The 72,089-nt window shown below is 36.2% G+C and overlaps 4 protein-coding genes, 1 long non-coding RNA gene and 1 other non-coding gene across 7 annotated transcripts in view; 1 reads left to right on the forward strand and 5 right to left on the reverse strand.

Annotated features, from left to right (window-relative positions):
- The first annotated feature begins 614 nt into the window (after positions 1-614).
- On the forward strand, positions 615-3,333 carry LOC130731729 (F-box protein FBW2-like). The gene is made up of 5 exons (XM_057583973.1): positions 615-749; positions 846-916; positions 1,385-1,421; positions 1,991-2,306; positions 2,660-3,333. The coding sequence occupies exons 4-5, from the start codon at positions 1,996-1,998 to the stop codon at positions 3,273-3,275; spliced, it is 927 nt and encodes a 308-aa protein (XP_057439956.1). The 5' UTR covers positions 615-749; positions 846-916; positions 1,385-1,421; positions 1,991-1,995; the 3' UTR covers positions 3,276-3,333.
- Positions 3,334-12,210: 8,877 nt separating this feature from the next.
- On the reverse strand, positions 12,211-14,958 carry LOC130731730 (uncharacterized). Its single transcript, XR_009016800.1, has 5 exons — positions 14,736-14,958; positions 14,391-14,524; positions 13,672-13,721; positions 12,659-13,026; positions 12,211-12,506 (listed from the first exon to the last, which is right to left on the reverse strand). It is a non-coding gene; the product is annotated as an uncharacterized LOC130731730 (long non-coding RNA).
- Positions 14,959-19,009: 4,051 nt separating this feature from the next.
- Positions 19,010-24,567, reverse strand: LOC130734237 (uncharacterized). Its single transcript, XM_057586578.1, has 5 exons — positions 22,889-24,567; positions 22,618-22,780; positions 20,711-20,874; positions 19,873-20,128; positions 19,010-19,402 (listed from the first exon to the last, which is right to left on the reverse strand). The coding sequence occupies exons 1-5, from the start codon at positions 24,337-24,339 to the stop codon at positions 19,298-19,300; spliced, it is 2,139 nt and encodes a 712-aa protein (XP_057442561.1). The 5' UTR covers positions 24,340-24,567; the 3' UTR covers positions 19,010-19,297.
- Positions 24,568-28,306: 3,739 nt separating this feature from the next.
- On the reverse strand, positions 28,307-28,379 carry TRNAK-CUU (transfer RNA lysine (anticodon CUU)). The gene has a single exon. It is a non-coding gene; the product is annotated as a tRNA-Lys (tRNA).
- A 694-nt stretch (positions 28,380-29,073) lies between these two features.
- On the reverse strand, positions 29,074-32,922 carry LOC130734239 (uncharacterized). The gene is made up of 3 exons (XM_057586579.1): positions 32,318-32,922; positions 30,617-31,368; positions 29,074-30,020 (listed from the first exon to the last, which is right to left on the reverse strand). Exons 1-3 carry the CDS (start codon positions 32,630-32,632, stop codon positions 29,531-29,533), a joined length of 1,557 nt encoding a protein of 518 aa, XP_057442562.1. The 5' UTR covers positions 32,633-32,922; the 3' UTR covers positions 29,074-29,530.
- A 36,535-nt stretch (positions 32,923-69,457) lies between these two features.
- Positions 69,458-72,089, reverse strand: part of LOC130734240 (uncharacterized) — a 2,888-nt gene continuing 256 nt past the window's right edge. The window contains exons 1-2 of one of the 2 annotated variants that reach the window (XM_057586580.1): positions 70,393-72,089; positions 69,458-69,658 (exon numbers count right to left, since the gene is read on the reverse strand). The exon at positions 70,393-72,089 is cut by the window's right edge and continues 256 nt beyond it. In XM_057586580.1, coding sequence (XP_057442563.1) covers positions 70,402-71,760 — 1,359 coding nt within the window. In that variant the 5' untranslated portion in view covers positions 71,761-72,089 and the 3' untranslated portion in view covers positions 69,458-69,658; positions 70,393-70,401. Of the gene's footprint in view, positions 69,659-69,696; positions 70,089-70,392 lie in introns of those variants that run through there. The other variant, XM_057586581.1, reaches the window with a different exon arrangement.

The following is a 72,089-nucleotide window of genomic DNA, read 5'->3' on the forward strand; positions in this document are numbered from 1 at the left end:
TTTTGCTACATCGGAAAATTACTTAAATTTTGTACATGTGCAAACATTTCGCTAATTTATATTCAAAATATTTAATTTATATAATAATGAAATTAATTATGTATAGAAATCTTATTATAAACTAATATCGGTTTGAAAATTCTTACATTAAAATATTAAATATATTAATCATATTAAATAATCATAAATGTTTTAATGATATTAAATATTATACTTATAATAAATATTTACATTTTTAGTCAAAAAGTCTACGCTTTAAACCATTAGTTGGTACATACTTAAACAAAATGACCTCCGTAGATGAAATTTGTATTTCAAAAATATTAATTATATTTTATATATTAATAATTTTAATATTATATTTTAATTAATATTTTTCTTTTTTTTATAATCAATGGTTTTACAACAGTCAACATTCAAGTTATATAAGAGATAATAAATATTTTTAAATTTTATATCATTTTTCTCTAATATTAATATTTTTGGTCAAGATAAATTTGGCAGTTTGTGTATTGCAGAAAAGTCAACATTTTTTTTTTAGGATTCCCTCCTCTTATCACCATTTTCCCACTATATATAGTGGTATATCGTCTCATTTCAACTTCACAGCAGCATTTGCTTGCTACGTAGATACAACATCACCATCTATTTTTTCTTCTAGTGTTTTCTGCTCTACTATTTAGCTATCTTCCTCCAACATATATAGTTTTGTTCCTCTTTCAAGTGATTTCATTTGACGCTTTGAGTTGGTGTGTATTGGTTGATTTGGGTCTTTATTCTTTTAGCCTTTTTACCCTTTTTCGTCTAACATATGTCTCTCATCTTTCTCTCTATTCATATTGCAGATTACTAGTTAAATTCTTGCATAATTTGGATCCAGGAAGGTTCACTAGGCACAGCCCAAAAATTCCCTCTGGTAAACTTCTACTCTTTTGGTTGTATGTGAGTAATTTATGTTTTTTTTCTTTCATTCTGTCTGGTTTTCTACGAAATTAAGAAAGAAAGTGAAATGGATATTGTAATCGGAGAAATATTTTTGCGTTATGGGTTTTCCAAATTGAAACTGAAGCTTCATTTCTTTTCAAAATTACCTGGAATGTGTGATCCATATGTCAATTGCTTGGAATGAATCTGTGTTTGCATTCTCCCATGCTTCAAGTAGATATGTTTATATATGAATGATCTAATAATTTTATATCTACAACCTCAAATCTTGAATTTGATTGTGTCTTATACATATTTCATGTTTAATTAAATTGCCCCTCCTCAACCTTGTTAAAAAGAAGGACGTTTTTTAGTTGTTTATAGAGTGTATTATCGAAACTTTGAATATTTAATTCTGGTGATCATTCAATGTGACACATGTTGTTTCTCTCTAGTTCAGGTCCAAGAAGGTTCATTAGGCACAGCCCCATCCTCTGGTAAATTTCCACTCATTTTGGTTGTATGTGAGTAATTTTTGTTTTTTGTCATTCATTCTATATAGTTTTGTTGGAAATTGAAATTAGAAACGGAGGGGTAAATGGATCTTGTAATCGGAGAAATTTTTTGTGTCATGGGTTTTCCAAATTGAAATTGAAGCTTCATTTTTGTTTACCATTTTGAATTCGGCATTTTTTCTTGTAAAGAAATGACCTAAAATGTTTGATCCATATGTCAATGACTTGGAATGCATGCGTGTTTGCATTCTCCCAAGCTTCCAATAGTGTATATGAATAATCTAACATTTTTATACTTCCAAACTCAAATCTTGAATTTGATCATGTCTAATATATTTCATGTTTAATTAAATGTCCCATCCTCAACCTTGTTGAAAGAAACACATTTTTTAGTTGTTTATAGAGTGTGTTATTGAATCTTTTAAGTCTTGTGGCCATCCAATGTGATACATGTTGTTTCTCTATGATTCTTATAATGGGTAGATTTGTATTAAGTTCTTTAATTTGTCCTAACAAGAAACGCGACATTGCACAATTATCTTCTTTTGTAGGCTCTATGGAAATGACATCTGATTTTCGTCCTTGGGATGAGTTATTTATAACAGACGCTTTTGGAAATATCTTTTCAAGGCTTTCTTTCGAAGAAAAAATGAATGTGATCCCCTTGGTATTTAAATCATGGCACCAAGGAGCAAAGAGACCATGCCATTGGCAAGAGATAGAAATTGAGGATTGGAGTAGCAGTCATGAGCCTGACCAAATTGATCGGATGGTTGAAAATATGCTTAGGATAAGCAATGGATCCTTAAAAAAGTTTTGTGTTTCTGGAGTTCAGAATCAGAGAGTTTTGATGTTGATCGCGGAAAAGTAAGTATATTTGCACCGTTTGAACGAAATCTTCACAGTACATACAGTGATAATTATTATGTTTATGGATTAAAGTAAAATATAGATTAAAATTGATTACCATTTTTGGAAAACATTCTACATTTGATTTTCTAAATCCAAAATCAATTATGGGGATAAACTTCTCTAAGTAGCTTCTGGATGTCGTAATTGATTATGAGAAAAAAATAAGCTCTTGTTTTATTCATATTTTCACTGTTATATTAATTATAAGAAACTTATATTTGTGTTCAAAATTAGTTAAGGTGGTATTTAGGTGTGATTTTGGCTAATTCAACATTTTGCTTATGTGTGTGTTTTAACTCTTTTGGAAGTGCTGGATCCCTCCAAACTCTAGGGCTGCCAAGAAGCAACCTAAGTAATTCTATAATGGAAGAATTTACTTCGAAGCTCAAATTGATAACTTCCTTAGATGTGAGCTATTGTATCCAAATTGGCTCCCAAGCGCTGGAGACCATTGGCAAGAATTGCAAGCAGCTCGAAGTGTTGCGACGGAACATGCACCCAAATGATACATTCGGCAAGCCCTTGAAAGATGATGAGGCATTGGCAATTGCCTCAAACATGCCAAAGATAAAGCGATTAGAGATGACCTACAATCTGATGACCAATACAGGCATTCTTCAAATTCTGTCAGGCTGTCATGAGCTAGAACATTTGGACCTCAGGGGTTGCTCAGGTGTCAATATTGGCGATATCTTTGTCAATGAGAATCATCCAAGGCTCCAGGTTCTAGGGCCTCACGTGGTAGATATCTACATGGGGGATGATGATGAAGAGGCCTCTGATGCCTCAGAATTGGAAGATCTTAACACTCATCTGGAGGATTTTGCTGTATACTCTGATGGAGAGCTTCAAGTTGAAGAAGGTTGGGGGTCTAACGAAGGACCTGGAGGTTCTAGATCTGATGAGTCTTCTTCATCTTCATAAACCCTAGTATTCCTTGTGAATGGCTAGATTTTAATTTGCATCTGGATGTTATGCACAAACGTTTCTGTATAATAATTAATAAATACATAAAGTATTTCAAGTATATTTTAAAGTGTCTTTGATTGATTGCAAAAAATGTTATTATATGGGTTCCTAGATAGCCTAACATTTTATTTTTTTTCAAAACCTAAATCATATTTATTACCATTTGCTGCAAAAAGAAAAATAGAGCTCTTAACACTTGTGATTTTAGAGCTAATGATAGAAGTGATAAATAAAAGAAAAGTGACATGTTTCAAAACTTTTATGTTCCATGATTTTTCTATAGACTTCAAAAAATGTAAAATGATAGGGGGCTCTTGGGCCTTTCATGATCAAAATATTGTTTTATAGAGGATTTGTATCTCGACTCTATATTCAATAAATTTTTTTCTTTAAATTTTTTTTTTCCAGAGCCTTAAGTTTAGGAAGGTAGAGAAAATTAAATCATAGTTTATATCAACTTCTTCATCGGGCTTCTGCCCTTTATTTACTGGCTTTTCCTCTTTACGAGTTTTTCATCATGTATTTTCTTTTACATTAGTTAAAGGTAATTTTTATTAGCGTAAAAGCAAGTAGAAAATAAAAAAATTGATTATGGTAAAAGTGAGTTAAAAGTGATATGATAATTGTTTTGATACATTTATTATTAATGTGAATGTTGTAGGAAAAGAGTTTTTAGATATCTTTAAGTAAACAAAATTTTGGGTAAGTTATTACAAAAATGGTCAACACAAGCTTGTGTATGATGCTATGACTTTCAAGATAAAATAAAATTAATGAACCACATATATTAGCAAACACAAAAGTAGCTAAATAGGAAGAAGAAATAAGAAATATCAATTACAACTTTAATATTTAGACACTTAAACGATCACAACACCCGACTTGCATCCCATTTTTCTCTTTTTATCTCTTTTCCTATCCCACCCTATTATATATTTCATTCATCACTTTTCTCTATTTTCTATTACATCTATCTCTTATTTCTCTTCTCTTTCTTTCTCACTAAACTTATTTTGGGTATCTACACCCAAATTGGTGTCTACTAATAATTTTTTGTATAAATTATAGAGTAGCAAAAATATTCCCCTGCAATGCAATGCATCTCTGATATGTAAGTTCAATACTAGTTATTCTTCTTGTATATTGAGAAAAACCACATGGATACAATAGGGAGTGGATTGTGTCTATGGAATTCAATCACGATCGACTAGGTCTCTTATGAATTATACTAATAGCTTTAGATAAATACACAGTCTATAGGAATGCAATGCGGAAAATAGAATTGATTTAGAGGGCAGAGAACAATATACACACATATTTTATCCTAGTTAACCGAAAGCTATAGGGCTACGTCCAGTCCTTGGTATCCACAAAGTATTTCACTATCATCCAAGTATGAAAGACTTCTCCTTACAAGTATTATCAGGACTTCTCCTTAACAAGTATTCTTTCTCATGCCTCTCCAGATACTCGCATCTATTCTTTCCCATGCCTAGCCATGAACACAAAAGTATTCTTTCCCGTGCCTCTACATGCACTCAAGAGAATTCTTAGGACTTCTCCTTACCTGTATTTTTGGACAAGCCTCATCCGGCTTGTCAAGAATTATATTTGGGTTACATGAGGTACAGTTGGCACACACTGCAGATATGCTTATAGATCTCTTATAAAGGCATTCATCTCTAAGAGCTGTATAGAATAAAGCTAATAGATTCAAGGTGCTCTCAATCCTGATCAACATGACTTGATCAAAGTATCGACTAGATTTTGAAGTGTTTTGACCTCAACAACTCTTTGCTTTTTCTCTTTCAGACGTAGAACTTGTATCTTTTCATTTGAGTCTTTTCTTTCTTCTTTTTCATTCTTTCTTTTTCACTCTAAGGCTTAGAACTTGTCTTTTTTTATTTGAATATTTTCTTTCTTCTTTTTCACTCATACTTTTTCTTTAAGGTCTTGGAGTACATATTCTTGCTTACCTTAAACCTTTATTCTCGAGAGTTGTAAGAACAATTCTTTTTCTTGATGAAAATTTCTAGCTCATGTAAACTCATTACTCGTGCACTATCTCATGATTTGTATGATCTCGCCCTCAGTTTCTGCACCGTGTGTCTCTCACAATTTTAGTGCTCTCTCTGCTCTATCTCACTCTATTTGCGAATTCTCTCTCTCTCTCTCTCTCTCTCACGCGCACACAGACACACCCACCTAGATCTTTTCGAATATTCTAATTTATACTATGTCTTCATCATTTGATCGTTGCAAAGCTTGTTCATTTTTGGGTAGCTTCTAGATGATCTTCTTATAGACATTAGAGAGAGTAGATGTAGAAAAGACTTGTTCTAACCACAAGTACTCTAGGAGTAAATGATTTGACTTGGGTCAGAGAGATGAAGAATAAGTGGCTCATATGTGAGCCTTTAGCATATCTTCATCATCCATGATAGTTATGAATTGTAATTTTGTTACTTCTTTTAAACCATGAGTATTCATAACTATGTTGTGCCTTGAAATCTTCTTGACTGTTGATGCTAAGTGTCAGATATGACTTTTCTTATTTTGGAAAATATGGGTGCTTCATAGCTTTTTGATGACTTGAACTCTGTACTTTGCCTTTGATTGTTGTACTCTTGTTAGACTTAGGAAAGTCACACGTCAACATATATAGCTCTTTGATTCTCTTTCTTCAACGGACGATTTGATTTTCTTTCACCTAACTCATTCTTCATGACTACAAGTCACTTTGTAATAAGATACTTTGGATAAAAGTTCTGGTCAGACGATTGAGTCCTTGGTTAGTGTATAAGGTGGACAATGAAGCGTTGGACGATCCAAGCTATAGACAATGTTTTCTTCGACAATAGAGGTCAGACCCTGCTTGTGCGGGTGATACCGAAGATGATGATAATTCTTGATAGAGATGGTCTCTTGGTTTTGTACACAACAACTAAATTTTCTTCGAGGTTTCGCTCTCCTTGCTTTGCATTTGTCTTTCTCATTCTTTATGTCAATCTTAGTAGTTGCTTTGTCGTTTTGTCATCATTAAAATATTTCTTCTCCTTATATGAGAACTTGTTTTGACCTTACACATTATAACTGGATCTATAATTCCGTCTCAAATTTGATCAATCTTTGTTGAATATGATGTGCTTAAAATTGTGGACGAAAAGTTAACTTTATTGTTGGAGTTTTAATCATTTGTGTCAAGAATTATGTTTTAATATTCAAAAAAAAAATATCCATCTTATAGTTCATTTTGATAAATTTGATTATGACCATTGTAGCATATACTAGCTGAACTTGTGTTTCACCTTTGTACAAAGTTCTTTCAGTTTTGCATCTTAAACTACAATGATAAAAAAATTAAAACCTTACTTTAATCTTCAAAAACAAATGAACATGTAAAATAAGGAAGGTGATATTGTTCACATCTATACTGACTAACATTGACCTTTGGTGTTGGGTAGCCAACACAATTATTTATATTCCTCTTTTCTCAACTCTTTTTGCTACCAATTTATTGGATATTGAAGTATATTAATTGATCAAATACAATTATTCATGATCTCTATTTTTATTATTCGATTTCTTTATGATATAAAAGGAAGTAAAATGATTGAATGTAGCCACAATAGTCTATAAAATAATGTAAAAGATTGTTTACCCTCGTGTAACAAAAACAACTATTATAGTTTTAATACAAATTTACGTATAACAAGAGTTTAAATTCATGTAACTGAGTTCATGTAAATGCCAAGGTGTTGTTATTATAGTTTAAATATAAGTTGTGATAGTTTGAATATTACATATTATTCACAAACAAAATGCTTATATATTGTCATATTTCGAGATACATTCCTAATATTTGAATTTATGTAATAAAAACAAAACAATGACAGAAACCATATTTGAATCACAATAGAAATATTGCAAGAAAGTAAAATAATAGTTAGGCAACCAAGCAGTACAACCACCAACCACCAATAAATAAATACCCAACAAAATAATAAACATAAATAAACAAGCTAAAAAATGTATGCAATTTAAAGATTTGAGATTTAAAACATACCTTAACACACTAGAAGAGTAGAAACAACAAGATAAAATACTATAGGAAATAAGGAAAGTGTGAAACAAAACATTAGGTATAAACCCTAACTCTAGAAATGGCTCTAGTAAAGTGGGTAGATTCACTTTAGAGACTAACGTAAGTTATCTCACTATTAAAGATATAAAACCTTCCTCTGAAAGGGCACAAAAACTAACCAAGACGGCAACAACCCAACCAGCAGAGAATAACAACCTAACCAGAAAAGGACCAAAGAAGAACTAGAAGAGCCCTAAAGCCAAAAGCCAAACACCCAATAACCCACAAACTTGGAAACAGTAATCAAAACTCAAAAACTATACCAGAGATAACTTGTACTAACCAAAGAAGATTTGCGCTCGTTGATCAGAGCAAAAATCTATTAGAGAGCAGGATTATCTGTGAAATCGTACTTCATACCTAAGCTTTTACCTATCAAGATGACACTCTGGACAAGGACGTTAAACGCCGACCAGCAGGAATCTCGCTAAAGCCACACACAAGGATGTTCCACCTAATTGAAAGTCATTAAGGAGGTTAATAGTCTGAGACGCAACCTCCATTGAAGTGAATCTCGCAAACCTCAAACTTGGAAAACCTCCAAAACTTCTTTTTCCTCTGGAAAAAAACTATTACCACCCTTCCAAATTGGGCAAAAAGCCCCCGAATTTTGTGATAACCGACACACAATCTGAGATCTCATCCATAAAGGGAGTGAAAATCAAACAACAAGAAACCCCTTCTCCCTCCTTTGAAGAAAAATGTCATTGTTGCTTGTCTTTATACCACCCACTCCTAAGAAAGAGTCTTCGCACACACCCCGTCGGACGAAAGAGCAACAACGCATGAACCCTCGCCGGACGAAGGAGCCACCATGCTAGATCCAACCAAGCTAAGCCCTATGCAAATTTTTTCAACATTGTTTTGAACAATGTCGTCATCTCCTTCTTGATCGTCCCCTGGCTCCCCTCCATCATTGTCGTTAGTCCCTGCCTTAAAATTCGTGACCAGGCGGCGCATAACCATGCCCCACAACTCTTGTCGCCGTCCCACAACTTGCTGAGGAAAAGTGAACCCTAGAAGAGTCTTTCTCCATCCATTACTCTCATAGAAAGGTCTTGACTTTTTCTTTTCTATGAGTGGTTCTAATTATTACGAAAGAAAATCTTGATGAAACCCAACAATCATTTTTCCATCCACTTAAAACTTGTTATTTGAGAAAAACATGGAGTCGTTCCCCAACATTATTAATCTTTAACCAATCATAATAGTTCATTTCGTTTCACAAAGTTTTGATTCGTAACTTTAAGCATTTTCGTCGGTAAATTAAGTCACTAAAAACAACTCAATAAATAGTGTGGTGACTTATTTTACTCTCAAAAGTATAGAAGTCATACCCATAATTTGTCATATAAAAGTCAACGAAGATTACACAATAAATATATAGTTGTCATTAATTTGAATGGACCAACCCTTATAGAAACCTTAACTAATAAGAAAGTTGCATTCCTCGCGAAGCAACTCTTTATCTCATCCATATATCTTAGAGAATAGAATTAGTATAAATGTTTGTCATGACCAAGTCAATAATGGAAATAATGCACACAATTTAATTCTCTACCATTTTCTGGTTTATAGGTGCTATTACATCATTATAAAATCTCATAGTTAGATATTTGAAGTCACCATTATTATATATTTGCTTGTCACAATTTGTTACATCGGTATTAAATATTTGTTTACCACAGATAAAGCCACATATAATATATATTCATTATTAAAATATATAATAAATTTTACTATCACTCCACAACCCACATCTAATCCCTCCTTTAGAGAAAGATTAGCCATCTCCATTCTCCAGTCACATGCTTCAAAAAAAAATCAAACTATTTTTTTTGTGCATTTGTCAATCTCTCTGTGTTTATTGCTTTAGAAGAAAACATTCAACTTTTCATTAGTTTATATATTAAGATTTGTTTAGAAACCTCTCTGCCTCCCCATTCATCATCGATAGAAACATCTCTCTTCCAACACTTAATCCACGATGAATCTAAGTGTTCAAGAAAATCCAGCATGGTTTAAAGCAAGTATGAGGAGGATAATCTTATATAATTCAGCTTCTAAACACAATTCAAGACTCTAAAGTCAAAACGAGTTCTCACATAATGAGAAGAAATGTTTTAATGATGACAAAATGACAAAGATATAAATGAAGATCAAAATGAAGAATGAGAAAGGCATATGCAAAGCACGGAGACTAAACCCCCGAAGAAAATTCGGTTGAGGTGTACAAAACCAAGAGACTATCTCTATCAAGTATTATCATCATATCCTGATATCATCCGCACAAGAATGATATGACCTCTATTGTCCAAGAAAATATTGTCCATAACTTGGATCGTCCAGAGCTTCATTATCTACCTTATATGTCGCGTCCCCCTTCCATGAGTGACGACTTCACCCAACTCCTACCACCTCAGGAGCGAGTGACACGAGTTTTTTTTGCTACAGCTAATCCTTACTAATTATAATCTAAACTCAGGGACCACTAAGACCGTCATTAGTCTAAGAGTTCCCTTCCATCCCTTCAGGGGAATGACCATGCATCTAAAACAAACATATTAGTGACAGAATAACTAGCATCACACACACAAGCATCCGTGGCATAGAGCCACTATAGAGTACACATAACAGAATCAAATAGAGTGTTCAAGAGAGGACATACATGTCCCCGCCAAACAACATAAAGTAAAACTAAATAGCAGTAAGAACTGATAGAAATTTCATCGGACCGTACGCTTCACTCCCCATTCATCTCCTCCTCTGGCTCCTCCTCCATCTCTCTGTTGTTTCCTTCCTCCTGCACTGGTACCGATACTCTCTCCCCCAAGTCGTCTGCTCTCATAAACCTCTGCCGGTATATCCGGACATCTCTGGAAAAGTCGGGTGGATGCACTCTCTTCCGAGCGGTGGTCCTAAGGCATGGAGCCGTCCTCCGGGGCGGTGAACCCACAGACTCTCGTAATGCCTAACCAAGTTCAAAGGGCTGCTGCATGCTCCTGACCTGAACTAGTGTAGCTTGAACTGGTCCTCTCTGAGGGACGAAATTCACACCGTACTGAGGGGCGGGTTCTACACCATGCTGAGGAACGAGATCCACCTCGAGCTGAGGCTATGGTGGTGGATCGGGAACTGGTGGTCGGAACCTCCTTGTCTGCCTTGGCATGTAAAATGAGAATGCTAGAGGGATTGTCACTGGATATTCTATGTCATCAGATCATGGCTCCCTACACCAGCCCACAAAAAATTAGTTAAGTCTCAAATTAAGATCTCCTTGTTGGAGATGCTCTTAAGGGGTTCGAGGTAGTTCATCAAGAAAAGAAATAATGGTTTGTTCACATTCCATTTTCACCTCCACCTTAGGTTAATAAGAAGAAAAATGAGAGAAATGAGTAATATGATTTGTGATGTGACAAGAAATGCAGAGAAAGAAATAAAGAAAAGTGTGTGAAAATGATATGAAAGAGAAAGTGAAGTGTGAATGAATTATTACTTATCAAGAAAATAAAAATTAATAATCTAGAAAAGTAGAAAAAGCAGAAAATTTTAAAAATTAATGAAAATATGACATTTTAATCAATATGTTAGCTTTCAAAAATTTGTTTTGTCCAAGAAAAATTTTCTTCTCGTTTTTATCATTTCATTTTATGTGTTTTAATTCAACTAATAATAAAGAAAAAACATAATGTACAAATCCGCCCCGATAGCTTTTGAAGCTTGCGCCTGAGTATCTTTAAGTGAAATGGAGAGTTCATTATACTAGAACAAACTTGACCTTTTTTTTAATTTTTGTGTTTGACAAACTCTGGGCCTTCACCTACATATCCTCCATGGAGAGAATCAAGGCAAACATATTTTTGAGTTTTTTGCAAGATTAACTTGAGAAAACTTGATTTATGAGAAGGGCTTGAAAAAAGCCTTTATTTTGGGGTGTATGAAGAAAATAGATTTCCGTGTCTTCATAGCTCTAGGAGAAGTCAAGACGTATGTAATTGTGATTTTAAAGCCTAGAAGAAGTCATTTTTTAGGAGACTTTTTATTTTGGGGTGTCTTATATCTCGGCCTGCGTATTCTTTCTGAACACACACTAAAATTACGTAGTACTATTACTTGATTCTTGAAGTCTTGGAGAAGATTTTTTTGTCATTTTCTTGAAAAAAAAACTTTGGGTTTTGATAATGGAAAACATGTTTTGGCATTTTTGATAAAGGAATTTCACGTCACTACAAAAAAATGAATTTTTGGTGGCATTGATATTGTTAAGTTGTGGCATTTAATAAATGTCACAAGTGTTATTACTGGCATTCCCCTTAAATGCCTCTATTACAGGTGCCACAACTGATTTGTGGCATTTTTTGCTTAAATGCCGGTTTTCTGTGCCACAAATTGTTTTGGCATCTTTTAAATGCCACAAAATGAATTTATATTGTATTCGCCTCAAACTTTACTGGCACTTCATAAATGCCACAAAAGGCTACATGTTACTACTCTCACATTATTGATATTACCAATAAAATGAATATTCATTAATATTTTTCAATAATTAATTATACTTCCTTTTTTTTCCAGAGCCATGATTTTTGCTAGACCAGTACTACTTCCTATGCAATCTCATAGACACAATGGATAGATTATGTCAAATTTAAACCATGGTCAGTGAAACTAAACATAGTTTGGATGCAAACTCATTGACAAAATATATAGATTATGTCAAATTTAAACCAGAGTCAGCGAAACTGAACACATAAGAGATTGCTATAATCTAGTACTTGTTAAAGTTTCTATGTAAAAGTTTCGTCCTCGAAACTACAAAGCTTCAAAAATAGAGTAGAAACCCAGAAAAGTGCAATGTTCCTTTCAATAATATATCTTCAGAAAATTACTCATATAAACAACAGAATGAACTATGTCTATACCTATGAAATAAAAATAGCATTGAAAGTAACAAGGGGCCGCTCATCAACTGTCAGGAAATCAAATCCCACATCAGACCTAGATGCCAATAGATGCCTTCAAAGTTGTCAATCTCAATGCTACCTCTGCAAAAACCAAAACTAAAATCAAAACAAAGCAAAAGGGTGAGAGGAATAGAGGAAGTTAACAAAGGTGAAAAGAAAAACACTCGTCCTTTGATTTCCACCACACATAAATGAAGTAACAGATAATCATAATGCAAGAGCAGAAGCGGTACCTTGACATTCTCAGGAACTTCAGGAACTTTGTACGAATCTTAGTGGCTTAAAAGAGTCAGTCGTTAAAAATCCTCATTTCCATTCCATCTTTAAGTCAGTCTTCGATTCGGCCAGAAGAATTCAGGTATAAGAACCCCATATGGCAATTTGGAATCCCTCTGGCTGTCTTCCACTCATAACACACATCCATCATCTTTAAGTAAAATCAACCATAACAAAAGAGGAAGAAGAAACCTGCAGAAGAAGGATAGCTCGTTGAACCGGAAGCTCAGTAGGTGCAAATAGACATGTTAGGGAAATCAAATCCCACATCATACAAGCCGAGATGCCAATAGGTGCTTCCAAGTTGCCAATCTCAATGCTACCTCTGCAAAAACCAAAATTAAAATCAAAGCAGAACACAACGGTAAGGAATAGAGGAACTTAACAAAGGTGAAAAAAAATTAAAAAAACAGTCATCCTTATATCACAGATTACCCCATTTTGTCAACCACAAACTATGAAAAATGGTATGCACAAACTATACATAAGGGTAACTAACATAATGAAAACTTGGGGAAATCTGCATATTATATCATAGATTACCCCATTTTGTCTGTATAATTTGCACCAAGAACCCTATAGACATGCAAAACCAGACATTACAATACAATAAATTGCTTGATATGATTACTAGCTTGACATTAGATAAACACCATCACATGATGCAGTGTTTAAAACATTTACAGGACGCACACCATCATTCTTAACATGGGAGGCATAAATTAGAAAATGCAAAAAGCCCATAAAACTAATTATCATGGGACGCACACCATCATTCTTGACAGTACTTTGTTAATCAGTAGTAGTATATTAATCTAAGAGTTAATCAAAGACTTTTACCAAAGCGTCATCCTCTAAAGTGAACTGAATTTCCTCTTTATTGTGAACACTCTTTATCTCATCTCAAGAAAGCTCTTAAACTATAATATTTTGTTAAGGGAGATGACAAAGGATGCCAAATTGTGTTCACCTTCACGCGATCTCCATCACCTTCACGCATACCTCGATGCCAAAAAAATTCTAATAAAAGAAAAGATAGTAAGAGCTATGCTTTGGTAGCATGACTTTTGCATTTCTCAGAGTAAAGGTAAAAGTGTATCAAAAGCCCTTGAATCAGTCACTTAGTCTATTGTACAATAGAAATCAGACAAAAAATTAATTTGAATCAAAAGCAGAATAAGTTTGTATGACAAAGGGAAAATAATGCTCATATAAAGTGCATATCTCAAACTAACTTCAGCACAGAACATTGTTGCATAAAAAGAGCAAGGCAAATAATGAAGGACAAAGATAAAAGCAGAAACCAATAGGAAATAACCTGTGACAGAAACTTGTCTTAATGTAGAAAGGTCAGGCGGTTTAAAGAATATATGTAATGCACACTGAAACTAACATCAAATGACCAAATAAAAATAGACAATCAAAACAAGCATGCACATACATTCTTACATGTTAACGAATAAGGAAATATCAGCATAAAATTGATTTGGTAATATACTAATATGGAATTCATCTCAGAGCAAAGGAAATTATCATTAACATCAGTCTATGAACAAACATTTCTATCCTTGAGACGGACAACAACTACTAATCCCACTGGATATCACACAATTCACAAAACACATACATACAGCCAAAAATCCATTTCAGATTAATCAGATCAAGTAGAACGCGGCGAAATGAACTCACGAATTTCGGCGTAACAAGCAAAACGGGGACGAGCAATTCAGCCTCCTGACAACTTCAACACGTTTCAGATAATCCAGTGGCATTGCGTAAGGTAATTTCAGAATCCGCAAGAAAAATGAACTCTCAAACTCAATCTGTAAATCCACACCATTCAATTCTAATACAATGTCCACAATAATAGTAACAAAAACCTAACAACTGAGTGCATTCAATTATAATCGTTTCAGCAAGCAAAACTAAATGGAAAACATGCAACGAAAATCACATAAACGTGTGCCACTGTTAATCTTAGATTGTGGAACGAGAAACGAAGTTGGAATGGAAACTTTGGATCGAGAATCTTACCATCCAGAATTTCTGAGCAAGAAACAGAGAGCACCTTCACCTTCACGCGATCTCCGTCATCTTCATGCAAACCTCGATGCCAAATTGTGTTCGTTATCACCTTCGCGAACCTTCATTCTCGGAGTTTGAATTGGACGTCAATGTGGAAGGTGGTGTTGGTGGTGCCGTTGAGATCGATGAGGAGGCGGCGGAGGGGACCAGGGACGGAACCAGAAAAAATCGTTTAAGGGGGCGAAAATTTAACACATGCTAAATAGAAATTACAATATCTAACTTATACTATTAGCATTCCTGTAAAATTAGATTCAATTATCATCATATGTCCCAAAATTAATTGGAATAATTGTTAAAATATTCTTTTTAACAATAACTAATTTTATATTTTTTTTCAGTATCATTTTCACTTTTTTCTTCTTTCTATAGCACATCAACCCTTATATATTTGTCTTCTTCCTCTTTTATTTCTCTGTGTAAATATATTACTTCCCTAATATATTTATTTTGTATGTATATTAGTATAAAATGAGTAAAGATGTTGTCTGGTGGTAGGGATGTTGTTAATATTGACATTGTATAGAGTTATTTGAAAATTGTAATTTTTGGCATTCAGGCAAGAAAGCAATATTGCTGTGATATTATAACTAAATTTTTTTTTATCTAACTAAAAAGACTAATAATTTATTCACACTTCTCTTTCTCTTTCATCTCTTTTTAATTTATTTCTTTTTTTATATCTCTACATTTTCTATCACATCACAAAACACTTTTTATTTACCTCTCTTCTCCTTCTATCATACTCTTAATGTAAGTGTGTACAAAACATTATATATTATGTTCAAATAAAAAGAGTAAACTTTACAAAATATTATTCAACTAATAATATGAAGTGGTGGTGGAAAAGTAAGGTTTTCTCATTATTTCTTAAAAGTGCCAGAGGCTGTGTAGTATATTACACTATATAGGGGGTGGGGGGCGAATATAGATTTTACTATGGTATATAGTATATACATATACTAACTTGTATGAGCACAGGGGCCAGCGCCCCAAATGCTTACAACCTAGTTCTGTCCCTGGAGGGGACGATAGCGATCCAGTAGTTGTGGGTGAAAGAGGGAGGTTTTTGTAGAGGGATCCGGCGGAGGAGGAAAGGAGGTGGCGGTTATTTCCGTCATTGGTGGTGGTGCCATGGCGGAAGGTGGTGTTAGGGTTTGGGAAAGATGAAGAAGGGGCAGAAAAGGAAGGGGCACTCGTGGAGGAGGAGGAGAGAGGGAAAAAAAATAAAAAAATGTAAGGTTTTTCTTTTTACTTTTTAGTATAAAAATCTAGAACTGTGTGATTGAAAGTTAAAAAAACAATTATATATTAAAATTGAAAAGGGTTATTTGTGGCATTTAAGTTAAGTGCCACTTCAGAAAATTGCTACCAAATAGCTGCTAATTAGCTAGGAATACGTTTTTAAATTAGTGGCATGTAGAAGGTGTTTGTTTCACGGATTGGAAAATGATACCCAGGAATCTTGTTCCCAGGAATGTTATGATGGGAATGTTATTCCCAGACATTTTTAAAAAATTCGTTTGGTTCACAAAATCGGTTCCTGGGAATCTTTTTTAATATTCCTGGGTATAATTATAATATATGTTTGGTTCAAAATGTATATTCCTGGGAATAGATAGTAAAATTCTTAAAATGCCCTTCGCGGTAAAAGACATGGGTAGTGGGTAGTTGGTAGTGGGTAGTGGCAATTCAGAGATTTCACACCAGAAATCTCATTCCCTTCTATTCAGGATTCAACTTACCCACCTCTCCATCATGGGAATGAGAAATGCTTCTGGATGGGCATATGACTTACCCAGGAATAAAAGATACTCGGGAATATTTTTTCAAATCTGCTACCAAACATTGGAATGTAGATTCCGGCCTAAACATTCCCGGGAATCATTTTACAATCCGTGAAACAAACGCTCCCGTAAGTTAAGTGCCACTTTAGAAAATTCATACCAAATAACTGCTAATTAGCTACGAATACGTTTTTATATTAATGGCATTCTGATTAAATGCCAGAATAATATACGTTTGTGGCACTTTTTGGTAAATGCCACAAATATAGTGCCACTAAAAACAAGTTTTCTTGTAGTGTGTTAAGATTAATGTTTTTTTTGGATTTTTGATAATATATTTTTTATTTTTGGACTAACTACCTAGATGCAGGCCCAAACCAAATCCTACTAGAAAGTATCTTCATTTGTTTTCTCATCATCATCATCATTATTATTATTATTATTATTATTATTATTATTATTATTATTATTGTAACCTAAAAAGAGGCCAGTCCACATTGCCTGAAACTGATAGCCACCGTCAGATAGAGAAAGGGAGAGATCGAGAATGAGAAAGAGAGAGGAACAGCTAGGGTCTTTGAGAAAGCGATGATGTGGTTGCTATGGAGGTTCCTGGGGACTGGGGTTGTGTTAGGGGGGAAACTTCCTCAATGCAAATCTTTCTTGTTGACCATAAAAAAATACACAAATCTTTCTTGTTCATTTTTGTGTATCTTTATGTGAGATTGTGTTAGGCTTGTTGTTCAAGTCCTTCTTCCCTTATGTAAGATGTTCTGGAAAGTCATTCTTGTTCTAATCTTCTCTTTTTCTGCATCTCTGATAATTTGCCAATTGATTCATGAAATGAGCTTTTCTGCCTTAGCTGGACAGGAGGAATCTCTCTCTTTCTTGCTTGTCTCTTAACACCTTTATCTTGCTACCTATTGCACCCATTGCCTCGTACATCTTAGTTTTGTTTCATTCACATTAATTCTTTTGTTTGCTTCAGTTGACTTATTTTTGTCATTACATGACTCTACATCCACGTTGCACCTACATTTCTCTTTTGTTCTTTTTGATTAATTTTCTGAATTTTATAAATTGAACAATTAGTTAGTTTTTTTCTTTTTCTTTTAATTTAAATAAAAACTGATTTATAATAAAATAAATTAAATAAAGAAAATCGTCAACAAAGCAATTAATTTGAAATTTACCAAATCAAGATATAGGAGAAGTTTAAACTATGGGTGATTTTAGTCCCCAAACAATTTTGTGAGCAAATTTAGTTTCCCTACATTTTTTTACATCGGAAAGATAAATTACACACGGAAAAAATTGACCTCAGGACATCCCCTTCCAACCCATATATCCCCTCAGCTCTTACCACTCGAGCTATCATTTGAGGAGTTTCTCTACATTTTAGTTGTTGCAAATTAAGTCCCTCTATCATTAATATTTTGCTTAACTCTTAAATTCTCAGTTTTAAGAAAAATCTTCACAAATTGAAATGATTTAGTCCCTATTTTTTTTTTTGGAATCAATGTAAATCATTTTAGACAACATTCCCTTTATAACTCACTTATCAAAATATTTAATTTCAATCAAAAAATAAAAAATCTCTACTTTCCACTTTTTTTAACTCTAATCTCATAGTCGAACGTTCAAAAAAAAAAATCTAATAGTCCCTGAATGAAACATTTTTATATCTCATAGTCATATCTTACAAAATCCTTCAAGTTTTAACAAAACTTCACTAATGTTTAACATTCTAAATTTTAAAACTGTATTATATATCATATTTATCATGCACCAAAAAACATTACCAAATTTATACTTAATTTAAAAAGTACAGGGATCATATTAGCTTGCAAAAAAAAAACTAAGTGACCAAAATTACATGTATTAGAAACTAAGAGGACCTAAAATGCAATTAAACTGAAAATTTATTGAAGGATCCAAAATAGAGCATTACTATAGGGACTAGAGAAATCCAATTATTTGTCTTTTCAAAAAAAGTATTTTTTCATTAAAAAATTGTACTCCTGGTTTGACACATTAGTTTTTGACACTAGCCCCTTATTTAATAAAAAAGAATTTTTTTATATTTAAAAATGTTATAATCAATAATTCAAATGAAGAGTTTTTAGTTAAAAATTAAAATTTTAGTTTAGCATATATATTAAAAATGATATGGGAGTTCTAAAATATACAAATCCAAACACAAAGGTCTTTGAACACACCCCTGCTATATGATGAATTTTTCTCACAATACCTAGAGCTGCAGCAATCACATTAAGGAAAAAGGAAATTTAACAATTAAGCCATAAAATCTTATTTTATTAATATCTAGGATTTCAAAAGGCAGTAGTACACCCACACTAGAGTCTTGAGACAAAAAGTTCCAAAACAAAACACGCAGGAAAGTGTTCATGACCTAGAAACTTGCAAAATACCATATATAAGGTACCCATACATCACATAGGACAACAGTAGACAACAGAAAAATACAACATGCACCTGCACCAAAAAGCACCTGCAAAACAAGCCTAGCCTGTGGAAGTTCCTTATGAGAGGCTAGTAGCAAACTTGTTTCTGCAGTTTAGGCTCAGATTCTGGTACACACAGACAAAGATACAACATATACTAGTAGCTAAGTTAGAACTTAGACGTACAAATTAAACAAAAAGGACTTGATTAGGAGAATAGTAGTGATCTTAAGTGGGAACAACAACATATCTTGTACAATCACTTCTTAAGCAGGTTTCTTGAAAAAATCCTCTTGCAATATGGGCTGGTTCGCAAGATTTTGTGGGGGCGAACTGCTTCAACCAAAGATGCATGCAGAGGTCCCTGTATGAAAAGGAAACAAACAAGAAAGGAAGCATCAACATCCTGAGTTGAGAAGGCAAAGAATAGCAAGTTGACACATTTAATTAGGGGTGACAATATGGGTCAACTCGCCCCGCCTCTCTTTCAACCCGCCTAAAGTAGGTCCCCGCTAGAGAATGAGTTGGAAAAAGCTAATTCATGCCGCTTAGTGGCGGGTTGGCAGTTAACTCTTCGGTAAAGAAAACTATTTCAAATATAATTATGACATATAAATGTTAAAAAACGGGTTGGCACACCAAAATTCCCCAAAGCGCTAAAAATTACAGTTTTTTTTATATGTTGTTTCGCGGGTTGACGGCTTATGTGAGTTGGCTAACTCGATTGTCTAACCAGCCCCACCCCTTGACCGGTTAAATCGGTTGACTCACGGATCAAACCCAAGTTGGCACCCCTAGATAATACACAGATACACAAAATATAGAATTTAATACCTTGGTCACTGAGAGAGCACATTGAATCACATAGTTAGCATATGGGTCTTGCAGCAACTGCTCAAAGTGAGTAACAGACAGCAATTCTTGGACTATCCTGGATCTGGTCTCTGGAACTTCGTTGAGGCATTTTTCAACCACGTGGCTGCTAAACTTTTGTGTGGCGAGGTTTATGTAGTTCCCTTTGAACATAGAAATCAGTTTGGCTGTGATACTTGGGTTCTCCAGGTCTATGATATACTGAACAACATAATTTCTGGGAAATAACAAATTGAAAGTGTTACTTTAATTTGATGCCCTCCTACCTTACAAATTTAGAGTTATAAATAAACAATAAACCCAAGATGTAAATAACCAATTGCACAGTGTTTCAACTTTTACTAATCATGTTTCAATAACCTCTTATATTTTATTTTTATGGTTACTGTGGTGGTTAGATGAAGGGTCAGAAATGAATACAAGAGAAAAGCAAATCAAGCAGGAATACCAGCAGCAGGAAGAATTTTTAATTTTGCACATCATTTATAAAACAGATAAAGCCCAACAAATTAATTTAAACGTTTTAAGTTTCAAAGAAGAAACCCAATCTAGTTCCTTCAAATCAGTTCATTTTCTTCTGTAATTGCTTAATCAGGAGTTATCACATTGGAGTGAAACTATTTCTAATTTTGGTTTCTAATTATAGCAAAGTTTAATTGGGACAGGTCATATGCTGTTAGTTGCCTAATTTCACTTAGTATAGTCATTACATACAATACTTTATAGTCATTACTTAGTAATTACATGACTTTTTATAATTTTTGTTATTTCACAAAATTATAAAACAAAGGAAGATTACCCATATGGATCTTGAGCCAGGAGAAGCGCATGTTTGCATATTTCTTTGACTATCTTATCATGACATTTTCCCGTGGAAGTATCAATGCAACGTTGCAGTACACAGCACCCGTGTTGATGAGTAGCCATATCAACACAAAACTTCACAGCAGCATCAAAAATAAACTGTCACAAATAGAGGGAAACAAGAACAAAGAAACACTTCAATTAGTTTCAATCACAATCTGCAGGTCCAAGATAAAATAAAATAGATGATGAATCAGATGTTAAAGAACACATGATTGATAAATTGAAATTTCACCATAAGTATACACTAAAATACCATATTCAATATAAAGAAGATAAGGGAGAAAATCAGCAATCGTTAAGGCAAGTCCTTCACACTTCTGTTTTTTAACTTCAAGAACAAACTATCAGTATTGAAAATTATTATAGAACTGATAACCATAACCATTATTATTTACAAATGTTTCCTTGGATAATAGAGTTATCAATTACACATTTCATTCAGGTTCTCTATTTTTCTCTACATGAAACTCACCACTAGTATAAGTTGAATAATGTCTCTTTTACCCTACTAGCTACCTCAAATGTCATAATTTCTTTCAAATGATGCTTCTAACATGATTCTTACCCAGACTGAGTACACAACTCCATCAAAATCATTATGCAAAAGATTTGAATCAAATCCATTTCAAACTTGATTAAGAATTTAGCCTATCTTCACACAATATTTATCTTTGAGGATGTCCTAGTGCATTAAGATTTGTTCACTATCCTTACCTAAAATCCAAAAAGGCTTATAACTTTTCAGCATGTAAGTTATATCTACTCATTAACTAATTCATAAGACAGAGCAATCACAGTGCCAATAACTCAAACACTTTAAAAATTACTGACTAGCACAAAAAGAAATTTGTATGATGAAATTTAAAGGATTATATTTAACTTAAATTTTCAGTTCTATGCCAATTGTCAGTAATCAGTACTTTCTCAACCACAACATTGTTCTTAATTTCTTATAGGCAGAGAAATTGTCCTTTTAAGGAAATGAAAAAAATATTCAGGCCAAGTAGAGAATGGCTTCACCAGTATGGTCTTCCAAGAAAACACCATGGTGAATATTGTTCCACAGCTAATTTACCTTTTAATTTTTTTTTTCAAAAGTGACCAGAGGAAGACATAGGCTTATAAATTAGCAAAACACAGAAACGAAACATGATCAGACTGGAAAGAACAGAGTAACAAAATTCAGGTTTAAAATTGACAGAACTATGATTTCAAGTGGTATGTACTACACTACATTCCTAAACTCTACTCATGACATTTTGAAATGGAATGTAAAACTTGGATTAAGAGACTATCATACTTGTAATAAAAAGGTCAAACAAAATGAAACAATGAAGACACTTCTCATGACTTATTGTTGGTTTGCTTCATTAATAATGAGAAACGGTTACAATCTAATTTTCTTATACCTTTGTGGTGTCCAAGTTACTGAAAGCAAGCAGGAAGGGTGATGTGTAAGAGTTTTAAATTGCAATCCGTGATTGCAATTGCGGCCGCAATGTAAAAGATTTTGGAGTCCTCACACGGCATAGCAACATAAATTGTGCATTGGTCAACAATTCCGTAACGCAATCGCAATTAAATACTCTAAGGTGCACGTCATGACGATATGTCATGACGATATGACAAGGCCTTACAAATTTTAAGCAAAACATATCTAGGAAATGTGTAACAAGCAATAATTTATCTTCCCTTTATTGATCACATCAGTGCTAAATAAAATTGCCTTACTATGCAATCATACAATGCAACCAAGTGATGTCCACTTCAAAAGTAACAAAGGCCAAAAATAGAATAAAAAACATAATAAAAAGGAAAAGAGAGAAGTGCTATATATACCTCGTTTTCTTGGTTGTTAAGGCACTGCAAGCAACGTTGGACAACATGGTTTCCATTCAGATCCTTGACAAGATCAAGAAAACAAGGTTGAATAGCAGACCTCACCAATGAAATTTGTTGCCTTGACCTGAGGCTCCCAATCAACTTCTGAACCACCCGAGTGCTGAAACAGTAATTACCATAATCAGTTCAGTGTATCAAAACAACCAAATTAAGGAATTGACAGTTTCTTAGTTGAAATGGAGAAGGATTTATAATCATAATTACATACCCATGTGTGTTCAAAGAGGTTCTGACCAATTGCCCTGGTTCCTTAGTCAACATTAGCACAATCTGCAACCTCTGATCATCTCTGCAAAACTCCACCAACTTCTGCACAAGGTAATTTCCAAAAGGGTCCATCATGAGTTCAACAACAACATCTCTCACCCCCTCAAACACTATCTGAACATCTTCAGGGGTCCCATCTTCAACCATGGTCTGCAAGAAGCGACAACCATTCTGATCCTTCGCCATGTGGTACATGTAAGCTTGTAGCTCAGCCACAGACCCAAAATTCAGCAGCAATGGCTGCATGACATCACCTGCAGCAACACTGCTACTATTTCCATGGTTACAAACAGGAACACGAGGAGAAACAACCACCTGAGGAAGAGGAAGAGGAACTTCCTCTCCAACAACACGGTGTGAATGAGAATGGGAATATGTATGCTTTCTTCCACTACCACATACAGGATTGCCATTGCCATTACACCCATTTTCACAGCGTGATCTCATGTCTTTCCCTTGTATGATGAAGCTGTTATCACACCGAAACGCTACAGGGTCAAATCCTGTTCTTCCTGGAGACAGAGATTGCTGACATTGTTGTTGTTGTTCCCAGTTGGGTGATTCTCTCGTTGCAGGGAAACAACGTGAGGAGGGTCTAGCATTGTTTAGATTCAAACCAATCTTGGGTTGTTGCGATTCAAACGATGATCTTCTCGGTGACAAGAGAAAATGGTCATAAGGGTAGTGGGGTGAAGGTGAAAGTGAAGGTGAAGGTGAAGCAGCAAAAGATGGCTTCTGAAACTGAGTTACACGCGCATAACCACCACCGCCGCCGCCATAACAATCACCACCACAGCACTCACTGTTCCCGTAGCAGAGAGAATCAAACGCGCTTCCTTTGGAAGAAGAAGGCAAAGACCAATTCACATCAGAGACTAAACCCTGAGAAACAGAACCACCACCACCCCAAGTGGCGGAGGATTTCGTGGCCGCCACGTTTCGCTGATGAAACAGAGGATGCGGTAGTTCTTCTTCCAAACCATACGGCGTGAACGACGACGGCATTGCCATTGGCACCACCCCTCTGGTGGTGGTTTTGGCACCGTGATGATTGTTCATCATCACTTGCTCCTCCACGATACTCATTCCAGAAAAATCCTTAGACAACAAGTGAACGCTTCCAAATCCAACATCGTTGTTGTTGTCATCATCACTCACCCACTTGTCATCTCCGAACAACACCCCATCGCCGTAGAAATCGAACTGATTCGACGGTGTTGAAGATTTCGACGGCGCGAGTGACACCATGTGGTGGTGGTGGTGGTGGCTGGGGTAGAGGTCGTAAAACGACGGCGGAGGCGGCGGTGGTGGTTCGTTAGATGCCGCGGCGGCGTTGAGCCAAGCTAGCTCGAGCTCTTGTTGCTTCCTTCTCATGGCGTTGTCGTTGAACATGATCTCCAAAACGACGGTGGATTGAAACGAAACGAAACGAGACGATTGAAATTTGAGATGATGAAAACAAACAGAGAGAGAGACAGAGACAGAGGATTACGATTGGAAAAAACAAAAAACAAGTCTGCAAATGTGTGCGGAGTGGTCGGTTAGTTGGGAGTGGTGGCAGCACCAGCACAGTGTGAGCGAAGCATTGTTGAATCTGCAGAGCAGCTTTTGAGGGAGGAACCAACAAGCAACGGAAAAGGAATAATAACAATATCAGGGTTGTTGCACGGAGAGAGAGAGTGTGTGTGTGTGTGAGAGAGAGAGTGAGTGAGGTTTTTGATTTTGTTGGTAGTGTACTTGTATCGGCGTCACTTTCTCTTTCATCTCATTTTCACTCGTTATCAATACTTTAGGTCTATCACATCGCATATTGTATTACTTTCGTCTCTTTCGATCGGTCGATATCTAAAAGTGTGAGGTGTAAAAGTGTGAATAAAGGATCGGTCGATTTTGTTGGTAGTGTATATGTACCGGCTCCATTTTCTTTTTTATCTCATTTCCGCTCGTTATTGATATTTTGTATCACATCACATATCGTATTATTCATTTCATTTCGACTCGTTTATTCTTTCTAACTCAATCGACATACACGATTCCGAACGACGATTTCTAAAAGTGTGAGGGGGTAAAAGTGTGAATAAAAGATTTGTTTGTGTGTGTGCATGTGCATAGTGTCACCACAACAAATAATCTCCTGAGATGGGACCAGTCAAGAGAGAGATTAAGGTTTGTTGAGACACGCTTGGCATTCGCAATTCTTAACCACCTTAATTGTTGCTCTCTTCTTAACTCTTTTATGACTCATTAAAAACGGTTATTTTCGTGTAGAACAATTAACAAAGATGTTGTTGATGATAAATGCCCTTTGCATACCGGTCAATCATGCTAAAATAGGAAATTTGTTCATCAAGAGGAAAGGATTAAAATTTGTTTCATTTTTAAGTGTTTTGGAGAAACATTTTAAAGTAATTAAAAGCATTTAATTGGTTGTTGTAAATGCTTCTTAATAGCTACCTTCACTATATATATTAAATTTGCGACATGTTTTATTTATTTATTATTATTATGGAGTTATTTTATTATTATTTTTTCTATTTCTTGTAAAAAAAATATTCATACTTCTAATTAAATTACACTACTTTTGCAGTTGTTATAAAAAAAAATTAAATTACACTACTAACCATTTTTCCTACTTACCAAAAAAAATTGCACTACTAACCGCCTTCCTCTTGCAGCAAAAAAATTAAAAAAATTACACTACTCTTCGCGGGTTCCTCAATGACTTGTTGGGTTGAAAAATTCTTAAGTACCAATAGACAATAGATCTCAAGTTCAAAATCAGCAAACTACCAATATCGAATAATAATAAAAAACACTGCAATCCAATGGATACTGGTTGTAGTGAAGGGGTTAAGACTTAAGAGTGACAGTTTGTACCACTAGGTCGAAAATTCAATTCTTATGAACCACACTCTTGGTGAGACCTTTAACTTTTATCATAACGAGTTGGAATTGCAATAATAATTTAATAAAAATATACACTACTACCCTCCTCATTTTTTGCAAAGTGCTTCATTTAGGGACCATAAAGCTTTAATGGAAATGATGAAATAAAAAATTGAAATAAATGAAAGGTAGATTGGATTTCTCGTATATTTTGAATTTATTTTTGGTAATTGAGTAGGGGCAAAGATCAGTTATCTAGGGAAGGACGCCTCTAATCCTGAAAAATCAATTGTTTACAAATTCAGCTGGGGATCTTCAATTCACATGATGAATTTTAACAACTACTGTAAAAGATAAGTTTATCTCAATAAGATAATAATTATTCAAAAGTTAAGTAAATAAATGAAAGCTTAAAAAAATAATAATTATCTTTGATGTACGTTTAATTTCAAGAGTTGAACTTTAACTCCTAATTCTAGTCATTCCATGAATTTGATCCTACTTTATTTTTTTTTTGTAATTTATTGGTGTCGTGATAAATTTGAGAATCTCAATTCTGCGAGATGACACCAACCTTAATATTGGAGGACAAGTCTCTTGAAGACACAAATATTTCCCCCCACTCACTCCTTCCATATAGAAGAAGTTTAGAAGCTTCATCTATGGCGGAAGGGGTGATGTCGGAGTCTTCCCCGTATGAAGCAAGATCTTTAACTTCTAATGATACTGAGTCTTATATAAGGTAAATATAAATAAGTTAGTTACAAACTAAACATATATGAATAGTAAAATGAATAAGATGATGCATGGAAGACTTACAAATGTAATTGAAATCATTCATCCACTCAATCTCCTAACTTCGTCATGTGTTTTTGAAGAGCTCATCGGGAGTGGGTAACTGAAAGTTCAAAATTTTGGCAGAGTCTCCCCTATAATACAAGGTTCCCAAAAAAATTCTATTCACCTATCACACTCAAACAACAAACATAACAAAATAGAAAACATCAAGCTATTGAAAATTAACGCTACATAGAGCACATAATGAACACTATAAGTCATCTAACAATAAAGTTCAGTTCATATAACAAGTCTAGAGCAAACATCATACATAACAACAAGATTTAAACCATAAGATTAGAAAGAACGTTAATAACTCCTTGGTTACATTGAGTGTGACTTGCGGCCTCAGCTGTGGACCGCTCCACCTCTCTCTAAGGCTTTGTTGGCTTTATTTCAGGTAGACCATTTACAGAAACTCGTCAAAAGCCTAGTACAACCCAAGCCTCCTCCCCCATCCAAGGAGGACTATTGTTGGCCTTCCTAGCCATCGTGAGCATATATACCCATTGGACCTTTTTTTCATATCCATGTGCAAACGCCTTTTTTATAAATTCATGATATTTGAAAGTCCAAGTAATTTTTTATGCAAAACAATTTCTCGAATTGGTTAGTCATTACAAGCCAATATTAGTATTATGAAATTATAAATAATGCATTCACAATTTACGTGAAAGTCGTCCTACCACTTCCCTGCTGCTTGAACAAGATAATGGACTGTTTTGCGATTTGGGTCGGGCGGACGTTCTAGTGTGCTACCTTTATTAGGCCGGTCAAGCTACTTTAGAGGTTCATCATTCCATTGTCACGTTAGAGTCAACACAATAGTCAGACATCCCCCAATCACAGCAATAGTCAGACATCTCCCAATCACAGCAACGGTCAGACATCCTACAATCACGGCAAAGTCAAGTGAGAAGTCAAGACGTCAGACCAAATTAGCGCAACTATTCCCTTTAGTCAACTAACCATGTAATAGGCGTAGGAGCTAGGGTTAGGATGTCCACCCACTATAAAAGGGGGGCTTTCGTATGTTTGAAGATCCATCCTTTTCATAACTGAGCAATATATTAGTCTTTTTCATTTGTCTTATTTACTGAAAGTTCATTCGTGAACAGGTAATAAGTTAAAATATTAAATAGATTGATTTGAAATATTTTCCTCTCAAAAAATGAAAGTAATTTAATGTGTGATCACCTCAAAATTAGGCATCTTACAAGTTTTAACTTTAATCTATAAATATCAATTTAATTTTATAAATTTTGTTTGGAAATGTTTACTTTTTAAAAACTAATTTGTATTTGTGAATAAACAACTTTTATATATATATATATATATATATATATATATATATATATAACTTTAATCTATAAATATCAATTTAATTTTATAAATTTTGTTTGGAAATGTTTACTTTTTAAAAACTAATTTGTATTTGTGAATAAACAACTTTTATATATATATATATATATATATATTTCCATTCCGAAAAAAAAAACATATATATTTTTTTTACAAGGGGGAAAACAACTTATATTCATTTGCAAACAAACACCCTTAAAATCATGTCACAAATTTGTTAGTTTTAAGGTAAAAAACCATTCCAAAAATCCAAAATTTAAAATTAAAAATTTATCGCCCACCATGGGGCTCGAACCCACGACCACAAGGTTAAGAGCCTTGCGCTCTACCAACTGAGCTAGACGGGCTTGTTATAATAAATCTCGGTTATTTTCAATACTATAATTAATTAATACTTTTAATTCAAACTACTAGAAGTCAGCCCTCAGCACGTAATAGTTAGGAATAAAACTAAATAGCACGTAACATGTCAGAAATTTATTTGCTAAAAAGCATAGAAAGTCTTTTTAAGAAGTTTATTAAATAAAAAAATGACAGTAACACAAACTATTGAGATTGAGATACCTGGGACAGAAGATATTAAGATGGATGTTATAAACTTTCAACACAATTACACAAACTATTTCCAAGAGTTCAATCAAATAGAATGACGCCGTAAGCAAAGTTAGCAATGAAGCATCTAGGATAAGCATGCTATAAAAAATAAAGAGGGCCAATGAATTATTCAAGGAATTGGATACAACAATTGGGTACAAAATTGCACGCTAAGAACACTCCACTGAAGGGTTGCTAGTTGGGTTGCTTAAACACTATTAAGATGAAGCATATGAGTTTTTTTCAGACAGCGAGCACATAATTGAAGCTAAAGTAAATAATCCATGTTTACAGTTCAGTTACAAGAGATAGAAAATAGAAAATGAAAACCTTAAGATTAAGAACACAAATTAAAGCAAGACACAAAGCCACGAAGGTGAAGAAACATAAATTTGATAATTAGGTCTAGGAACCAGGATGAGCACAGGTAGAAATACCTTACCCTTCAACAAATGTCAATGATTTATGCACTGGGATTATTAAACAATTTTTGCACTATACTTGATATTTAACAAATCAAAATGTCAATTACATAAGCCAAAACCGAGAAATGTACATTCATTGCTATCCAAGGTTTTACATTTTACATAATCAAAATACATAGAACAAAAGAAAATCTTCCCCCAAGAAGTGGAAGATAAAACTATGATGGTGTGTACCGTTTCTTCTATTAGTGTCCGAGTTTGATTTATGCAAAAAATTGATCAAAATGTAGTTCTGAAAAATTCTCCACCAGTGAAAGCATATTTGAAAATCATTCTATGATGGATTTTGCATGTAAAATCAATTCTGGGGAGAAATTACTGTGAGTAACTTTTAAGTGCAAGAATTGATTCCATGAAAAATAAGCTCATCCAAAGTTGGAAAAAGACCCTCTAAATTTTGTCAATATCTTTTGAGTTAACTAGTCACCTAAGTTGGAGAATGTTAACTGCCTATAGAGCAATATGTTCTCTTCATCATCAAGATCAAGATCAACACCATCACCATCATAATCCCTAATAGACAGTTCTTCTGAGGCAATCTCTTTATCAATGGCTAACCCATCTGATTCAATTTGCTGCATCTCTGATTCTATTAAAACCTCCATCCTCGCTCGTTCCCGGTCTCTTGGATAGGTCTTATAAAGAAATGAGTAGATTAAACAGCACAGAGCCATTGGAATTCCTATTGCTGTGTAAAGAGACTTGGCCAATGATGCAGCATTCTCTCTATCTGTTGAAATCTCGAGAGATTCACTGGATCCTTCAGGAATAGGCTTATACCCATAAACATGCTGAGCCAAAATCCCCACTGTGGGGGGAGCAAATGATGATAGTATAGACTCAAAAGATCGGTCCAAGGCATATACACTTGTTCGCGCTCTCTCTGGAACTATCTCTGCGAAAATTGGACTAATGCCCAGACAGTTGACAAATTAGCCTATGCATCAACACATAACTTGAATAAGCTTTACTAGAATCACACAGAGCTCTTTTTCCAGTTCTAAATCACAATAAAAGAAACAAGGTATCCTATGCACTATTTCATACACAGAATGGTTTGCATAAAGCCACAAAGTAAACACAAACTATTGATAAAGATGTTCAAAAACCATGCAAATTAGTACTAATTTAAAAACTGTGTTAAAAAAGTAACTTGAAAAGTTGAACTTATTTGGACTGTTCAGAGCTAATTGAGGATACCTATTCATATCATTTTTCTCTATTCAACTCTAATTTTTTAGGTTGCAAGTCCCATTCCAAGGTCAAGAGCCACAAGCCTAAAGAGGACTTTATATTGGTACTCACACATGTTTGACCAATGAGAGACCACCAACTTGTTGCAACATACTGAATAATATGTAAGCTTAATAATTTTTATTTTAACAAAAGTTGGAAGGTGTGACGCATATTTTCAGAATGTTTGTGGCAAATACTATACGAAATAAGGATAAATGAAAGGCAAAATGATGAAGCAAACATAAAAGTGGCTAGTTTGAAACACATACTTGTTTGTAGCTGGAGCATTCCAAGATATGAAGAGCCCCATAATGATTAGAATCAAACCATGAGGTATTGCTGTAGACGGATCATCCGGTAAACCCAGCAGAAGAAGTGCTGCTAGGGGGATTGCTGATCCAGAGCTTATCTGTGAAAGAATAATCCTCCCAGAATTCGGAAAACGCCTGGAGAGGATATCCCCCATCTTACCTCCAAACAAACCCCCAATAGAACTGGCGATAACAAATAAAGCTATGAGGAATGCCGTTGTCTTGTGGGAGAATCCGGTGAGCTCTAACCACATCGGCGCAAATGACAAAGCAGACCACGGAAATGAGCCAGTGACACCTTGTGCGACAATGATCTGGAAAGATGAAATCTTCGATACTGACTTGGCTTCCTGGACCAGATCTCTTACTTCTGACCAAAATGTTTTGTTCGGAGCTTGATTGCGATTATCTGTACCGTTATCCGAAAAGTGTGGATCGTTGGCAAAGAGGTACACTAAAGCACCAACTATAATGCTTATTACTCCAACAATATGAAAGGAAATTCTCCAACCAGCGATACCAAACACTGTATATGGAGCTATCAACACTGAGAAGAGGCCACCAATAATTGAGCCAAGATTGCCTGTTAGTTGAAGCCATCCGAAAGCCATGCCGCGATTGTTATCATCAGTTGAGTCAGCAACAAGGGATTGAATTGCAGGTGTGACTAGTGCCAGGCCAATTCCATTTAAACCTCGCGATACAGCTACCTATAATACAATGACTTCAAAGTTCAAAGTGAATTCAATCAGCTGTATATCTACAAAAGGGTAGCAGTTACACAGAAACTACTTTAAGAACTTCATATATGTGCCTACTGCCAAATCCAAAAGCAAAAAAATGCCAACATGTTATTTCGAAATTCCAGTGGTCTTGAGTCTTGAACACTAATTTCTTATACATTTCTGAACACTTTCATGTAAATGAATCAAGCCTAATGTTTTACGCCTTTTATTTTGTAACATGTATAGGTCAATTGAGGCTATAATTTAGAGACATTCTTTTCACACCTATAGGCGTGCATGTTTGGTTTTAAGTTGAACCAAACTAAACCTCAACCGAGTTTCTTTCACGTTTCGCGTGTTACGAAACCTTGTACCGCGCATTCTTTGAAAGCTGGTGAACACAGTTCTTTGCCTTTCCCTTCCTCCATTAACATTCAACCATATTTAAACTATCAGACAACCAATTATCCCAAAAGCTTAAGGCTGTGTTTGATTTTCAGTTTCGAAGTCTGTTAGGAGCATTGAAATTTGAGATCACACATTCCAATATTCCAATGCCTCAAACGTGAAAGAAGCTTTGGACCTCCGTTGGATGAAATCACTTAACTGAAAACTAAACAGACACTAAGTTGTTGGGTAAGGGATAAATGAATGTTTCTATATTTAATAGAAACTATAAATGTCTAAATAACAGCAATGGTCTAATTATGTAAACCCCAGAATTTTTCCTTCGATTCAAAGGGATATTCATTTTTCGTCTACTAAAAAAAAATTGAGAATGCAATTTGAATGACATGATTCAACGCAATTTGCAATTCTGTTAAGAATTTCCGATATGATCATTTTCATTTTAGCTATGAAGAACTTCCGATCCCTAAACGACGCCGTATTGGGCAGCAACAAGAACAAGAAGAAGAGAGAATTGAGCGGTGACCTGAAAGAAGGTGGAGGAGAAGCCGACAAGGAAAGTGGCGGCAGCCCAGAGAAAAGCACCGAGCGCGATGACGTGGGCCCGGTTATGGCGCGTGGCGAGGTACGCAGCAACAGGGTAGCACGCAGATTGCACGATGGAGCGAAACAGAGTCAGAGAACCAAGTCCAGTGGGGTCAGTGTGAAGCGCTGTGCCGACTTCCTTGTACACGCCGGGAAGGAGTGACTCGTCGGCTCTCTCCATGATCCCCGCCAGGTTCACCAGCACCAGTGTCACCATCTCCGCCTTCATCTTCATCTTCATCTTCATCTTCACCATCTTCTTCTTCTTCTTCTTGATTATTATTACAGTTGGAGTTTCAGACACGGTATTTTAGCTGCTAAATGTGGTTGGTGGTGGGTGATGTGGATCTTGGAATCCTTTGTTGTTGGTTTGATTGATTCGTGAGACGGTGGCAGTGAGTCCAGTTTGGCGTTCGTTAGTTTATTTTTGTGGCGGTTTGTGTTTGCTATTTTAGTCTTTGATGGGTGGGACTGGAGTTGATGTAAGATGCCAGATGGGTTGATTTGAGAGGGTATAGGGTGCCAACAAGGTAGTCTTTTTGGGTACGTGTTAGATCCATAGAATTGTGCTTCACTATAATATTCGTTGGTATCTTACTATTCTTCTCTATGAGCTCTTCCTTATCTACTACTCTTTTCCTTCTTTTTGACATATTTAGGTTTGAATGAATGTATAATTTCGTCTCTGAAAATGCAAGTGTCGGATAAATTAGTATTTAGATGAAGAAAATACTCATGTGGCTTTGATTAGGTTAAATGCGGTTAAGTTAGTCCCTATGATCATATAAAACGTTGATCAAATTAGTCATAGCTTCCTTGTTCGTAGACAAAGCTGATTCGGAATTCTCTTTTATTCCAAAGCATAACTTGTATCCATGCGCTTTTGACTGACATTTGACGCAATTATAGTTTGTTTGGTTGAAGAGAGAAATAGAGAAGAGAGAACTAGTGAAGAGAAAATATAAGTAGAGATAAATATGTGAGAAATATAGTAGATTTTATAGGTTGTTTGTTATGATAGAGATATAAGAAAAAATGTCGTAGATAATCTCATTTTTGTATTTTTGTTTGATTGAATAGAAAGTGCCAAAATGCATCAAACAAGGGATCGGAGGAGAGTATTTCCTATTTGATACTTCTCTCTACCCAAAGTTTCTCCAACCAAACCTATAATATTAGGGATCGTGGGGGTGTTCCATTCTTTTAATGACTAATTTGTCTAACACTTACACTTTCAGGGGAAAAATTAAGCATTCGCTCTTTTTTTCAATAATATTTGGAACAAATACCGTAAGAGTTGACAAACGTCACTTACAACATGTGAGACTAAATCTCAAGGAGTGCTACAACAACGAATAGATAAATAAGGAATTGATCATAATCAAGTTGATATAATCAACATAAATATGAAGTAAAACCCTAAAGATCATACATACACCCTAAAAGCCCCAAATTAGCATAAAACTAAATGACTTTTGAGCATAGATAATTTGTCCTTTTTAAACATCGCTCCCAAAGTAACAACTCAACCGGCTCTTCCGAGGTTGCATGCAGTGTGGCTATCAAGGAAGCCCAAACGAGACTTTAACTGCATCAAAACATGAGTCAATCTAGCTAATTTGAAATCGGGAGAGAGAGTGGGTAGGTTTTTGTAGATCCCAGTCAAAGCAGGAACAAAGGTTGGGAGGGAGGGGTGAGACGACATGGACGAAAATGGAGGCAAGCGTTGACGATAGTGCAACCAGGCCAAAGTTGTAGGGAGGGCAATAGCGAGGCAAACAAAACCACTTAATGTGGTAGAACCTACCTTTTGTGGGACAAACACCTAACCAACTAGGGTAGAAGCCTCCCTAATGGAAGAATGGAACCCCAAGGGGCGAAAACCGGGTAAAGGGTGAGGATTAGTAGATGTATTTAGAAAGAGAGGAGCTACACAGGAGAGTTATTTTTTTAGCATTCACTCTGTTACCTCCTTTTTTTTTGGTCAAAACTCTATTACCTCCTTGTTCATATGAATCGCTTGACGTGGGCTTCTCTATATGTCCCACAACACAGTCAAAGCCCATGCCTCTTAGACTTTTCTCCTAAAGTCCTGCGTAAGAGCACAGAAATAAAAGGCAAAAAAAAGGACTTAAGCCAATCATGCCTTTTCTTTCTTTCGCTTGCAAAATTTTAGGTTACAGAACTTCCGAAAAGATTCCAGCCCATGCAGTGTGTCTTTTTTCTCCCAGCTGAATCAATGGTATGTGATTGTAATCTCGCATTAGGTATTTTTTTTAGTTTTGTCCAATGATCTAGCATAAGATATCAAGTGTGTTTTTTTTTGAACAAAAGATATCAAGTGTTTTTTTGTTGTACGGGCCTACTGTTTTCTCTTTAGCCCAGTTGTAATAGGGGTTTGGGCCTTCATGCTTTAAGGCTCACAACAAGCATGCTTGTATGCCCCAGGACCTTCCAGGTTTCTAGTTGGAATGAATATCAATTCTTTGTCTCTTTGACAAATAAAAAGAGTAGTGATTATATGTAGACTCAAAAAGATTAAAGCCTAGTTATAAGATGAAACTATATCTACTAGAAGCAAAACAGAGAGAGAACAAGTAGTGATTATAAAGGCTACTGCTATGTTTAGTTTTTAACAATTTCACTTAAAGACAGCTCTTACGAAAAGGTATAGAGATATATTTGAAGGATAAGAAGTGGGGAACAAGTGGGGTTATGAAACTATTCTGGGTTGGTTGGGGGGTGACATAGATATTTATTTGATCTTAATGTCTCATGAAACCGGAATTCCCTCAAATTTAGAGGGATGCAAAGATATATATTATGCAGTGCACATCAAGATTCCTGAGCTAGCAACGAGATGATATGACGCATAATCTATATGACTATATATATACTTTATAGTATTCCCTAAACTTCATAACCCATTGGTCAGGTTACGAAAACATGTCATATTCTTATCTCAAGGTCAAGGTCTGAAATATCTTTCATTTGTTTGCGTTATGAGTTAGAATGTTGCACCTGTTATTGCTTTTTAACTTGGATATTCGGTCTAAAAATATAAAAAAGTTTAGGATGGAACCTGTATTTATAGGTTACAAGTGTGTATGTTTGGTGTTTGTGCAAGTAAGTATGAATTCCTTTAAGTGCATCTTTCGAGCGCAAGGTTCACTTTGATGTTATCATGCTTAATTATGTGTAAGTTTTGACCCTTTACTAGGCCGGTCAAAAACTTTCTTACTGGACCAAGTTGTTCTGACCGACTGCCACGATGTTCGCTTGATCAAGAGCATATACTATTGAACCGGTAGCAACGTTAAAGGTCACACGAATTTTAGAGGCGAAAAGAACAATCTTCAAATTCGTTTAGTCCATGAACACCTTTCTCTACCACCAAGCTCGCAAACCAATTGGCGTGAGGTTGTTCTAGGTTAATTAGAGGTTTGTTGTTCGAGTCCATGTAAATGTACTTGTGTTAAACACTTGATAAAGAGATTTTTTATGCCTTTTGTAGTCTTCCCCGACTTGATATCAGGCGAAAGCTACTATGGACCCATACCATGATGATCCTAGGTGGTCCTTGGGTAGACCTGATGAAAGTATTGTCTTGAAAACTATTATCTACCATAGGGTAAAATAATTAAATATTTCACTGGTTCAGATTTAATCAATTTAAAAATTAAGTTTAAAGTTGATAAGTTCACTTAACACAAATGCCCTCTTGGATATTTATGGTGCCCCTTCATCCCTGCTACTTGATATTCACCGGGTCCTTCATTTCTGTTAGCCGTAGAGCCACTCTGTTGACACCAAAGCTCTCTCGCGCGGCGGAGCCTCCGTGGAGTTTAAGAATAAACCTTGCGTCGCACACACGAAATATGGGGTTGAAGCCTCTAGAAAAAGGGTGAAGAAAACATGGAAAATGACTTCGGTGAGAATGGCAGTGATGAAAGGTATTTGATGAAAGAAGTTTTTTTCTATTGACTACTTTCAAATCTCTTTCAAGACTCAATCGAAGTATAGTGTTCGTTTTTATTGTCTTTATAGGGATTGTGTTGCTAGTTGCTACGTATTAATCTCACTAGCTAGACATTGTTTGAATGGTTCAAACGTGATAATTATCTAAATGAGAAAAATAATAAAGAAAATGATAAAAGGAGTTGGTTGAGGTAAACAAAGAAGAAAACATACTTAGAAATGATATCACTTGATCCACAACTTGTTCTAAATCAATACAAAAACATTTAATATGCCAATAAGAGCTATTCACATATTCATTCCTTAGTTAAGCAAATCTATCAATTGAGACCCTAGGTTAATCCCTTAAGTCCTAACAATTACTAAAGGAGTATTATAGCACGGACCCACTCGATGACCAAAGCACAGTTTCTAACCTAAGAAGATCATGTTCTGATGGATAGAATCTCTGATTGTCACTCCTGAAATCCCATTGATTTTGAGCTAGATAATTTTATCTTAGTGGTGAGTATCCCAACTAGTCTCTTAGTTTAGACATCCTTTTCTACTCGAGATGTTCATATCTAAGGGCGAATGTCTCATATTGTCACATTGAAAACCTCAACCTAGCCGAAGACAATTCTTCTATACGATGACTGATGCAAGAAGCGGTTCCTCTAATAAACTAGACTGACATTAACTTCTCAATTGTCATGCAAGCCCTCAAAATCATTACATGAAGCACAAAGAGAGAACTAACAACCAAAGACACGAGAGAAATTCCCTAATTCATAACTAAGCTTACATCAATCCATATCAATTTTCCAATTTATTTATGAATCAATGAAAGCTCTATAAAATCAGATTTGACCAAATGACTAGTTAAACATAGAGAAGAAACCAAAAAACGGAAACTCATCATTATAATTGCATAGAGATGAATGAAACAAGGAAAAATCAAGTTACATCACCTCAAATATAAAAATAGAGTGAAACTACATAAAAGGGGAAGAAAGGAAAAATGGAACCCAAAGTAGATCAAAGCCATGGCCTTCTAGAGAAGCTTTCACCTTTCTCCAGGGTGCCTTAGTACCCACTCCAAGAGTCCAACCTTACTCTCCACCAAACAAGTCCATTGCAGCTCTAGAGTGTCTCCCAAAGGTGTTCAATTAGGATTAGAATGGTCAAAGATGCATAAAAAAAACACTAATGAAGTGTTTAAAATGGAAAATGAAGATTTTTTTTAATAAGTACCAGCGACTATATATCCATGGTAACCCATGGCTACCTGCGGATATTCTAAAATCCGTCTAAATCCACTTATGTGGGTATTGAGCGAGTGTAGATGCAAGTTTTTACCAGCGGGGCAACTAATAAATATATATTGTTCATGCTTACCCAAACATATAGACATTTTAAAACATTCGTTAAGAGTTATGTCTCCTAAAGATATGTCATTTCTATTATAGCATCATAAAAATAGTAATACCACTTATGGCATCTAATTATTATAGAACTCATCCCAATAAGATGTTATACACTAAAAAAATTAATTCATAATAAATCACTCAAAAGCGAGATAGTTTTTAAGCTACTTATAATACATAATTATATGTAGACCGTAGACTAGTTGTAGAACTAGGTGGGGGCAGGGGAGGGCCCCTCCCAAAGTCCTAGAAAAATCTTAGATAATATAGAGTACTTGGGTATTTTATTATTTACGGTGCACATAATGTTAATATAGAAGCGTTGTTCCAGTGGTTGAGCCTTTCTTAGTACTACCTACATTGCACGGGTTCGATTCCTATCTCAAACTTTTTGAGTTTCCATTTTTTGATATTTTAAGTTTTAACCAATGACATTCAACTCTTTGCTCAAAGTTCACGCGTTGTTGATTGGTCCTGATGATAACTGTCATTGGTTGTGGCTGCAATGTGCTTGCGGATTGCTTGGCAAAAATGGGAGTTCGATCCACAACAATTGATGTGTGTTTTCTAGAAGCGCCACCCTTTGATGTAGAGACTCTAATTTTTAGGGACTCATTGTTGGCGCGTTAGTTCTGTTAGCTTGTTAATTTCCCGAAATAAAAAAAAAAAAAAACTCTTTGCTCAAAGTAGGTTTATTATACTTTCATATAGGTGTAAAAAATTTCAAACTTATTTTTGACTATATAACATGTATTCAATCAATGTTTGGTGTTAAATTCTTCCTCAAAGTGAGTTTTTTTTTAGAAATACTTTCATATAAGTGTTCGATTCTCTCATCAAAGTGAGTACTTTTGTATAAAATGTAAAAGTTTTAAGACTTATTTTCTCTACTATTTTAAAATTTGTTTGAGGTATCATTTCCAATGAGTATATGTATTAATTTAATCATTGTTTTTTTGTGTATGCATGTGTCTATTGTTAAAATGTACTCAAAAAATTAAATATTTTAATTTATGTTTTAAAATTTTATTTTGGCCCCCTATATTATTTTTTCTAGTTCCGCCACTGGCGTAGACAAATATGCAGTGGCGGACCCATATGGAATTGAGGGGGTTCAGATGAATCCCTGAACAAAAAAAAATTGCACTTACTCCTTTATATAATTTTTTTAATCCCCCTGAAAATTTTAAATAATACTAGTAGACCAAGTTTTGCACCTATTTGCACTAAAGAACATGGTTAAGTTTTCTTATTTTTTAATTTAGTCTCCAAGTTAATGAATGTTCTTGGGGGGTCTTGCAAGCGAGTTGACATGCTTCGTGAAAAACAATTGGAACATATTAGAGAGGCATTAAGCATAGGAGAAATTTCTAGTGGGCAAGGTCTTATTCAAGAAACTAATCTTAAACGCCCTGCTGATACCCGTTGGAGTTCTCATTATGCAACTTTGGTTAATATAATATTGATGTATCCTGCTATTATTGATGTTCTGCACATTATGAAAGTAGACAGATACACCCCGACAGGCAAAAGGTGAAGCATCTAGTCTTCTAATTATGTTGCAAGGTTTTGATTTTGTATTCATCTTGCGTTTGATGAGAAGTGTATTGGCTATTTCACATGAATTGTGACAATCATTGCAAAGGAAAGATCAAGACATTGTGAATGCTAGGAACTTGGTTAACATCACAAAGACTAGGTTTGAAACACTTAGGAATGATGAATGTGAGCCTTTATTGCATGAAGTCATTTTATTTTACAATAAGAAATCTATTAGTGTTCCTCCTATGGAAAGTGTGTTTGTTAGTGGGAAGTCACGATGTCAAACTCATAGCATTACAACAGAGTATCATTATTGTGTTGAATTATTTTATACCGTGATAGACATGCAGCTTCAAGAACTTAAATGATCGTTTTGGTAAAATTAATACTCAATTACTCCTTTGTTTGACTTCTTTGGATCCATCTAATTTGTTCTCTGCTTTTGAAAAAAATTGAACCTCCTGACCCAGGTCCTGGATCCGCCACTGCAAATATGTGACCCCAATTTCAGTTAGCAATTTGTTATAATCTTTCAATAATTTCGTGGTAATGTTTCAAAGTAAATTTTCTTTTTCATGAAACTTTTTTAAAAAATTGATATTGAAATGATACATTAATAGTGGCTATAATAATTTCATGAAAGAAAAATATGAGAACCAATTACTAGCTACTTCCCGCTTTACTGCTGGTCTATAAAGTCTAAAACGACAATGATCGAATCCAAACATGCGAGGAGGATAGAAAATAGAAAAGAAAAGAATATATACTAAATTTTTAACTAATACCACGATGTCTATTTGTTTTTTTTTTTAATAAATAGATTCTAGAACAAAATTAAAAGGCACAAATGCCAAGTGATGCCCTGTCTGATTAATTTTTCTGACAAGAGAAGATGCAAAGACTAGAGAGAAGGAGATGGAATTGCACTTAATAGCCATTCAGCATGTATTGATTGCAGTGTCACTCACTCCTTACAGAATGTGACACTGAAAACTGAGGAAACAGAGCACTCCATAGACCAAATTGAAGGAGAAAGTTGGAGGAGGGTAGGGGATCATCATTGCAAGACACCAGATTATTCTCTGGCATGGACCACCATGATTCCAATAGGGAAAGACTCACATGTCACCAAATCCTCTCAGCCTGTCCTCTTCTTTGATATTCCACTGCCCTAATAATAATCTCCTTCTTATCATCATCATCATCATCATCATCATCATTTTTCAAAATTATTACTACTAGTATGGTATTGCTTTTCTGGTCATTGAAGAGCTAAACTTATTAATTATAATAGTTTGATACCCTTTTGTCCTTACGAATTCCCTCTCTCTACCAACAAGATTCATCAGTTGGTGGTAGATATCTTGGCTCCTAAATCCTAAACATATGGCTTAATTTATAAGTCATGTGTATGAAGAAAACTTTGTGAAGAGAATCTTACTTAATATGTGATTTCTAAATTTTGAGATGATTTATCTGACGATTACAGCCTACCGCTGTGGGGATATTTTAGTGCAAACTGAAAAATAAATTTCTTTAGTCTCATCGTGGTATACATAAATTCTCTGAGTCTCTTTTATCTCATTTTCACTCACATTGTTTTTATATTTCTCTCTTGCTTTCCTATCGCATTCACTCACAATTTCTTTTATTTCTCTCTCTTCTCTTTCTCTCTCTCACTTGGTGTGAGCTAGTTTTAAGTGTGAGTGAATATTAATTCATATGAAAACAACTAAAAAATATTCACACATTTTGTTCTTTCATCTCATTTACACTCATTTTTGTTAGAGTCTCACATTGGCTAGAGATGTGGCCAAGCAATTGCTTATATATGGTTGTGCAAACCTTAACTCTTGAGCTAGCTTTTGGGTTGAGTTAGACCTCCTTCATGGTATCAGAGCCAATGGTTGTTTGACCATGGGCCTGAGCCCCTATCCTAGATCCATTTGTTGTGGAGACCTCCCATATTTTGGGCCACCCGTTTCATTCCACGCTCCATATGTTCTACACTGGGCGTGAGGGGGTGTGTTAGAGTCTCACATTGGCCAAAGATATGACCAAGCAATTGCTTATATATGGTTGTGCAAACCTTAACTCTTGAGCTAGCTTTTTGGTTGAGTTAGGCCTCCTTCTTGGTATCAGAGCCAATGGTTGTTTGACCATGGGCTTGGGCCCTATCCTAGATCCATTTGTTGACTCCCCATATTTGGGTCACCCATTTCATTCCACGCTCCAGATGTTCTACACTAGGCGTGAGGGGGTGTGTTAGAGTCCCACATTGGCTAGAGATGTGGCCAAGCAATTGCTTATATATGGTTGTGCAAACCTTAACTCTTGAGCTAGCTTTTGGGTTGAGTTAGGGCCCAGACCCATGGTCAAACAACCATTGGCTCTGATACCATGAAGGAGGCCTAACTCAACCCAAAAGTTAGCTCAAGAGTTAAGGTTTGCACAACCAATGTGGGACTCTAACAATTTTCTTTTCTCATCTCACACTTTTTATTTTTCATTACATCACTCATCATATGTCTAGTTTCACTCTTTTCTATTCTTATATATCTCTAAAGGTGGAGGTAAAATTTGAGTGAATAAAACATTTTGCATATGTCAAACACTTCAATTTGCACCAAAATAATATTGTGATTCATTGATCTTTAATGCTTTGTTTGTGAAAATTGAGTTAAAGGGGAGGGGGGGGGGATGAGAGGGAGCGAGGAGAAAAGGGGAGTCGCACCCACCACTTTTTGTGCCCGGTCTCTCCAAACCAGAGATAAATGGGTCGTCCGGGCTTGGTTACTGGGCCCTTCTTTGTGAGGAGGCACCTCTTCTCTCGAAGTTAAAAGGCTATTTTATCAAGTTCCTTAGAGAGAGTTGTCTCACCACTTTTTGTTGTCTCTAATGCTTTGTTTAGTTAAGAAGAGAAAAGATGAGTAGAACAAAAACAAAGCCTATGATTTTACTTTGTTAACAACTTACATCGTGTTTGGATGTGCATCTGGTATCACTACAAAACATGTTATTTCAGAAGTTGCACATTATAACTTATGATTTAACGTGATTTTTAGACAAGAAGTGGTTTCTTATAGTAAAACCAAACACCTACTTAAAGTGTGCTTGAAAATGAGTTATGCACACTCCTATGTAAATTTGAGTAGAAGTTCATTTCAAAAAAAAAAATTGAGTAGAAGTTACAACTTGAAGCTTAAATTGGATCAAGTTTACAAATTTCTAGACGTGATCCCAAACAAGCAATTGCGAAACTCAGATTTTATCATTTTGGAGGTCATTTTTTTGGTTTCTCTAGGTATCCCAACCGCCGACAGCCATGAAACTAATCCCTCGAGTCTCTAAGATCACGTTAAGTGGGTAGGCCTAGACAAATATTAACATAATTTCACATTATTGGATAGAAAACGCGAATGAAATATGGTTGGTGCGTTATCATTAAATGCAATGCAATAGGTACGAAACATATACCCTTAACATTGAATCGACTTTTAGGATTGACTTTAGTTAGACTTAATTTTGGTAAATTTAACTGTGGTAAAAATTATGTGGAAATGAAATTATTTATGGTTAAATAAACTTATGAAAAAAGTTAGCACTGCAAGAAAAGCACTCAATAGCGTCAGTCGGAAACCGACGCTAACAAGATAAAAGTCGATGCTATAACTGACTTATTTTTGGTGTCGGGGATGCCGTTATACAATGCGAATCTAATGTGTAACGTCGGCCATGAGGCCAATACTATCGCCATTTCATTAGCGTCGGTCGTATATGTCGAATCTAGTGGTAACACATTAGTATCGATCAAGGCCGATGATTATAAGTACAAATTCGTAAGAAAAATCAAATAATCGTACCACACAGGGTTGTCAGACTCGAGAGTCCATGCAAACTCGTTTTGGGAAGGTAAACTCATTTCGTCGAGTTAACTCGTAGACTCGTAAGAGTCTACCAAATCAAAAATCTTAGTAAAACATGTCATGGTGTATAAAGAATTTAAGACCAAGATTTGGTTCTGTGTAAATCTCTAGGTTTTGATGATAACAAGTATATATATTTTGTGTATGAACAACTTTGGTACTCGAACGTTTGTCTTTTCTTTGCTTGACAAACAAGTTCTGATTCGGATTGAAAGTGGAATACATTACAAGTCAAAGACCAAAGGGTTGACCAATAAATCGCTTTTGCACTCACTACGTTCTGATGAATGGTAGTTTATTGCTTCAGATAATCTGAAGATAAAAGCTCTGATGAGGGTTATGAAGAATCAAGTGCTGAAGACTCTGAAGACCAGAAGTTCTGAGTGAACGGTCAAAGACTCCGAAGACTTGAAGATTCTGAAGACCCAAAGAAAGCTGGCTTGGAAGACCAAGTTCTTCTACTCTAAAGGCTAGAAGTTCTAAAGTGAACGGTCCAGAAGCTGAAGATCCAAGCATCCTCGTGACTCTGATTAGAAGCTTCACAAGTTTCAATATGAAGCGCCTCTGTTGATCAGAAGTCAAATGCAAAAGGCAAGGGTCACTATCAAATAGTACAATCGCAGTGTACTATCCTGACCACCACCTAACGAGGATCAGCCATTGTACGATCTGGAAATTCCTGAAGTACCCTCCAACTGATAGAATTTCACAACGGAAAAATCACTTAAGGCTTGGAGTATATAAAGGCTGAATAAAGGAAGAAAATTCTAAGAAACTTATTGCAATCAACCTACACTCAAGCGAATACCTTAGCAATCATTTTCTTCATTGTTCTAAATTTGTTTACACCTTGCTAGTTTTAGAAGCACTCTTTGTAAACCCAAACCTTGATTATATTGTTTGTATTCCTTAAGGGACCGGTTATTTCAGGATACTTGAGAAGACTAAGACTTTTGTTTCTTAGTGGTTGCTAGTTCTTAGGTTTGTTAGTCACTTAGCAAGTTGTGCTAGTGCAGTTGTAACAACCTTTGACTAGTGGATTATCTTCATTCAACGAAGGAAGAAATCACCTTAACGGGTGGGCTGGACGTAGCTCGAGGATTTGTTCAAGTAAACAGGATAAAATCACTGTGTGCTTTTCTCTTTATCCTTTGCACCCTTCATTCTTTGCTACCGAGTGTTTTACGTGAAACCTCAAAAGGAAACGTTTTTATTACAAAACCCTATTTAAACCTCCATTTCTAGTGTTTTTCATACCTTCAAACAATACATACTACAACTACCAAGGAGACATTAACCAAATAAATTCAAGGGTTAAAACATATAATCATCCCTAAACTTGGAGTGAGTTCTGAAAACCGTCCCTCGCCGGAAAATTATCTGAAAACCGTCCTCAGACTATTAATAATAATTTGAACCCATCCCTCCGACCGCCTTATGCCTCAATTAATGAGGCTTACGTGTAATTGTTTTTATTTAAAATAAAAATATTTCCTAATTATCTGAATTTACCCAATTACCCTAAATTAACCATAAATCCCCAAATTAACCTTAAATCCCTAGTTTATTCATATCTTCATTCTCATCTCTCTCCTTTATCGTTTATGTTCTCTTCTTCTTTCTTAATCTTTATCTCATTTCATCCAACAACAATATCATCATCATCTTCCTCTTCTTCATGTCTTCATTTCCTCCAACATCCCCAAAACAAGCCACCACTCCCAACCCTAACCACATAGCTCCGCCGCCGCAACCACACCGCGCCGCCACCCCCAACCCTAGCCCATACCGCGCCTCCATCTCCATCCACCAACAAACCTCAAAATGCCGACCTAGAAAGAAGGGGGTTAGGCTGAGTTTGAAGAGAAAAGGGGGGATTTGGCTGGGTTTTGACTTCAGATGTGGATAATGGCGGAGAGACTGCAAAGTTTGGTTTCAAATCTGAAGAATGACAGTGGGATACTACCTTCTTCTTCTTTGGTTTCGATATGTGTTTTGGGTTCTGATTTGTGTTTTGGGTTTTGTGGGCGGTGGTTCTGGGTTTGATGTTGAAGATGTTGCACTGGTTGTTCAATTTTGGAGCTGAGTATTATTTCCTGGGTTCTGGAATTTGGGGTTGGAGTCTCAAATGAAGAAGATGATGATTTTTGAATGTTTTTTTAAGTTGTTATGATGATTTCTTTAAGATTTTTGTTATGAGCTTTGTTTAAATTTTAATCTTAAAAAGAAGATATTGAAGATGTTTTATTTTAAAATTCACGATGATGTTTTATTTTAGAAATAGAAGATGAAGATGTTGAACATGATGATATTGTTGATGATGATAATTTTCTGTTACAGATGAAGAAAGTGATAAATTAGGATTAGTTTTAGGTTAGGTTAGTTTTTAATTTAATTTAAAATAAAAAAATTTCACCTTAGACTCATTAATTGAAGTGGACAGACACATAGGAGCTCAGCCCACACGTAAGCACGGTGGTCGGATCTAAGACGGCCGAAGGGATGAGTTCAAATTATTTTTAATAGTCTGAGGACGGTTTTCAGATAATTTTCCGGCGAGGGACGGTTTTCAGAACTTGCTCAAAGTTCAGGGGTGGTTATATGTTTTAACCCAAAATTCAACATCCAACTTCATAATAAAGTAAAGTTCAATAAAATACATAAACAATCAAAGTACTAAGAGTGTATAATTCATAATAAAGTGTTAGAGAGAGTTTCAGTGGTGATGTTTCCTCTTCTCCTAGGGTTCGTAGGTGAATGAGAATGTTGGATTGAAATGAGAAACCCTATCTTTCTCTGAGTCTTTGTTGAAAGTTTTTCATGAAAACTCAAAATTACCTCATTTAATTTGTGGATTTAGGAAAAAATTGTTTTCTCCATGACTCGTAAACTCGTTATAGAATCGTGAGTTTATGTGAATTTACCGAGTCAGCAAGAGTTTGCTCGATTCTTTGAATTTTAGAGTTTACTTGCGAGCTGACTCGTTTTGAGGACCTAGAAACATAGAACCGTAAGATTCTAAGAGTCAACTTGACTACCACATTATGTTGAACTAGTGAATTGAAAATTTACCAAAATGGTTTAGATATATGACAGTAGGGAAAAGACTCCTTAAAATAGTCTCAAACGTATTTTTAGCGAACAAAAACCTTGATAACCAATATGATAGTTGTCAAGCTTTGTGTTCCCTGCTAAAGTATTTTCGAGACCATTTTGAGGAGTCTTTTTATATTTTCATACATTTAGACCATTTTGCTAAGTTTCTCAATTCATCAATTTCACAGTATGTGGTACGATTATTTGATTTCTTTTGCAAGTCATATAAGTTCATACATATATTTATAAGGGGTAATGACACTCACTTCCCTTAAGGTTTAACATTATTATAGTAATCTTTCCTCTCGTTTGCAAAATACACTCACCTCTTCCCTCCTTCATATATTAATTTGAAAAATAGAGGGGTGGTAGGTGTTAAAAGGATAAATCTCAGGGGAGGTCAGCGTCATAATGGTAAACTTTAAGGAGGTTAGTGCAATGTTTCCAAATAAAATAAGGATGGTTAGTGTCTTGTTAATTAATAGAGGGGAGATCAGTGCAATAATGATTAACCTCAGGAGAGGTGAGTGCAATTACCCCTATTTATAATCATCTTATAAACAACAAGATGCGTCAATATTTTGATATAACCAAATTAAAACAATCCAACAACAACCCATGTACAAATATCTACACTTTTTGCACGAAAGGATGAATTTGTAAAGAAAAAAGTGCATAGTCATATTTCTATAATTTCTACGTAGTCCTTCCAACTTTTGCATACAATCTATGGACATTCACCATCAAAACAAGACAGTTTTCTATCTCAACATTGTCACTTTTTGCAAACATGTCATTGTTGGCTATCACCTACCAAGTGCATGATATGCCGCTTTCCATATGGTTCGTGCGGTCCCTTTTTATATAGTGTGAGTACATTTTTACAGTCAAATCATTTGGAACTCAGATTTATTGTCCAAGAATTACCACAAAGTTAAAATTAGGATATCATCAATTATGAATATATGTTCTTCCTTTGATCCACTTTAGCAAACTAATTCATAGCTAGATAACATATTCTAATAGAAGTGTTTTCTAGACTAGGGGAAAGAAGAACATTGCACAAAGATGGTAGTAGCAGTAGTGACTAGACAATGGAGGCGATTGGCGTGACAGCGACGACGGTCAGGCGCTGAAGTGGTGTAGGGGGGGAGACAATAGAGATGTGGGATAAAAAATTGTGGCAGAGGCAAAAGTGGCGTCACTGCAGAACTGGTGGCAGAAGGGAAAGAGTACGACATAGGTGAGGGTTAGAGAGAAAGTGAACTTGTGACGGAGGGGAAAGAGGGTGACGTGGGTACATCTAGAGTGGCGTCGCGACAAATATAGTGAGAGATAGGGGGACCAGCAGAGGGAGAAGGGGTGAGGGTGTTGGAGACTGTGAAATATTGGTGGTTGAAGGAGTAGAAGGCGGAGGCGGCATTGTGGCATCACAGGGATAGAGAGAGTGGGAACAACCAATAGGATATGGGTGAGGCTATAGGGAGTGAGTGAATTGATGGCTCAAGGAGAAGGGCAGCAAATGTGGGTTTGTGGCGTCGCAGGGGTTGATGGGGCGAGAGATGAGGAACGGGTGGTAAAGGGAGAAGGGTGATATTTTGGAGGAGGTAGGGAGTGAATGGCTTATATGAATGATCGGGCAGATAAATTATTGAGGCTGACACAAACTTGTGGGCCTACGAGATGGACCGATCCCAATTCACTTTAACATCGACACTAACTGACGCTAAATTGGCCAGCGAATGTAGTGTCAACCTAAATTCGCTACTAATTGTCGGTGGGCTGATTCTAAGTTGGCTGGTGATCTTAGCTTTTTTGGTAAGCGACAATAATTGTCGGTAAGTTAACTCTAACTATCGTCGGCTTAGTTAAGTGAATTTTTTCACACTTTGTGTCAATTAATAAGCTGATGTTAACGAACATTGATATCAAGACTGGCGTGACTCTAAAATTACCATTTTTTTTTAATGATTTTCTATAAATTAGTATGTTGTGACCTGTGAGACTTTTTTACCTGGGTAGTGTAAATTTAGAATTTATTTACCAATTTAGTGCAACTTTTAAAATATTTACGAGACTAGTGTAAATCTCCACTAGCATTGACGATATATATATTTTTTTTTCATGTTTTAGAGAAATCGCCAACATCTGTGGCGATATATATATTTTTCTAGTATCGGCATTGAGACTGACGTTAAGCAAATATATATCATTAAGTATCGCCATTATCATTGGCGATTTTGAAACTTACTATTGTCGCCAATGCTATTGGCGATATCCTTTTTTTTTATTTTAGACTATATGCTTATATAGAAGGTCCGTGTATATATATAATATAGAGGGTACTCAATAACTTAAAAAATAAATATATTATATGTAAGCATGTAAGAAAAAAAAAAAAAACATGCACGCATGCGGTGATGCCATTAATGTGTTAAGTATTAAAAAAAACAAAAAAGAAGTCGCCAATGTTGATGGCGTTAACACAAAAAAAAAATTTATAAAAAAATTAAAATCACCATTCATGATGGCGATACAATTTTTATATATAATATTAACGCCAACCGTAATGGCGATACCACAGAAAATCCAACATCGCCAACCCCATTGGCGATTTCTCTGAAGGGGAGAGGAAAAAAAAACTTATATCGCCGATGCTAGTGGCGATTTACACTAATCTCGTAAATATTTTAAAAGTTGCACTAAATTGGTAAATAAATTCTAAATTTACACTACCCAGGGAAAAAAGTCGACTTGTGAATTCAATTATTATTATTTTTACATTGGAAAGATAAATTGCACCCATCAGGAATCGAACCCTGGACCTCCCCTACCTAACCCATAGGTCCCACAACTCCTACTACTTGAGCTATCCTACGGGACTGTGAATCCAATTGTAAAACCTTATAACTGATTTTATCATCACAAAAGTTGAGTTTTATATTTTTTAGAACTAGAGGGTTTATGCAACTAATAATCAAAGAAAAGAAAATAAAATAATGCGGCGTGTGTGGATCACAATCTTTGAGATATATTTACATTCCTGCCAATAATAGCCGTGTTATGCGTGTTGAACTTTGTACGTTTTATTGTTTGTCTCTTTCCAGCATCCATAACTGATGTATTATTAAACTGATAACTTCATTCGTACACAAATAAGGGGCCACAGAAGCACACATAATTGTTCAAAATACATGCTTAGGCAGCTTAGCAATATACAATTACATGTGGTTTAATCTTTGACCAATGAGCATTGCATATCTCAAGAATTAGACAAAATATTCCATTAATTGTTGAATGGCGCCATGCATGGCACCTGTACTAGTGATTCTTTTTTGGGTACATGTATACCAGTGATTCTAAATTATTTGTTCTTTTTATTAGGAAAAGGAAGTCACAAATGAAATTAAAGTCATGGTGGACTCCAATTCCATAATTCTAATTAAAGTTCACCTAACGGATAATTATATATGCAAGGTCACATTCTGTTTCTGTTTATAATCAAACAATGACCTTATCTTGTACCAAGTGTATTTAAATACATTTTCTCCCTTTTTTTTTAGGGTCAATGCGCATTTTATTAAGATGAAAAAGTCGCATCTACAAAGAGAGCGTTAGCTACATCGGGAGGAGGATCATCCCACCACAAATTACAGGGATAATTAACCGCAAGGGAAGCTATAGTATGGGCTACATTATTTGCTTGTCTTTTGACATGCAAGAACTCTATGTTACTAAATTGAGAAGCCAAAACCTTGCAATCTTGAATTATGACAGCAATCTCGGATGGACACCTCGAGCTCACCATAGCTTGAATTACTTGTGCTGAATCTACCTCAAAACAAGCTTCTTCAATCTCCATATCTAGCACAACTGAGAGTCCCCAAACTCAACGCCATGGCTTCCGCCACCAATGGACTTTGACGCTGCATTTCAAGGAAAGAACCAACAACCAGCAACTCTGCTCTAGACGATCGATCCACGAATCCAAAGAGTAAAGTTATATAGAAACAAAAATAAGTCTTTATCAATAAATATATATATATATATATATATAAATAAAGTAAGTTATATAGAAACAAAAATAAGTCTCTGTCAAAATAAATATATATATATATATATATATATATATATATATGCTTATTTATATATGTGTCAAAATATAGATTTGAAGAAATATATGTGTCATTATCCATCTAGATTTTGAAGAAATTTTGTATGCTTATTTAGTCAATTAATTTTTTCTTATGGCTATGATTTATACTCAAGTTCCTCTACCTAATACTGGTGGAGGAGATTTCTTTTACTGAGCTGTTGTCGGCCGTAACAGTTAAAAGTGATTGTTTGAGCCTTTTAACCGAAAGTTCAATTTTAATGATTATATAAGAGACACATTCTTATAAAAGTTTTTGATATTCATCAGACTCAAATCAAAATTGTGCAATCCAACAAGCCACTAGGGAAACAACAATCATATTAGTGAATTCTTTGATCATGAAATTACATGCTCTTAAATTGATAATTTTTACTTGTGAGGTTGTGGGGTGGTATTGCTAACCCCATTATTTAATCATAAGATTAATGATTCAATCTTTAAAAGTTAAATATATTTAGTGGTCAGTAGTTCAACGTTAAATAACGCTTACAATGAGGAGGTTAATTATTATTGTTGACGGTGAATTCCATTAATCTCACAAAATTTGCTTTTGATGGTTTTTATATTATATATATATATATATATATATATATATATATTTTATAAAACACGTATATGTTTTTAGGAAATCCTTATTTCACATATAGTTATACTACAGGTTTGTTAAAATGAGATTCCACCCCACTTTTGTCTAAAATATATATATACTTCACCCACTCCATTTAATATTTGCGACGAAATATCATAATTCGTCACAAAATCTAAATAATCAAATAAGAATAATGAATGATCAATTTTATAAATGGATGTTTTTCGTTGCAAAGTCACTAATTTGAATCTTTCTATTTTGGAGGCATATTATATTTCCATCTTTAAAGTTCGTCAATAATTTAATATACTTGTTAAACTTTGCATGTATTTGTGCCAGATTTTTTGAGATGGAAAAGAATTTGCCGCCATATTTAAATTAGTGACGACTTTTGCGACGAAACATTTCTTAATAAAATCCGTCACTAAGTGTCTCTATTTTGTGAAGAATTTCTTTATAAACATTTCTCTATGCATGTATCGAAGAATTTTGTGAAGGATTTTGACATTTCGTTGCAAATTTAATAAGGGTGAGGCAAAGTATAATTTTAGACAAAAATAAGGGTAACCGTTGTTGGCACCCAAAAATGCGTAACGATTATAAATTAATTGAGCCGTCTCGCGTGCTAGTGTAGTAAAATAGCTGAGGAAGGCTTTGGTCGAAGAAAGTAAGCGCCCGATTGAAAGAAACAGGGATCAGCTAAGATTTGAACTTGGAAAAAGTACACAAGCTTTACGCCCACGAAGGAGATATTTTAAAGGGGTTCTAGAAGGTCTACACGTGCAGAAAATCACCTAGCGGTTCATCCCTTGAAAATAGGGAAAGTAGTTAAAGCTTGAAGAATCAGTCGAAGCAAGAAGCTCAACTTAACCAAAAGCTTCTAGACTGATCATATGAAGTAATTTCCAACATCCCCATGAGAGTTATTAATTGCGGTAGGTTAGCCGAATTTGCTTAGAGGAAGGGTCATTTGTAAACGACACACAACTCATCAATCAATCAAACTACAAATTTCTCACATTTATCAATCATGTACTTTTCAATGCCTTTACATTTCAACCTTTAATTTTCATTTACAGCCTTTCAGTCATTTATATTTCAACCACTTTATTTATTCAACTTTATGTCCTTTACTTTCAGCCGATTTAAGTCTTTTCTTTGTCCATTTTGTCTAGCGTTAGTTAGTAGTCACCCTGTCGATACAAGTTCTTCAATAGCGAACTCTAAGAGCTTTCTGGAGTGCCTTTAGGAACCTGCATTGAAGAACAAATTTTGCTCCTCGAGTAATCGTTTGATTAAGCAATCGTAACATTAGTTTCCCAACCGACCTAAATGGCTACATAGTCCCCAAAAATCTATTTGTAAATTAAACCAACAACTGTTATTTTGAAAAACCTTTTAACTCTAATAATTAGTTAGATTATCTTCAATTTGGATACATATCCAATGATGAAAATACAATAGTTTGAATTAATAATCAAAATAGTCTCTGTAAGCTAATTCTCAATTTTGGTCCTCAGAGTTTTGTTTCAAGTGAGGATCAAAAGCAAAAATTCCAAAATTGTGGGAACATGAACCAACTATTTTTTCAACGACGGACCGAAATTGAACAAGCTTACAAACACATGGACTAATTTGATGATTTACCCTAACAATTTTGACCAGCATGAGAAAATTTTTAAGCATAATGACATGTTCACCCTAAGGGATCGTTTGGTGGTCAGGATAAGATCAGAGCAGGATAGGATAAATGATTGGATAAGAACAGGATATAATAAGAGCAGGATAGACTCTTATCCTATCCTGCGCTTGAGGTGGACAAAATATTGATAGGATATAATAGAAACAATGAAAAATGTATCAAATTTTTCTTTGAAATAAAAAATTCATAATATTCATAAACTGATATCCTATCCTGTCAGGATAATTTCTATCCTCACTCCCGCCTCAAGATAACTTTTACACATGATAGACACGATAGGATAAGGGACATGATACTGTTATCCTATCCTGCTGGCGGAGCATGATAGGATTATACTATCCTATATGTCTGTTTATCCTGGCCACCAAACGAGCCTTAAATGTCCACTTACATCAAGAATGAGAAAGAGAATAAATTATGAGATATAATACATAATGTAATAGGAAAAAAAAGGAGAAACGTGTACAAAAATATATGTGGAATTGTTACGGAAGAAAAAATTAATTGTGAGTGTATCAAAATAATGGTTGAAGAGTGTGAACTTTTTGTAAGAAAAAAATTTCACACTCTTCTTACATTTGGAAGGGTATCATTAAAGCCAAGAATAGCATTGCTCATGGATATAGGGCCTTCTTGAGTAATGATAATTCTTCGTTCGGGTATGATAACTAGGCACTGGTAAACTCTGCTTCCGGGTTCCTATTGTTCACATCTCAGACACTACTCTTACTGTTTCAAACCTTTGGCAACATGACTCTTGGTTTTTTGATGGCTTATACACCATCTTACCCCACGAGATTAAATCTGAGATTTCACAAACTTGCATTCCTTCATAATTTGTTGGTACCGACATGGTTCGATGGAGAGAGACACGAGATGGATCATACTCAACTAGTTCAGCTTATGCGTTGCTCTCAGAGCATGGTGCGGTGGATCTTCACCCTTGCTGAAAACACAAGGTGCTTGAAAGAATTCGTTTCTTTTTCTGGCTAATTGCAAAAGGGACACTGCCGATGACTTTTAAGCGGCGGAAAAACCATCTTTGTGCGTCGGCAGCTTGTCTTAGATGTGAAGCGAATAAGGAGGATCTCGATCACGTGCTCAGAAGCTGTGCCCGGTCTCGCCAATTCTGGCACCAAGTTGGAGCGCTTCTTCCCTCCCTTTCGAACGCTGAGTCATTCCAAGCCTAGTTTAGAAGGCTTCTCTAGTCTGATCCTGTTCTTGCTATGGCGGTGCTCTGGTGGGCATGGAGATGGAGGAACGATAGCGTGTTAAGCGATAGTTCTTGGCCTCTGAACTATGTGTTACGACAAGTTCTTTTGGATACAATCGTTTGGAGACGTGGATCGCGGGTTGCCCTTCCTCGGCAAGCATTTGAAGGTGCGAAAAACACTAGAAAGGGGGGGGGGGGTTTGAATAGAGTTTTTGTATCTCGGGTATACTTTTTGGTTTTTTCAAAACTCAAAGATAAAAACTAAGTGCTGAATAATAGAAGGTAAAGCACACGAGTATTTTATCCTGGTTCACTTGAGATAAAAGCTCAAGCTAATCCAGTCCACCTGTGAAGGTGATTTCTTCCTTCTTCTGATGAAGGCAATCCACTAAAATCAATGAGTGTTACAACTGCACTTTGCAACCTGCTAAGTGACTAACAGTACACTGATTTTCTCACTAGTATCCTCTTAAGAAGCTGATCTACCGATCCTCTTAAGACTAGCTAAATACTGAATCAGCCTTGATTCAGTCCTCTCAAGATCCGACCAACCTTGGTCTCTTGATGAACTTTACAATATGATGTAAAAGGTTTCGGGTTTACAATGAGTGCTTCTAACAAGCGAATAGTAAACTCAGATGTTTTAGAACAGTGAAGAAATAATGCTAAGAGAATGGTTCGTTTTTGTTGAATACTTTAAGCAAAGTTTCTTCGCCTCTTTCTTCTTTCTTCAGCCTTTATATACTCCAAGACTTGTGATGTAGCCGTTGCTAGGGTTTTATCCGTTGGAGTGGCAATTCTGTAATATCAGACTGCTAGGCTGTACAAGGTAGGTGGCGGACAGACTGAGACTTGTATGACGTTGTACTGTGATAGCGACCTGTCCTTTCACCAGTTGACTTGTGATGAATGAGCTTCAGATGAACGTTGATGAAGCTTCTGATCATCGTCAGATTGAAGCTTGGAGTCTTCTGACCATGCAACTTCTGCTACTGAACGAGTTCCTCAGAACTTCTGATCATCAGAGCTAGGATAGCTTGGGTCTTCAGAACCAACTTCTTGCAAGTCTTCAGAACTTGAGTCTTCTGCTTCTGGACCGTTCCACTGGAACATCTGGTCTTCAGAACTTCTGACTTGAGTTCTTCAGATCTTCTTGAGAGCTTCCATCTTCAGAGCTCCTGAAGTATTTGCCACTGTTCAGAACGAACATGGTAGGTTAATGAGCTCTCTTTTTAGTAACCCTTGGTTCTTCTTCTTCTGAACGAATAGGCTTGGGTCAGATTCAGAACCTGTTTGTCACAACTTAAAAAAGACAAACGTTAGGGTACCACAATTGTTCATCATCACAAACCTTAATTGTAATCATCAAAACATAGAGATGCAACCACTGATCAAACCTTGATCTTACAATCTCCCCCTTTTTGATGATGACAAAACAAGTATTTTGACGAACAATTTTTACACAATAAACTGAATACACAAGAGAGAAAGGATCAGAGATTAAACTTATCTTTGTGTAACAGTTTGCAATGCTCTTTCTGAATCTGGGTTAACACCTGATTCTGAGCAAGGGTCTCCCCCTGACTCCCCCTGAATCTATGACTTGATGAATTTGTGAAGAATCTAGATTCGGAGTCTGGTTATGTGATCAGAATTTACGCTTGAAGAGATGTATATTCATCAGAAGTGATGGTTTCAGAACTTAGCGTATCTCACATAATAACATAGAGTCTTGTCCAGATATAATTGGAATAAAGCGTCAGAAGCATGATTAGTTCAGAATATGAACAAAATGTATTCCTTATTTGAGACACTTGACAATATCTATGTGCTATAAGTATTTATACTTATTCTCCTCCACTGGTTTTAAATATAATATAGGAAGAATTTTATCAAAACCATTTTATGTACTCCCCCTTTTTGTCATAATCAAAAAGAGTGAAAAACAAAACCAACAATAACAATAACAGAGAAGAGATGCAAATAAGATAGGTTATTATTATTGAATGGAGAGAAAGTACAAAGGATCGAGAGGAAAGAAGAAGACTAAGCCTAGACAAACAGGAAAGCTCGAGAATTCTTCATGGAAAGAAGTTGAAGGTGGAGAGGACGAATGTCCTTATCAATTGAGGCTAACTGAGTAGCCAAATCTTCCTTCAAGGCAACGTTCTCCTGGACAACCTCTTGATCTGCTTCATGATTATCTGCCTCATATTCCAGAAGCATGCAAATACCCTGGAGCTGAGCTTCGATGTCCTCCTGGCGATTGGTCAGACGGAGGAGATCATTCAGAACATCTTGAAGGTTCTGAAGACAGTGAGTCTGATGAGAAGTGAGCCAACATGTCAGAAGATGCTCAATCTTCTCAAGAGCTTGAGAGATCTAAGAAGAAGATAGATTGACACTCCATGGAAAGACTTGGTCGAATACCAGAGTCTTGAGTGCAGATATCAAATTGACAGTAGTCATTGTGATTTGGAAGAGATAAGAATAGAGAAGAATGAGATTGAATGTGAAGGGGAAGATGAACGCAGTGAATATAAAGAAGAAAAGTAACAGAAAAACATGCATAAAACTTATCAATCATAAACGCATGTGAGTTACTAAATGGATGGTGCGTTGAATCAGAGAATGAAAAATTAACACAGTCAACATGAAATAAATCCAGTCATAATGAATAAATGCATGCATGATAGATGTGGGGGATTCATGGCTTGGAAGAGGAGGGAAGGTTGTCCATTAGGTACTTCATGATTGCTTCCATTTTGCCTGAGGATTCTTAAATTTTCTTGCTTTGCTCATTCTGAATACGTCCTTGTTCCTCAACCATCTGAAATAACCTCTGCTGATCATTCTGAATTCTGTCAATTCGGGCAGCAAGAACTTCAACTTCTGGAGCTGGATCAGATGTAGGAACTTCTGGAGCTTGAACATGAGGAGCAACTTCAGCCTCTGATGATATTGCAATATCAACTTGAATTGGCCCTTGTTTCTGAACATCATCAGCATCTGCATCGTCCAGAATGACTATGCCATCTGTGCTTTCTTCTTCTTCCTCTGCTGAGAGCATCACAACATCTTCTGAGGTACATTCAGAGACAACACATGGTCTTTCAGCCATAGCTCTTCTCAAGGGTTCACAAACCTTGTGCAGCACTCTCTGCCTCTGCTCATAGGCCCTCTCAGATGCACCATGAACTCTTAGTCTTTTCTCCCTGCTAAGCTGCTTCTGAAGCTCATGAACCTTTCCTTCTGACCATCTTTCAAAGGCAGACCATAGACCATCAACCAGAGAGGCATCAAACTGATTATCAGTTACCTGATACAGCCATTTCAGTCTTCTGGTGACCTCTTCTGAAAACTCCTGAATGAGTTGAGTGAGAGTCTGAGGATGGAAGGAGGTGGCCAGGGTCAGGACAGGCTGAGGAGTTCTGGCAGCATTGGAGCTTGAAGCATTTGATTCTTCCATGTGCTCAGAAGGAGGGAAATCAATCTCATGGTCCTTCTCGAAGCCTGAGTGATCTGATTCAGCCATGTGCTCAGCTTCAGAGATAGTATCTGGCCTTTGCCTTGAGGTGACAGTCTTCTCAGGTGAAGTGAAACTCAGATCTTGTGAGTTGACTGCTGAGTAATTGGACAAGGATACATAAGAGGTCTCAGCAGCATCTGGAATCCGATCTTCAAAATTGGAAGCAATTTGTTGAAGGGGCTTCACATTGAAGGGCGGCTCAAGGATCTGGACATCATCATCTTCCTTTTCTTTCTTAGTAGAGATCTCACCAGTCTGGGTTATGAGGAAGGTGTGTGGAGTGGATGCAGGCTTGGGAGAGAACTGTTGAACTAAGGTTCTCAGAGTGGCCTCATGTTGAACAATACCTTGAATGAAGGAATTGAAAGGAGGTATTGGTTCAGTTGGAATGGATGTGGAAGAGGTGTAAATTGGAGTTGAAGGGATGGCTGTGGTAGCTGTTTGGATGGGGAATTTGGGAGTTTGAGGTGCAGCTTGTGTTTGGGGTTGTGTTTCAGAGTGAGGTTCAGGGTGAAGAGGTTTAGTTTGGTTTGTGGTAGGCAGAGAGGTAGATATAGGCAGAGGCTGCTCAGGTATAACTACTAAAGCAGATTCAGAATTAATGCTTTCAGTAATTACCTTACTGGGGCTTCTGATGGGTGAGGTTCTAGTGAGACTTGCAGTCCTTGCTGGATCAGAAATGCGTTTAGATCTTCTTTCTCTCTAAACTTCTGAAGTTGGTTCAGATGGTTGTTCTGCTGCTGGTTCCTTCTGCTGAAGTGGTCCCCTCAGAGGAAGCTTCCTTCTCTTCACAAGGGGAATAACATCAGAATCAGTGGATTCTTCAGCATCTGAAGCTTCCCTTATGCCCTGAATCACATTCTGGATGATCTCATGGTCATCCTGCTCATCTTCCTCTTCCTCAAGAATAATTTTGCGTCTCTTAGCCAGAGGCATGTCTTCATCTTCAGTCTCATCACTTGAGGAGTCTTCCCATGTGTCTTCTGAGCTTTCAGAATCAGACATTTGTTGTTGTTGAGCTGAGGTTCTCTTCAGAGGCCTTTCAGGAGATGGTTCCCTGATGATCATAGTCTTGGAAGCAGCTTTCTTCTTTGCAGGTTCCTCTATCAGAATCCCTTTGCCCTTAGGATCTGAGGGCTTGCTGCTTGTTGTTCTCCTGGATTTCCTGGTAGTCAGCTTAGGAGGACTTTCAGGAAGAGTGTTAACAAATTCTGTAAGGGTGATAGGATCTCCTTGTCTTCTGAGCATCCTTACATATTCCAGAATGCATGCTGGATTGTCCTTCTTGGACCAAATGGGAAAATCATCAATGGGGTAATTTCTCCGACGAACTTCATCAGAGGTGTCTTCTTTGGGAGCAACTTTAATCTTCTCAATGATCTGCATTTTCTTCAACTTTGTGCCATTGAGAGCATCACCAACTGTCATGGCCAGATCTTCGTGAAGTCCAAGATCTGATAGAGTCTTGACAAGCTTATTTTGGACAAAGATGTCAGACAGCAGCCTTCCATACGGAATGTAAGAGATGAATCTTTTGTTCTCAGAACCAGTTGTGGTCCTTGATTTCTCAACACACTCCTTCAGATAATTGAAAAGTAGGAATGGCAGACATATAAGCTCACCAGTTGAAATGTAGTACATGATTACCTTCTGAGTTGCATTCAGGTAATCAGTTCCTCCAGTTCTGGGGTGAATACAGTGCATGAAGATCTTTTGCCAAATCTTCATCTCAGACTTCAAGTCCTTAATGTTGTACTTGGTTTTCTCGTAAGACCAGTTATCATAGAGCGCCTTGTTGACCACTGTCCTCATTCCAACAACATTTGCTTCAACATTCTTGATCCTTTTTCCCTGCTGAAACTCCATACCCAGCAGTTTTGCTATAGATTCTTCAGAGATCACAATTTTCTTGTCCAGTACATGGGAGACGACGTAGTAGTCGTTGCAAACTGCATTTTTCCAGAACTCGACAACCAATTTGTGATAGATTGGACCAACGAGCCTGTTGAAGTACCCAGACCATCCTTGCAACTCGACTTGGTTCCTAATATCAAACCCATGTTGAGCAAGATTATCAAAATCAACTCTTGCTTCGCAGCACACACTCAGTTCTTCCACTTTCTTTGCACAGGTGACTACATTTGGTGCATTCAGAATCTTCTGTGCTTCCTCGAATCTTTGCTTCTCTTGATCTTTGGCAGTTTGTGTGGTAGAAGCAGAAACATTCGCCTTAGGTTTCCTTGATTTGCCCATGATTCTTAGAGATGGAGGTTTAGGGTTCAGAGAGAGGAGGAAATGTTGGAGGAAGGAATATGAATGATTGCAATGCACACGGATAGTTTCAAAACCGTAAGTGTAAGTGAGTGGGAGATCGTGTGTGACAGTGCATATAGTGGGTTTAATGGTAACCGTTGATAGTTTTTCTAAGAAATTAAAGGCAAAATCAACGGTTATAAAATATATAGTCTGAAAATAGCATAGTAGAAGAGAGTAGACATCATCATTATAGCAGATATACCACGCGACTCAAGGAACTATGTCACAAGTGAAGTGACACGTGTATTGTTGTCTACCACAGAAGTTTAACCAGTGGGCTAAGAGCTTCTGATCGAGTAACTTCTGAAAGGGGTAACATCTGATGACTTCAGAGGTACCATGGTCAGAAGTTCTGAAGAAAACCTTACTCTGGACAAAAATCCATGTTCAGGTTTTCAAGAATAAATAGAAACCTATCTTCTGCCAAGAGCTTAGTAAAGATATCTGCCCACTAATGGTCAGTATCAACATACTCTAATGATAGAGTGCCCTTCTGAACATGATCACGAATATAATGATACTTTACCTCTATATGCTTTGCTCTTGAGTGTAGAATGGGATTCTTGCTGAGTGAAATAGCAGCTGTGTTGTCACAGTAGATGGGAACTTTCTTCATAGACAAGCCATAATCTTCTAGATGATTCTTCATCCATATGGTTTGAGTACAACAAGTGGCAGCTGAAACATATTCTGCTTCTGCAGTTGATAGGGCAATTGTGTTCTGTCTTTTGCTTGACCAAGATACAAGATTTGATCCAAGGAAATGACAGCTTCCAGAGGTGCTTTTCCTTTCCACTCTATCTCCAGCAAAGTCAGCATCACAAAAACCTGAAAGTGTATACTCTGATGTTTTTCTATACATCAAGCCAAGGTTAGTAGTTCCTTTCAGATATTTGAGGATCCTCTTAATAGCAGTTAAGTGAGTCTCTCTAGGATCTAAATTGGAATCTAGCACAGAGATGCACACTAAACAATATATCAGGTCTAGATGCAGTTAAGTAAAGAAGAGAGCCTATCATTCCACGATAGAGCTTCTGACAAACCTTAGAGAAAACTTCCTCTTTCTCAAGAATGCATGTTGGATGCATTGGAGTCTTTGAGATGTTGCAGTCACTCATGTTGAACTTCTTCAGAAGTTCCAGGGTGTACTTCTTCTGATGGATATAGGTGACTCCTGGTCGTTGATCTATTTGAATTCCCAGGAAGTATTTAAGTTCTCCCATCATGCTCATTTCAAATTCAGCCTGCATTAACTTAGAAAATTCCTTGCACAAGGAGGGATTAGCAGAACCAAAAATGATATCATCAACATAAATCTGAACTATAAGAATGTCATTCTTATAGGTTCTGCAGAAAAGAGTATTGTCACCTTTACCCCTTACAAACTCATTCTGTAGAAGAAAGGAGCTGAGCCTTTCATACCACGCTCTGGGAGCTTGCTTCAATCCATTGAGTGACTTCTTGAGCTTGTAGACATGCTCTGGGTGTTTGTCATCTTCAAAGCCAGGAGGTTGCTTGACATACACTTCTTCTGAAATGTAGCCATTGAGGAAGGCACTTTTGACATCCATCTGATGGAGAATGATGTTGTGATTTACTGAGAAGGAAATCAGTAGCCTTATAGCTTCAAGCCTTGCTACAGGAGCAAAGGTCTCAGTGTAATCAATTCCCTCTTGTTGACTGTAGCCTTGAGCTACCAGTCTTGCCTTGTTTCTTGTTACTTCTCCTTTTTCATTCAGCTTGTTTCTGAATACCCACTTGGTTCCTATGACATGGAAACCTTTGGGTTTGGGCATTAAGGTCCATACATCATTCTTGGTGAACTGATCTAGCTCTTCTTGCATTGCTTGAATCCAAATTTTGTCTTCAAGAGCTTCATCAACTGATTTCGGCTCAATGAGAGACACAAGTCCCTTCAGACTCAGAAGAGTCTCTTCTGAAGGTTTGAGCATAGACCTGGTTCTGACGGGAGCATCTTTGTTGCCAATGATCAGTTCTTCTGGATGAGAAGCAACTATTCTTTTCTTCTTCTGAAGTGGATCAGAAGTTGTTGGAGAATCTTCAGATGCTTCTGCCTCTGGAGCAACATCCTCTGGGCTTTTTATTGGTTGATTTGCTTCTGAACAGTCAATGCTTAAATCTGCAAATCTTTCAAACAGCTTTGACTTTTCTGAGCCAAGCTTATCATCAAATCTAATCTGGATGGATTCCTCAACAGTTTGATGAATAATATTATAAATTCTAAACCCTTTAGATCTTTCAGAATAACCAAGAAAATAACATTTTAAAGCTTTGGAATCGAATTTACCCAATTGCTCCTTAGTGTTGAGCATGAAGCAAGTACTTCCGAATGGATGGAAGTAGGAGATGTCAGGTTGTCTTCCTTTGCATAGCTCATAAGGAGTTTTCTCCAGAATTGGTCTAATGGAGATTCTGTTCTGGATGTAGCATGCAGTGTTGACTGCTTCTGCCCAGAAGTGCTTGGCCATACTTGATTCTTGCATCATGGTGCGAGCCATCTCCTGAAGAGTTCTATTCTTTCTTTCAACTACTCCATTTTGCTGGGGAGTGCGAGGACAAGAGAAGTTATGAGAGATTCCTTGAGAGTTGAATAATTCTTCAAAAGCTTTGTTCTCAAATTCTCCACCATGGTCACTTCTGACAGTAATTACGGAAGATTGAAACTCCTTCTGAACTTGGGTAATGAAGTTGGTAAACACAGTATGTGTTTCATCTTTGTGCCTTAGGAACTTTACCCATGTCCACATGCTATAATCATCTACAATGACTAACTCATACTTCTTTCCTCCAATGGATTCAGTTTTCACTGGTCCAAAGAGATCAATGTGAAGTAGCTCAAGGAGCCTTGTTGTAGATACTACATTCTTTGCTTTAAAAGGCTTCTTGGTGAATTTACCCTTCTGACAAGCTTCACATAGAGCCTCTGATGAATACTTCAGACGAGGCAATCCTCTGACGAGATTTAGCTTGCTAAGTTGAGAAATTTTCCTGAGACTTGCATGTCCTAGACGTCTGTGCCAGATCCATTGCTCATCAATAACTGACATGAGACACTTAACCTTCTGAGATAGCAGTTCAGAAGATCTGATTTTGTAAATATCGTTTTTCCTCTTCCCAGAAAACAAAACAGATCCATCTATTTGACTAACAGCTTTGCATCCGGTTTGATTGAAGATCACATCGTAACCTTTGTCAGCAATTTGGCTTATGGAGAGCAAATTGTGAAATAATCCTTCCACCAAAAGTACATCATTGATAACTGGAATTTTTCCATCTCCTATGGAACCTTTTTCAATGATTTTTCCCTTCTGGTTTCCTCCAAAGCCAACGTCTCCTCCTGACTTAAGCGGTGTCAGTTTTTGGAATATAGACCTTGTGCCCGTCATGTGTCGCGAGCATCCATTGTCCAGGTACCATGACAGGTGTCTTAACTGAGCTGCATAAGACGTCTGCAACAGGAATAATTTTTGCTTTAGGTAACCACATCTTGGGTCCTTTCTTGTTAGTTTTCCCAGAAGTTCTTGGAACTTTGGGTGCAACAGGAGGATAATGCAGAGGAGCTTGAGTATAATCTTTAGACATATCAAGTTTAAACTTCCCCTTTGGTTTCACCACCTTTGGTGTAACCTTTTCTGGAATGACAGTGCCAGCAGGAACGAAATGTTTATGCAAGGGTTCGCGTTTGGACTGAATTGACTCATCTTTCATGGATTGAAAGTAGCCAAGGCCACTGTTCCCATTTCTGCTCATGCCATAGATCATTGAAGCCATAAGACTTCTGTCTATGCCCTTTGCAAGGAACTTTTGAAATGCTTTCTCATATTTTGTCTCATACTTAACATCAGATGATGCAAGTTGGACTTCTAACACATTATTTTTAGCACGAAGAACAGCATTGTCATTAACAAGAATATAGTTTTCATCCATGAGTTCAGAGACTGACTTCTCATGAACTTCTGAAGAACTGGTTTTAGCAGCATATTTCTTTTTGCGCTCTTTATGCTTATTTAGCAAAATATCATGTTTCTTCATTATTTCAGATAAAGCAGTTCTTAGCTCAGATAGAGAGAAGTCAGAGAATACCTCATCATCATTTTCAGAGTCTGAATCATCTTCTGAAGCTTCAGCACCTCTGCTGGTGGTAGCCATTAGAGCCTCCACAGCTTCATCTTCTTCTGACTCAGCTTCTTCAGAATCAGTTGCATCAAAGGTTATGAGGGCTTTCTTTTTGAAGACTTTTCTTGGTCTCTTGTCCTTCTTAAGCTTGGGACAGTCACTCTTGTAGTGCCCAGATTCCTTGCACTCGAAGCAAGTGACTTCCTTTCCAGATGATTTCTTCTGACCAGATGAAGATTCATATCTTCCTGAACTTTTCTTTGGTCCTTTGCCTTTGCTATGTCTGTTCTTCCAGAGTTTGCTTAACCTCTTTGTGAAAAGAGACAGCTCTTCATCATCAGACGCATCTGATAGCTCTTCAGATGAATTTTCCTCTTCTGCCTGATAGGCTTTTGCTTTGTCAGACTTTGACTTAAGAGAAATAGACTTGTCTTTCTTCTGAGGCTTGTCTCCTTTGAGTTCAATCTCATGGCTTCTGAGATGACTCACGAGCTCTTCTAACTTCAAAGAGTTCAAATTTCTGGAGAGTTTCAGGGCAGTGACAAAAGCTCTCCACTCTTTAGGCAAACTTCTGATAATCTTCTTGACATGATCACCAGTAGAGTAGCCCTTGTTTAGCACTCTGATTCCAGCAATCAGAGTTTGAAACCTTGAGTACATCTCCTCAATGGTTTCACCAGATTCCATCTTAAACTGCTCATATTGTTGTATGAGAGCAAGAGCCTTGGTTTCCTTGACCTCTTCATTTCCTTCATGCGTCATGACCAAGGAGTCAAAGATGGATTTAGCAGTTTCTTTGTCAGAGATCTTCTCATACTCAATATATGATTTTGAGCTGAATAGCATGGACTTTGCCTTGTGATGATCCTTGAAACGCTTCTTCTGAGCGTCAGTCATTTCAGAACGAGGGATCTTCACTCCTGAAGCATCTACTGGATCAGTATAGCCTTCAATGACCATATCCCAGAGATCTGGGTCAGTGCCAAGGAAAAAACATTCTATTCTATCTTTCCAGTACTCAAACTTTTCACCATCAAAGATTGGTGCTCTGAGTTGATTGTTGTTGTTGTTGTTGTCAGCGGAAGTATTGGCTTGGGCCATTGCTTGTTTTTCACACAAGGTTCTGTATCACTGAACACTGTTAGGTGTTAAAATCAGAACCGGAGCTCTGATGCCAATTGAAGGTGCGAAAAACACTAGAAAGGGGGGGGGGGGTTGAATAGAGTTTTTGTATCTCGGGTATACTTTTTGGCTTTTTCAAAACTCAAAGATAAAAACTAAGTGCTGAATAATAGAAGGTAAAACACACGAGTATTTTATCCTGGTTCACTTGAGATAAAAGCTCAAGCTAATCCAGTCCACCTGTGAAGGTGATTTCTTCCTTCTTCTGATGAAGGCAATCCACTAAAATCAATGAGTGTTACAACTGCACTTTGCAACCTGCTAAGTGACTAACAGTACACTGATTTTCTCACTAGTATCCTCTTAAGAAGCTGATCTACCGATCCTCTTAAGACTAGCTAAATACTGAATCAGCCTTGATTCAGTCCTCTCAAGATCCGACCAACCTTGGTCTCTTGATGAACTTTACAATATGATGTAAAAGGTTTCGGGTTTACAATGAGTGCTTCTAACAAGCGAATAGTAAACTCAGATGTTTAAGAACAGTGAAGAAATAATGCTAAGAGAATGGTTCGTTTTTGTTGAATACTTTCAGCAAAGTTTCTTCGCCTCTTTCTTCTTTCTTCAGCCTTTATATACTCCAAGACTTGTGATGTAGCCGTTGCTAGGGTTTTATCCGTTGGAGTGGCAATTCTGTAATATCATACTGCTAGGCTGTACAAGGTAGGTGGCGAACAGACTGAGACTTGTACGACGTTGTACTGTGATAGCGACCTGTCCTTTCACCAGTTGACTTGTGATGAATGAGCTTCAGATGAACGTTGATGAAGCTTCTGATCATCGTCAGATTGAAGCTTGGAGTCTTCTGACCATGCAACTTCTGCTACTGAACGAGTTCCTCAGAACTTCTGATCATCAGAGCTAGGATAGCTTAGGTCTTCAGAACCAACTTCTTGCAAGTCTTCAGAACTTGAGTCTTCTGCTTCTGGACCGTTCCACTAGAACATCTGGTCTTCAGAACTTTTGACTTGAGTTCTTCAGATCTTCTTGAGAGCTTCCATCTTCAGAGCTTCTGAAGTATTTGCCACTGTTCAGAACGAACATGGTAGGTTAATGAGCTCTCTTTTTAGTAACCCTTGGTTCTTCTTCTTCTGAACGAATAGGCTTGGGTCAGATTCAGAACCTGTTTGTCACAACTTAAAAAAGACAAACGTTAGGGTACCACAATTGTTCATCATCACAAACCTTAATTGTAATCATCAAAACATAGAGATGCAACCACTGATCAAACCTTGATCTTACAGCATTGAACCAGCAACACCCTCCATATTCTATTTGCATCCTGGTGGATGGTTGCTCGAACCCCGTCATGATGAGAATGGGTGGTGGTGTAATCATCTAGAACATGTCTGGGTGTTGGGGACAACACGATGCTATGGTATCGGTAGAGGTTCAAGCAATAGAGTTGGGCTTACAACACGGATGGGACCTTGGATATCGACGAATCGTGTGCTACACAGACTGCTCACACGCGGTCACAGTTCTGCAATTTGATACTATTGATACTACACAGACTGCTCACATGCGGTTACTTGCATAAGAAGGATGGTCAACTGGGATTGCCATGTGTCGGTGGTGCAGAGATACCGTGAAAGCGTAACACTGCAACAGATGTGTTAGCTCGCCAAGCGGCAAGAGACGGCGAGTCGTGTCGTGTATGGAGTCAACCTCCTTTGAGCTTGATCCCAGCTTTGTTGCATGATGCAGTAGTGTAGTTTTGTTTGGTTTTTGTGTGTGTTCCTAATGCAACCAAAATAGAGTGTGAACTTTTTAGCACTCTAGCAAGGAAAAGAAGCCATCAATCTTGCCACAAATTGCTCCACAAGAAAATATCATTCGTTGTTGAAAAGTAAGACAAAATGAAATCAAGGAGCGTGTAATAACACAAACGTACGACAATAGAATATATGGAATATATCTCTCATCTATTAATGGAATATTTTCATCAGGAAAAATCATCCGTTTAAGATAAAATCTGAAAAGCACCACAAAGCCAACACGAACCATCGAACCCAGTCCTAGAAAGAAAATACGAGTTGGAAAAGGAAATTAAAGAAATTTCATAAAGCCAAAGCTGAGTTATAACAAGACTTTTAACACATGAAAAATACTTCTTTTGCAGCAAAGATATGACCAAAATGCATATGTTTTTAAAAAGGTTGTCTAAATGACCCATGATAAAGTTTGGGTTAAATAACTCATCATCCAATCACATTGGAGATAAATGAGTTGGAAATAATAAATTAATAAATAAAATATAAAAATTCCAACTCACTAAATTGTAACAGTTAAAAATTGTTATGATTCACGTATGACGATTGATGGTCAAGAATTCTTATGTGTCTATAAAATATTATCGTTTATAAATATGATATCTTCCAAACATTATAAACACTTGAAATACATCCAAGTCTTCACTAACATATTTTTTTTCTTATCACATCACCTAATAATATTTATTACCTTTTACTATTTCTCTTATTTTGAACATTCATTCTTACTTTGGATGTACACCTATTCCATGTCTATGCAACATATACATTCTTTATTTTATGAGGAATTCGAATATTTAAACACCCAAGAATGATTATAAATCTTCTTTTTTTCCTCATTATATTTCATTTTCTATGAGATTACATATATTACTTCTTTAACTCTCTTCTTTTCTCAACCATACATATGTACGTTAGTGGTGTGTACCCAATATTTTTCTTTTCCTCCAAAAATAGATTTGACTTCTATAAAGTAAAGAAATTAGCTTAGAAAATAAAGTTATTAGAATCGTTGATTAGGAAATCATGATTGAGATTTAACCTGATAATTTATTATACATATGTAATTACATTATCACAATTCACAATCACAACTATTGATCACTTAGGCTATGTTTGGCACGTTTAGCTGATAAACTAGCTGAAAGTTGAAAAGTTAGTTGATAACTGAAAAGCTAGCTCATAGCTGAAAGCTGAAAAGATACGTAATTATAACAAAAAGTGTTTGGTAAAACTAGCTGTTGAACAAGCTGAAATTGTAAAATGACATAAAAGGACATACTTGTATAATTATTTTTATATTTAACATTACTTTATTTTCACATTAATACCTATATGATATTAATATTAAAATTATTATAACTTTAAATGTTTTAATTTGACTCAATTTATTTATCATCTTAAAAATAGGTTTTCCGAAGGAACAAAAAAAATCATCTTAAAAATATAATATTAATTTTTACTTATTTTATTTTAACATTCATACCTATATGGTGGAATTTTAATAAAATAATAAGGATAAAAATGACAATAAATTCAATAAGCTATAAGCTTTAAGCTATAAGCTACCTCAGATAGCTGAGGTAGCTTATAGCTTAAAACTTTAAGCTACTGAAATGAGCTCCTTCACCAAACACTTTTATAGAGCTTTTAAGCTAGTCAAATAAGCTTTAAACTAGTCAAATAAGCTATAAACTAGCTGAAATGACATGTCAAACATAGCCTTAATAAACAATTGAAATAACTTAATGTATCTTTAAAAGTGACTTTCTCACTGTAGAGGAGCTAGATTCTCAAAATCATATCAGATAACTAAGGGAAATTTTTTAAGTTCATAGTTGAATTCCACCCAGGAAAGATAAGAATAAACCAAATAAGTGAAAGATATGATGTGCGATATGTGTTGCGAAGAAAAGAAACAAATAAAAAAAGATAGTAAGTAAAAATGAATGATTTTTTAATGATTTATAAAATATAAGCCAACTGTATGAAAAAAACTAATTTGTCCTGAATTGTGTACATCACAACAATAACAACATTTATATACATTTTTTTCTTCATATCTCTTTTATTCTGTCACATCACACCAAATTACACGATTCTTTCTTGAATACTATATTGAGTCAAAGGAGATGTTTAAAACTATGAGGATCTCGACATTGGACTAAAAACAAATTACAAGTAGATTAGATACTACATTTTTCGATCACCAAATGTATGAGTCCTCTTATTTATAAAATGTTCTACATTTTCATTTTCTTCTAACGTAAACGTAAGACTTAATCATATTTGATATGCACATTGTTATGCGAAGGAAAATATACACCTATTTATGATGAGTAGTCTACATATATACACAGAACTGATAAAATAATTGGGTGTTTGAGATAAAATTTAGAAAATGTTTGGTAAACACTCGTGAATGAGATGATAAAATGTGATATATGATTTGATATTATTACACAAGGAGGGAAACAAAAATTAAGTGAATATGAGATGTTGCAATGTTTAGTGTTTATAAATCAGGATTGTTAACCTTGAACAAAACTTGATGAGTCCATATATTTGATGATGGCCACGCAAGACAAAAGTTTGGTACACCATATGGAAAATCTTTTAGGTTACACCATCCAACAACAAAGGCATAAGATAAGAGAGTTAGCGCCCTACCTTAACTTCAACTTTGGGACAGTAGTAACTAAAACGCGCCAGACAAGGAACTAACTCCGCATGAACACCTGCAAACATTGCAAAATGAAAACACAAAATCTTCTCATATCCCTCTCTCTCTACTTTAATCGATGATGATATATATGCTCCATAGTTGATGGCAGCACTCAGCCACCCACTGATTTATTCTTTTTATAAATAGTATGTTTTTCATATATATAGCAAGCACAAGACAAGGGTTCGTACGAGGAACAGTTTTTCTTTTCTTATTATTGGAGAATTTAGCCGCACATTCGCTTACATCTTTCCTCTAGATCTGTAACCAAAAAAAAAAAACTATTGCAATACATATTATTGTTCCCAATTGGTTTTGTCTCAATAAGACACATTAATAATGATAACTATAATAGCATACTTGTTAATGAAATTATCATAACCCTTGCTATCATTGGTAACATTGTAAATGCTAATCATACGTACAATCATGTGCTAGCATTCCTGTAATACAACAATAATTAAGAGGATCATTTGGTCATCGAGTATAAATTAAACTAGTATTTAATTTAATTTACACATATAGTAGTCATACATGATCAAACTAAAGTTTTTGCACAAAATCAAAATATTCAAATAAAATAAAGAGGAAAACTAAGAAAAAGGAAAAGATGAAGAAGAATTGTTAGCTGCAAATTGTAACCACCCACTATGATAAACATCATGATGATAATGATCTTAATTGATTGCAGCAGCAACATATATATTCTACCATGTAATGATGATGATAAACAAGTTTGTTCTGTACCGGTTTAGTCTAATCAGAGGAACAAATCCACGAATCAACTGCAGTACCACTACCGGCACCTTCCCCTCTACCAGCTGAGTTATTCTCCATCAATGTCTTGTCACCACCGTTCAATGTGCTCGATCCACCACCTGAAAAGTTCAACTTGCATCCACCACCACCACCAGAATCATCTTTCCCACCATTACCACCACCGCCACCGCCGCCGTAACTCCCATCCAACGACATTAACGGATCTCTTCTACCTCCTCCATCACCACCACCACCACCACCACCAGTTTCAGTTGCAACAAGATGTGCATTATTCACGTGGCCCTGGCCCACACCAAGATCCTCAAGCGATTGTAACGGCTTTGAACCAAACCCTCCAATGCCAAAAGCGTGAAGAGGTTGTTGTGAAGCGTGGAATCCGAGGATAGGGTTGTTATGCATGTTCAACATGCTGTTGTTATTGTTATAAGCCGTTAGACCCAGATCATGAGGTAGTTGCTGCTGTTGCTGTTGGTAGTTATTAGATGAGGAATTGTTGGTAGTGGAACCATCAACCATGTGGCTATTACTCTGCAACAACGATGATGAAGAAGAAGGAAAAATCAACTGATTCTGATGATTTTGCTGATGCTGAATGACCCTTTGTGGTGAAGGACGAAGAGGGTAAAAGGAACTGGTTGTGTCCAATTGAGAGGAGGAAGTAGTACTACTGGACCTGAAGGATGAGGAGGTTGCGAGAAGATCGAGGCGGCGAGAGTAAGATGAGCCGGAGAACGGTGGAGCTGGGATTCCGGTGAATTCTTGAACCATGGCTCTGAAGTTTGAGGTGTCCGTGGTGAGGACGGTGGTTGGTGCTCTCCTTGATGCTCTGGTTCGTTTCTTCGGGTTTCGCGGTGTGGCGTTGGCTTGAGATGATGAAACTGCCCTTGCGTTGTCGTCGTGGACGACGGAGCGTAGTTGTAGCGACGGGTCTGTTGCGACGGCAACGGCGATACTGCCACCAAGGACTTGATGATGAGGTGGAAGCAAGGATGATGATGGTGAAGCTCCTGCAGTGCAATCGGGTTCAGATCTTCGGGTTTGTGAAGGACCTGTTTCCAGATTTAGGAAGCAATTTAGGTTTGTGTTGTTTGGTTGGGGTTGTGAGAGGGAGTGAAAGTAGGTTGATGAAACATCAAAGAAAGAGGGATGGTTATGGTTATGGACATGGTTGTGATGAAGAGGAACAAGGGAAGGGTGTGAGAGGGAACCAAATTGGGGTGGTTGATTGAGGAACGTGGAAGGGAGAAGTGTTTGATGATGATGATGATCAGGTCGTGATGAATCGTATTCTTCATCACCACTGGATGAGATACTTCCACTGTTGCCAGAGTCCATAGCTTGTAAATTAAGCAAAAGTTGTTGTGGGGAACCAAAAAGTGTGAGATAAAAACTAAGGAAGATTATAATATGGAACAAGAAGTGGTAAAAGTAGATCAAATTCAGAACTATGTTGGTGGTGGTGATCAATTCTTCTACTACTATACCCTTTTAGAAAGATGGAATCCTTGATCTGCAATGGAAGCAAATCTTTTTGAAGCTTGTCTAAGGAAAAAGGTTTTCTATAAAAAGAAGAGAAAAGAAGGTGTGAGCATGTTAGATCTCTCACCTCATGACATAATAAAACTGGCTAGTTAGGGAAGATATGTGTGATGGTATGTGAAAGC

The sequence above is a fragment of the Lotus japonicus genome, chromosome 1 (genome assembly GCF_012489685.1).
Source record: "Lotus japonicus ecotype B-129 chromosome 1, LjGifu_v1.2".
Lineage (NCBI taxonomy): Eukaryota > Viridiplantae > Streptophyta > Magnoliopsida > Fabales > Fabaceae > Lotus > Lotus japonicus.

What these genes read in the sequence shown, in the direction of transcription:
- LOC130731729 (XM_057583973.1), top strand. Translation starts at nt 1,996, where the DNA reads ATGGAAATGACATCTGATTTTCGTCCTTGGGATGAGTTATTTATAACA. An exon ending in TTGATGTTGATCGCGGAAAA is followed by an intron (nt 2,307 to 2,659) that starts GTAAGTATATTT and finishes CTCTTTTGGAAG; the next exon opens with TGCTGGATCCCTCCAAACTC.
- LOC130734237 (XM_057586578.1), bottom strand. Translation starts at nt 24,339, where the DNA reads ATGTTCAACGACAACGCCATGAGAAGGAAGCAACAAGAGCTCGAGCTA. An exon ending in ACCTCTTTGAACACACATGG is followed by an intron (nt 22,781 to 22,888) that starts GTATGTAATTAT and finishes TTACTGTTTCAG; the next exon opens with CACTCGGGTGGTTCAGAAGT. An exon ending in GTGCTCTCTCAGTGACCAAG is followed by an intron (nt 19,403 to 19,872) that starts GTATTAAATTCT and finishes CTTTTCATACAG; the next exon opens with GGACCTCTGCATGCATCTTT.
- LOC130734239 (XM_057586579.1), bottom strand. Translation starts at nt 32,632, where the DNA reads ATGGTGAAGATGAAGATGAAGATGAAGATGAAGGCGGAGATGGTGACA. An exon ending in TCTCCTCCACCTTCTTTCAG is followed by an intron (nt 31,369 to 32,317) that starts GTCACCGCTCAA and finishes ATTGTATTATAG; the next exon opens with GTAGCTGTATCGCGAGGTTT. An exon ending in AATGCTCCAGCTACAAACAA is followed by an intron (nt 30,021 to 30,616) that starts GTATGTGTTTCA and finishes TCTGGGCATTAG; the next exon opens with TCCAATTTTCGCAGAGATAG.